Here is a 72,089-nt window from a genome sequence, read left to right on the forward strand (position 1 = left end):
AATATTTCCAAGTTAAAAACAAAAGAACAAACAAAAAAGGAGCAGCAGCTCCTTGGCAGGTGTTATACAAGAAAGAGAAATGGGCTAGAACTTGTACCTCCCAGGTTCTAGGCTTCCTGACCTAAGAAAGGGGCTGGCTGTCCTTCCAGTGGTATGGACTACATGATCTGTCCGTGTGACTCCAATGTTTACAGGATCTTTTCTTTAGATCATTTTCACATCGTATTCAATACCATTATTATTCATTCTAATATTATTAGAAACATATGTTTATTGTAGAAAATTCAGAAAAGGCATAAAAGAATCAACAAGAATATGAACATCACCTGTAAATCTCACCACCCAGAGATAACTAAAGTTAACATTTTGGTCAATGTCACTCTTATTAAGATAACATTTGAAAGACCAGGAAAGTTTGCCTCAGAAAAGCAGGCATTGCATCCTATTGAGGAATAATTGCCATATTCAGAATTTGGATATAGCAGTGGTGACTCCTTAAAAAAAAAAAAAAATCTTTACAGAAATGATCACTAACTTTGAGTAAGTCTTTCCCTTGTTGCTCTCTCTTCTTTCTATTTGTCTAGTTCATGATATCAGGATTGTGCTGTTTCATTATTGCATGTTCTTACTCATATGTGGGAGCCTAAAAAAAAAAACAATTGAACTCATGGAGAGAGTAGAATAGTGGTTACCAGAGGCTGGGAGGGATAGCCTGGAGGCAGGAATAAAGCGGAGATGGTTAGTGGGTACAAAAATTCAGGTAGAAAGAAGCAATAGGGCCAGGCATGGTGGCTTACACCTGTAATGTCAACACTTTGGGACCCTAAGGTGGGAGGATTGCTTGAGGCCAGAAGTTCAAGACCAGCATGGACAACATAGTGAAATTCCATCTCTACAAAAAACTTTAAAAATTAGGTGGGCGTGATGGGCACGTCTGTAGTCACAGCTACTTGGGAAGTTGAGGCGGGAGGATCACTTGAGTCGAGGAGTTTGAGGTTTGCGGATTGTAGTGAGCTATGATCATGCCACTGCACTCCAGCCTGGGGGAAAGATCAAGATCCTGTCTCTGGAAAAAAAAAAAAAAAAAAAGAAGAAGATACAAGGAATAAGACCTAGTATTCAGTAGCACAATAAGATGATTGTGGTTAACAATAATTTATTGTATATTCTAAGAAATTGATCATTTACTTTAAAACGAAGAAATGATCAATGTTAAAGGTTATGGATATCCTAATTACCCTGATTTGATCATTACAAATTGAATACTTGTATCAAAATATCACATGTACTCCATAAATATATGCAACTATTATGCATCCGTAATTAAATATAAACAATAAGAAAAAGACCAGGTGCAGTGGCTCACGCCTGTAATCCCAGCACTTTGAGAGGCCGAGGTGGGCGGATCACCTGAGGTTGGGAGTTTGAGACTAGCTGGACCAACATGGAGAAACCCTGTCTCTACTACAAAAAATACAAAATTAGCCGAGTTTTGTGGCACATGCCTGTAATCCCAGCTACTTGGGAGGCTGAGGCAGGAGAATCCTTTGAACCTGGGAGGTGGAGGTTGTAGTGAGCCGAGACGGTGCCATTGCACTCCAGCATAAACAAGAGCAAAACTCCATCTCAAAATAAATAAATAAATAAATAAATAATAAAAAAGAAGAAGAAAAGAAATAAAAGGTTATTTGTAGATGCAATGATATTATGATGCCTAGGATTTGCTTCAGAATAATCTAGCTGGAAGAGAATAAACAGTGGTAGAAGTGATACAAGATTTGACACATGTTGATAACTGTTAAAGCTGGGTAATGGGTACAAAAACAAAAACCAGGCCAGTCACAGTGTCTCACGCCTATAATCCCAGCACTTTGGGAGGCCGAGGCATGTGGATCACCTGAGGTCAGGAGTTCGAGACCAGCCTGGCCAACATGGTAAAATTCCGTCTCTACTAAAAACACAAAAATTAGCCGGGTGTGGTGGTGTGCACTTGCAGTCCCAGCTACTTCTGGAGGCTGAGGCAGGAGAATCACTTGAACCTGGGAGGCGGAAGTTGCAGTGAGCCGAGATCGCACCACTGTACTCCATCCTGGGTGGCAGAGTGAGACTCCATCTCAAAAACAGCAACAACAACAACAGCAAAAAGATCTGTGCTGTCTCAGGGGAAATAACATATGTATAAGAATCTGTTTGGATTCTGTGAATCAGGTGCCTGTGACCACCACCTTTTGATCAGCACCGAGTTTCAAATAACTTCCCAGGGAAGTTTTAATATTTATTGATGTGTGTTTATATGTGTAAATGTGTGTATGTGCTTTTTTTGTGGTATATGGATGAGGACTGGAAGAAAATAATAGAAACCTAAAAATAATTGATAAGTCAGGGTACTGGAATTATGAATGAAATTACTTCTAATTAAAAAATGTGTTGTTACAATATTTATGCAATGAATGAACATAATAAGGAAAAAATATGTCAGTGGAGAAAGGTAGATGAGGAAGAGGACGTTGGCATAAGCCAACTCTTTAGAAACAAGCAGACTTTCAACTTTATAGGTTCAAAATACTCACAACACAAATGCTTTTGCCTATAAGTTTATGAGCGTCCTGGGTTCCAATGCCATTGTTATCAGCTGCTTTGTTTCCCTGAACTTCAATCTCCTCATCCATAAATGGAATCATAACACTGCTTTTACTTGTTTTACAAAGATGTAAAAGGAAGGCTTAAATGAGGTAATTATGTGAAGACAAATGTTATTTTAGGATTCTAAAACTGAGTTTTACAATTGCATTTGATAATCAGAATTACCTTGACTTGCCACAGAATTTCCAAAGGTTCGTAAGGGATTTCCCTTATGATAATATTGGTTCTGTTATAGCTTGTAGTGTTTAATTTGCGTCTTTCAGGGAATCAGGGTAGAGCCATGGAAATTTAAGCATGGCCTTTGGAGTCAGGTATTACATGTGTTTGGGAGGCCTTGGACAAGTTACTTAGGCTCACTGAGCCTCAGTTTCCTGTTCTATAAAATGGGAATAAGAAAGATAAGTAAGATCTATTTTTCAGGGCTGCTAAAAAATTAGAAATAATGCATGTAAAGCACCAAGAACAGAGTTAGCCACACAATAAGCTTTCAATCTACGGTGGCTGTTATTGTTATAAAAGGATTCATTTTAAAAATCTACTTCCTCTTTTTTCTCAGCTCCCAGTTTGTGTTATGTAAACCCACAAGGACATATTGCTCAGCCACTCCTGCCACACTGTTCTTCCATTCCTTGGGAAAATTTTCTAACCCTGCTCTAGGATCAAGGACAATACCACAGTCTTCCAAGGGATTGTGTTTGCTGATGAGTCTTTTCTGAGAAGCCACTTAACTTAAGTCAAGACAAAGTTTAGTTTGTTTAGTTTAGTTTTACCAGCATCATGGAACATGGCTATAAACTATCGGCCTGGAGATGAGGTTACAGGAAATCAAGGCCATGTGCCAACTCATACCAGAACAACATATGCATAGTCAAAAGATTTTTGTCAGCATATTATTCTTCTGGTTGTTTATTCAGAAACATGTCTCAGGCACCAGTTATGCATTACCCAGAGTGGGGCCATCTCTGGGGACACAAAGCTGAGAGGTAGTATCTGCTGTGGTTACTTTCAGGGACTTGGGAGTTGGATGGACATAGGTTTGAATCCTAGCTCCGCTGCTAACTAGCTGAGTGACCTTGTGCCAGCTGATCAATCTTTCTGAAAATCAGTGTTCATGTGTGCACTTTGGATAAAAACAAAATGTGTCATGTAATTAACTGAGAAAATACGTTAATGGAGCTAGGTCTGGCACATAATAGTACTCAGAAAATTACAGTTGTGGTCATTACTAATAATAATGATAGAAAGTCTTCATCTTTGAGGAATGCTCAGTAGAGTGGCAGGAAAAAATGTACAGGAATAAAGTTTGTGCTCACATACTTTTGCTGTGTTTCAGTATTAAAAAGGCAAAATTGATGAAGCTTATATGAAGAGAATAAGATCAGGGAAGTCTTCAAAGGGAAATGGTTGAGTCTCATCTTGAAAGATGGGTAGAAATTCTCCAAGAGGGCAAGGGAGATGAATGGTTCAGGCAGAGGAGGAAGCACAAGGCAGGCACACAGGTATGGAACTGTGAGGCTTGGGCAGGGCCACTGCCTTATGTCTTGATCATAGCACTGTCACATGGTGAGAATGGTGGGAGATTGGGTGGAAAGGTAGTGCACTTCAGATTATAAATGGCCTTGTACACACAAACGCCACTGGTGGTGGTTTTTGAGCCAAAGACAGACAGTGCAGTTGTCCTGTACATCTTCCATTGTCCTCCCAGCATCACTGTTCATTCACCTCCACCTGCTTGTGACCTAGAGGGACAAACTGTTGTAGACAACATCAAGGAGCTTCTTTGGCCCTTGGCTTCCAGGAGGGTTTGGCCAATGAAGACAGAGGGAAGAAATCAAAAGGAGGGAGACTGAAATTAGGATATATATTCTCTTGAAAGCACCTGTCGGCCGGGCGCGGTGGCTCAAGCCTGTAATCCCAGCACTTTGGGAGGCCGAGACGGGCAGATCACGAGGTCAGAAGTTCGAGACCATCCTGGCTAACATGGTGAAACCCCGTCTCTACTAAAAAATACGAAAAACTAGCCGGGCGAGGTGGCGGGCGCCTGTAGTCCCGGCTACCCGGGAGGCTGAGGCAGGAGAATGGTGTAAAAACCCGGGAGGCGGAGCTTGCAGTGAGCTGAGATCCGGCCACTGCACTCCAGCCTGGGCGACACAGTGAAACTCCGTCTCAAAAAAAAAAAAAAAAAAAAAAAAGAAAGCACCTGTCAGGCAGCCCTTCCACGTAGCTGTGACTCCCTGGGATTGGGACTCACTCCCGCTCCTTGCAGCTTCTGACAGAGAGGTGGCAAATGTGCCTCACCAATACCAGCACCAAGAGATAGAACTGTCTTCTTGCTGTTTACAAATATTCCTTTTATGAACTTTCTCCAAACTACCCAATTTGAGGTGCTAAATGTTACATGCCAGCCCCCGATTGATGCATAACTTAAATAAATAATAAAATAAATGTGACTCTGGGGAAGGCTAGGGCAAAGAGACCTCAGCACAAGTGGCATAAGACATGAAGTTCCAGGGCATACGGTTTATATAAAAAACAATGGTCTGTTGATTCCTTTGTGGCTGCTAGTCTGAAACCAGCTGGAGACCTGGCATGGCTTTTTGGAGAGTGTCCTCAGTTTGGTCTCGGAATGAGTCACTCATGAGAGGACTGAAGGGCAACACTGTGAAACGCTGTTCCCCATCTTCATGGATAGATTGGCCTCAAGGAGAAGGCCTTGAAATCGTCTGTCTCATGTCAAGACAGTTATTCTTCTTAGGATGGCTGCCAGGGAATAGATGAAAGGCAGAAGTGGCGATGGGTGACTGATGTGGCACACTTATGAAGAAAAGCCTCTTTTTCCATGCTTGTTTTTCCTCCCCAAGGAGCCAACAGAGTTTCTGTTCTCCAACTCTGCTCTTCACCTTACCCGAGGTATGTGGGAACTGGTTACTGTCTCTTCCTTCACTCCTGTCCATCGTGGGTTCTAAAAGAATGGGATGCAACCATTTACTTTTTATGGCTCTCCTCAGGGGATTTGGATATTGAGCCTTAGCTTTAATTATATAATGAAAACACATGTTTCCTATTGCAGGAGTTTTGGACAGCAGTGTGGAGGAGGGAGAGATGGGGTGAGGATGTAAGGGGAGAGAGGACTAAGTGACTTCCACTGGGCAGTGATTACAGTGGAGAGTAGAAGACCATTCTCAGACCTCAGAGGCATAGCTGGAAGCATTTCATTCAATAATCATTTAGTATTGAGAGCTGTGTATGTAGGGCACTGCTGGGCTTTGGGGAAATAAAAAGTGAAATGGAGGGGGGATAGTGTGGGAAGAGGGGTGAGACCTGTAGACAAATATGTGAGTAGATGAAGGAAGTCGCATGGGAGTGTAGAAGACAGAGATGAGATCACGTTGTGGGAACTGACCCTTTGAGACAGAATTTGAATTAGGTCTTGAAAGATGTGTAGACATGGAAATGGTAGGGGATTTCTTGGTCCTATTCCCCATCTTTACTGCCTCTCTTGCCCTCCCTTTCCAAAACAATGAACCTGCTTCATTGTGTGTAGAGAACAATGTCAAATATTTGATAAATAAGTAGATACAATTTAACGAGGACATGCCTCAGAGTGTTTGTGAGATCTGAGACAAATCATAAATTTTGCAAAGGCTACCTTCATCACCTCAACCACACCAGCAGTACGTAAATATTTACTTTTAATTAAAGAATTAACACACGGCTACATTTTGGTTGTAAACAGAAAAGTAAAACTTTATTTTTATTTTTATTTTTTGAGATGGAGTCTCGCTCTGTCACCAGGCTGGAGTGTAGTGGCATGATCTCGGCTCACTGCAACCTCCACCTCTTGGGTTCAAGTGATTCTTGTGCCTCAGCCTCCCCAGTAGCTAGGATTACAGGTACGTGCCACCACACTCAGCTAATTTTTGTTGTTGGTTTTTTTTTGGGTAGAGACGGAGTTTCACCATGTTGGCCAGGATGGTCTCGGTCTCCTGGCCTCATGATCTGCCCGTCTAGGCCTCCCAAAGTGCTGGGATTACAAACGTGAGCCACTGTGCTCGGCTGAAAAATCAAACTTTATAGGCATAACAGAAGTTCCCTTTGAAATCACCACTCCCAAGCCCATATTCACCTCTCAAAATACATGGTTCTGTGTGTGAGCCTGTGGCTACATAGTGGTATCATACTGTGGGTTCATCTGTAGTCTCTGTTGATCAGTCAATATATTTTGGAGCTCATTTTGAGTTGCTTCACACAAACATACCTGCCTTCTCTTAAATTCTCATCTAGTATTTGTGGAGATAATTTTGGAAACACTTTCCTTAACTGTTTCTGAAAATTTCCTAATGATAAGCGTCACCTAGATATATTCAGCCCTTACCCCTAAGAGAGTCTTGGTTTCATGGGACTGGGAAGAGAGTTGGAGAAATTCTTTTCTTTTTCTTTTCTTTTCTTTTCTTTTTTTTTTTTTTTTTTGAGATGGTGTCTTACTCTGTTGCCCGGGCTGGAGTGCAGTGGCATGATCTCAGCTCACCGAAACCTCTGTCTCCCAGTTTCAAGCGATTCTCCTGTCTCAGCCCCCCAAGTACCTGGGATTACAGGCACCCGCCACTATGCTTGGCTGCTACTTTGTGTGTGTGTGTGTGTGTGTGTATTTTTAGAGGAGACGGGGTTTCACCATGTTGGCCAGGCTGGTCTCAAACTCCTGATCTCAGGTGATCCGCCCACCTCGGCCTCCCAAAGTGCTGGGATTACAGGCGTGAGCCACGGAGGCTGGCCAAGAAATTATTTTCTCTCAATATCCTAGGTGACTTTTATTATTTAGCAACTCTGGAAACATTATCATGGTTTATTGAATTATTTCCATATTAAAGATAATTTAAGTAGTTTAAATTTCTTATATTACAAACAATGCTACAATACAGATCCTTGTACATTCTTCCTAGTGCACATATATTTTTTTCTGAAGTCGATGCCAAGAAATAGACTTGATTGAATCAATTCAATTATGTGGTGTGTGCATTTAATATTATATTAATACTGAAAAATTGCCTCCTGGTGTGGATGTGCCAATGTGTGGGACCATCACTGTCTCATCAACATTTGTTCTTCTTATATTAAAAAGATAAATCATGTCCACTCTTTCATCACTTCCTAACATCAAGTTTTACCAGAACTCATAATTACAGCCTGCCTTTCCCAATCTAGTCTTTATTATTCTAGTTAAGGGAAATAAAACTCACCCAGAAATTCATAACAGAAATCTAAGAGGCTTCTAAGACTCTTCATACTTCTCACTCCCCAGCACTAATTGATGGCAAACTTGAGCAATTCTACTACTTAATGACTCCTGCATGTATCGTCACTACCTAATTCAATTCTGTCTTTTTTCTTTTTCTAATTTATTATTATTATTATTATTATTTTAGATGGAGTTTCACTCTGTCACTCAGGCTGGAGTGCAATAGCATGGTCTTGGCTCACTGCAACCTCTGCCTCCCGGGTTCAAGTGATTCTCCTGCCTCAGCCTCCCGAGCAGCTAGGACTACAGGCACACCACCACACCTGGCTAATTTTTGTATTTTTGGTAGAGACGGGGTTTCACTATGTTGGCCAGGCTGGTCTCGAACTCCTGACCTCGTGATTTGCCTGACTTGGCCTCCCAAAGTGTTGGGATTACAGGCGTGAGCCACTGCACCCGGCCTATTTTTTTTCATCTCAGACAATGTAATAAACCCCTGCATGGCTCTCCCTGCTCTTCCTCCCACTCCTTCCTAAAATTTGCACATATGAATCATGTACAATCATATCAGCTCATTGATTACAACTCTCCAAAGAATACCAACTGCCATTAGAATCAACTATAAAGTATTTGCAAAGACTATAAACTCAATTACCTATTGCCTAATTCTTATCAAACTATTGTTTGATAGAAATGTTATTTATGAAGAATTGTTTGAAGGACATGCAGGTTGTCCATTTGCCTAACTATTCTAGATTTTACTCATTGAAAAGTCATACCAAATACTTGGTCAATGTTATTGTGGTTCTCTGTAGACTTGCTTTCCATGAGTTATTATTTGCTTTATACGTCATGTCCAACTTTTCCTTCTGAGAAACACTGCAAAGAAGTATTTCTAGATTTGCAATATCTGGAACAGTGCTTTGTTTACATAAATATTGTCATATATTTGTATATATACCTACACATACATACATCAAATTGAAACTGTGGGGAAAAATTCAAACTTAAACATCTGTCCCATGTTTTTTCTGGTTTATTTTTATCTACTATACATTATGTAACGCCAGACCTACTTACTTTTCCTTGCATGAACTAAGTCTTTTTTTTTTTTTTTTTTTTCTGTGCTCTATCTCCTGCCTGGACTCCTTCTCCTATTCACCTTTTCTTTCTCTCTTTTCTTTTCTTTTTTTTTTTTTTTTTGAGATGGAGTCTCACTCTGTCGCCCAGACTGGAGTGCAGTGGTGTGATCTCCGCTCACTGCAAGCTCCACCTCCTGGGTTCACGAGGGCACCTGCCACCACGCCCGGCTAATTTTTTTGTATTTTTAGTAGAGATGAGGTTTCACCGTGTTAGCCAGGATGGTCTCGATCTCCTGACCTTGTGATCTGCCCGCCTAGGCCTCCCAAAGTGCTGGGATTACAGGCGTGAGCCCCTGCGCCCGGCTGCTTTTCACCTTTTCTTAAGCTGAGAAACTCTAACTCAGCCAGAAACCAACTCAGAGTCAGTTCAGGCAAGCTGGAGTTGCTCCTTCCTCTATGTTCCCATAGCATACTGCATATCAATCTTTGCAGTTATTTGTTTATATGTCCACCCCCTCCTCTAGATTGTGTACTTTTCTAAGTAGGACATACATGTTCTTCAACTTTATATCCCTTGTATCGCCTAATAGAAAACGTGGAACCTCACATAATAGTTGTTTAATAAATATTTGTTGAAAAAAATGTATATGTAGCTGGAGGTATTTTGGGTATGAGCAGAGGCAACTTCTTTTACTTTCCTTTTAGTCACTGCAGTCACCTGGAGTTGCTGAAATGACCATAATTGCCTGAACTTTCATAACTTCCATGGATAACTGTGGTTGCAGAAAAGAGAAATCCTGGACTGTGAGGGACATTTCACCCCCTGGCTTTTGGTACATGGCACATGTGTGGTTGGATGTGTGTTGCCAGAAAACAAGCCTGCCCTGTCTGAGGCTGTGCTCCTGGACTAGCAGCCTGGGTTACAGGGGAAGAGCTGAGGTTAGGTTGGGGAATTTTAATATACTATACTTTTTTTTTTTTTTTTTGGCTAATATTTATTTATTTTTATTTTTTGTAGAGACAGGGTTTTGCCATGTTGCCCGGGCTGGTCTCAAACTACTGAGCTTGAGAATCTGCTTGTCTTGGCCGCCCAAAGAGCTAGGATTACAGGCATGAGCCATTGAGGCTGGCTCCTTTTATTCTTTTCATGACACTACCTCTTCCTAGCAAAGGCTTAAAAAACCTTGAATAGTGCTCCCTTCGGCAGCACATACACTAAAAAACCTTGAATAACAAGTCATTTCACAAAAGAACATTTTTTCTCAGTTTGTTTTAAATATGCCAGAATATGTGCATATTAAATTCCATTTAAAAACACCGATTTTTTTTTGAGATGGAGTCTTGCTCCTGTTGCCCAGGCTGGAGTGCAATGGCAGGATCTCTCCTCACTGCAACCTCCGTCTCTCGGGTTCAAGTGTTTCTCCTGCCTCAGCCTCCCGAGCAGCTGGGATTACAGGTGCCCCCACCACACCCAGCTAAATTTTGTATTTTCAGTAGAGACAGGGTTTCACCATGTTGGTCAGGCTGGTCTCAAACTCCTGACCTTGTGATCCGCCTGCCTTGGCCTCCCAAAATGCTGGGATTACTGTGCCCAGACAAAATATCTTTTTTTTTTTTTTTTTTTTTTTTTGAGACAGAGTCTTGCTCTGTCGCCCAGGCTGGAGTGCAGTGGTGTGATCTCTGCTCACTGCAAGCTCTGCCTCCCGGGTTCACGCCATTCTCCTGCTCAGCCTCCCGAGTAGCTGGGACTACAGGCGCCCACCACCATGCCCAGCTAATTTTTTGTATTTTTTTTTTTTTAGTAGAGATGGGGTTTCACCATGTTGGCCAGGATGGTCTTGATCTCCTGGCCTCGTGATCCACCTGCCTTGGCCTCCCAAAGTGCTGGGATTACAGGAGTGAGCCACCATGCCTGGCCAAAATATCTTAATATATATTTTTAAAAAGAAGGCAAAATTTAAAAAAACAAGTAAAGCAAACAAAGGACCCATCACAACCAATACAATAAAACGAGGAATTATTGTGTGTAGAAAGAAGGAAATCATAATTAGATGTCCCATGGGTATGGTCAAAAGCAGAATGAAACTAGCAATTTTGACTGGACATGTGTCTCCACATTTGGAAGGGACGGGGAGAGAAAAGGAAAGCAAGAATGGCATCTGCTGACTGGAAAGTCCTCACTGTTTTTTTTTTGTTTTCTTTGTTTTTTTTTTTGAGATAGTGTCTTGCTCTGTCACCCAGGTTGGCGTGCAATGGTGTGATCTCGGCTCACTGCAACCTCTGCCTCGGAGTGCTGGGATTACAGGCGTGAGCCACCGTACCTGGCCCCAGGACTCACTCTTGCCTCTTGGTTATGGCTCCCCAGGAGGGCTTAGCTAATCTCCACAAAGTTTCATTAAGGGATTCTCTTGTTTTCTACGTAAAGATTTTTAATTTTTAATCTTCTCAATTTTTGAGCCTGAGTTTCTGTTTCTGATTGAGTTAGTGCCAAATTGTGTTATTTCATTTTATTGGACTAACAAGAAAAGATTACTGGTAGATCTGACATATAAGAGACATGCTAGAACCATGCAAAGGCCAAGGAGATATGCAACTATTTGTCAAAGAAGGCTTTACAGAAAATCAGTGAGAAATTGGGTCATCAACCAGCACCAAGTAACCTGGGCACAGAGACCCATGAGAATGTGCTATAGCATGCGCTCTTGAAGAACTGTAATTTGGTTTCAGCAAAATGTTACCACTGTCACATTAAATTAGTGATCATTTGAATTTTACTGGTCTTGTTATTTGTTTTGCATTTATATTTATTTTGACTGTATTTATTAATTTAGGCTTTTCCAAGTTCTGTGGATATAAGAAATTAATACACACTTAATTAAATAACACTATAATAAAAATTGTCTAAGTCAACATTAGACCCCTAAGAGTCTGGTGGGGATTTTTGTTTTTGTTTCTCCTTTAAAAGGAGTCTATAACTTGTTCAAGATTGAGAAGCATTGATCTAAAGCCTCCCTCCTCAAACAATTGGGCAACTGGTGTAATTAGAACTCTGCTGCAACAGCAGAAACACTTTGGCTTCTAGTCTCCCACAATGGCCAAGTGAGCCTTGGCCATTTGAAATGGAAACTGACATTAATTGTCCAATATTGGCAAAAGGCCTTACACATTAAACCTCATTTAATCCTCACAACTGCCATTGTCCCAATTTAACAGATGGAAACAAACAGGCTCAGAGAGGTTAAGGAAGTTATACAAGGTCAGACCTAGGTTACCGCTGCAGTGAGAGTCTAACCTAAATAAGTAGAGCTCCAAAAACCAGCCACTCACTCCTTTTTAAAATTTTTAGATTTTTTTTTTTTTTTTTTTTTTTTTTTTTTTTTTTTTGAGAAGGAGCCTCGCTCTATTGGCAGGCTGGAGTGTAGCGGCACGATCTCGGCTCACTGCAACCCCCGCCTCCCAGATTCTTCTGTCTCAGGCTCCCGAGTAGTTGGTACTACAGGTGCGCGCCACCATGCCGGGCTAATTTTTGTATTGTTAGTAGAATCGGGGTTTCACCATGTTGGCCAGGATGGCCTCGACCACTTGACCTCGTGATCCGCCCGCCTCGTCCTCCCAAAGTGCTAGGATTACAGGCGTGAGCCACTGTGCCTGGCCAAAATTTTTAATTTTTTTTTGTTTTATGCTTGCATCAAAGTAATATATGGCTGCAGTTTAAAGTACAAAAAGGGGTCGGGCGCGGTGGCTCATGCCTGTAATCCCAGCACTTTGGGAGGCTGAGGCGGGTGGATCACGAGGTCAGGAGTTGGAGACCAGCCTAGCCAAGATGGTGAAACCTCGTCATTACTAAAAATATAAAAATTAGCTGGGCATGGTGGCGGGCACCTGTAATCCCAGAGGCTGAAGCAGAGAATTGCTTGAATCCGGGAGACGGAGGTTGCAGTGAGCTGAGATGGCGCCACTGCACTCCAGCCTGGGCGACAGAGCGGCAGTCTCAAAAAATAAAAAATAAAACAAGGTTCCACAAGGTTGATGAGGAAAAGCAGTGGTTCTCTACCTCCCTGTCTCCCACATCCCTCTCTTCAGAGGCAATTGCTGTCATGTATCCGTGAGTGCTTTTCATATTTGCTTTTATGTTTCTTTTTCTTTTTCTTTTTTTTTGACACGGAGTCTGGCTCTGTCGCCCAGGCTGGAGTGCAGTGGCGCGATCTCTGCTCACAGCAAGCTCCGCCTCCCGGGTTCACGCCGTTCTCCTGCCTCAGCCGCCTAAGTAGCTGGAACTACAGGCACCCGCCACTACGCCCGGTTAATTTTTGTTGTTGTTGTTGTTGTTGTTACGTTTCTACATAGTATGTTTATATTGCTAACTTCTTGATTTTTCAGTTTTAGGTGCCAAAAAATAACTTCCCACTACAGAGCAGGAGGTTAATTCTCTTTTTCCCTGCCTCTACCGTACCACACTCCCTGTCCCCCTCTTCTTCCAACATACTTATCTCATAATTTTTGCCTGGTCAGCATTAGGGTTTACATCACAATGATTTTTCACAGCTGAGTCATACTGTAAACTATGACATTGCTTTTTCTTTCTTATACAACTTTTGTTTCCCTGATAATTATTTTATTTTTTCCTTTTCCTTTTCTTTTTTTTTTTTTTTTGGAGACAGAGTTTTGCCCCTTGTTTCCCAGGCTGGAGTGCAGTGGGCTATCTCAGCTCACCAAAACCTCTGCCTCCCAGGTTCAAGCAATTCTCCTGCCTCAGCCTCCCAAGTAGCCGGGATTACAGGCATGCACCACCATGCCTGGCTAATTTTGTGTGTGTGGTTTTGTTTTGTTTTTTTTTTTAGTAGAGATTGGGTTTCTCCATATTGGTCAGGCTGGTCTCGAACTCCCGACCTCAGGTGATCTACCCACCTCAGCCTCCCAAAGTGCTGGGATTATGGGCGTGAGCCACAGCATCCGGCCTTGCTTTATTTTTCTTTTCTGGGTTTAATCATTAGTTCAATGTGTGCTCTTTGGTATTTGTATTCTCTTAGGATGTTCAGACACATCACATAGTCTCCCAATTTTATCTCCCTGAAGATTTTCTCCTGGAGCTGTATGATTTGTCCCATCTTGGACTAGCTGCTCTCAGAGATTCCCTTCACTATCACTCTGGAATTTCCTGTTAACAGTCCCTGTGTGAATTCTGCTTCCTGTATCCATTGCTTCCTCTTTCTGGTTTACTGACCACATTCTAATAGCTTTCTGAAAAAGTGAAGAAGACAAGTAAATGTTTTGAAAACTTGTAATTCCCAAAATGTCTTTTTTTTTTCCCCTACCATCATACATGATAAAAGTTTAGTTAGGTATAAAGTTCCGTGTTAGTAATCATTTTCCTTTAGAATTTTGAGCACTTTATTCTTTTGCTTTCTAACTTCCAGTGTTATTAAAAAGTCTGGAAATCTTTTGTTGTAACTTTTTTTCTTTCTCTGGAAGCTTGTAAGACCTTTTCATCTCCATGATATATTTTTCTATGATATGCCTTAGTCTGGGTTTGTTTTCATACTTTTCATTGGATACCCAGTAAATCCTTTTGAATCTGAAAACTCATATCCTCTGGACTAGGTACAATTTTAAAATTATTTCATTGTAAGTTTCTATTTTATTTATATTTATTTAGTTTTTGGAACTCCTGTTCTTTGGCTGTCATATCTTCAAGGCTGTCTTTTAATTTTGTCTTTGCTTTTCTATTTTCTAACTGTCTTTTTGCTTAACTTTCGGAACTCGTTTTATTGTAAATCTTCTATTGCCTTTTTCATATTTTTTAATTTCCAATAATTCCTTTTTGTTTTCTAAATGTTCATTAAAAATAATATTTTGTCCTTGTTTCATAATTGCAATATTTTACCTCAGGGTATTCGAATCTTTGGGGGTTTTATTTTTATTGTATAATCTTTGTTTCACTCAAGTTGCTTTTTTCTATCCATTTGCTTCACTCACTGTTTTAATGTTCAAGGCCTTTTTTTTTTCCAGCCTTGGTTGTTTACTTGTATCTGAGACAGAGGTGTCCAATATTTTGGCTTCCCTGGGCCACAGTGGAAGAAGAATAGTCTTGGGCCACACATAAAATACACTAATGCTAACAATAGCTGATGAGCTAAAAAAGAAAAAGAAAAAGACAACACCATAAAAAAGTGGGCAAACGACATGAACAGATACTTTTCAAAAGAACACATACATGTGGTCAACAATCATGAAAAAAAAAAAGCTCAGCATCACTGATCACTAGAGAAATGTAAATTAAAACACAATGAGAGGCTGGGCGTGGTGGCTCATGCCTGTAATCTCAGCACTTAGGGAGGCCGAGGTGGGCGGATCACCAGGTCAGGAGATCAAGACCATCCTGGCTAACACGGTGAAACCCCGTCTGTACTAAAAATACAAAAAATTAGCTGGGCGTGGTGACAGGTGAGATCACGCCACTGCACTCCAGCCTGGGTGACAGAGCGAAACTCCATCTAAAAAAAAAAAAAAAAAAAATTAGCTGAGCATGAAGGCATATACCTGTAATTCCAACTACACAGGAGGTTGAGGCACGAGAATCTCTTGAACCCAAGAGGTGGAGGTTACAGTGAGCCAAGCTCGTGCCATTGCACTCCAGCCTGGGCAACTGAGACTATCTCAAATAATAATAACAATAATAAAAGAGAGAGAAATTGTAAAGTAGACCAAGGCAAAAATGAAGGAAATAAAAGAGCACCCCCATTCTCAATATCGAGAGAAACTACTGCTAACCTTTTAGTGTACTTCTTTTTCATCTTTTCACATGTGTGTGTATGTACATGTGTGTGTTTTATTTCTTCAAAATTGTGCTGATATAATCAATACTGTTTTTTAGTTGTTTTCTACTTACCAATATATCATAGGAGACTTTTCAGAAATGACTTTTAAGACTTTTAGCTGGTGTGGTGGTGGGCACCTGTAATTCCAGCTACTCGGGAGGCTGAGGCAGGAGAATGGCTTGAACCCAGGAGGCGGAGTTGCAGTGAGAAAAGACCGCTCCATTGCACTCCAGCCTGGGCAACAGAGCGAGACTCCATCTAAAAAAAAAAAAAAAACTTTTAGCTTTTGGAGGTCAACTCCTGCCCATGTCCCCACGTATACATTTTATTATTTTAGTTAGTAGGGAAAATAAAATGTTCAGTGAAAAGAAATAAAATACCCTTAAACCCACTAAAGAGTTTCAGGAAAAGTAGTTAGTTGAATTTTGAATCAATTTATTTTCACTAGCAACACGAATAGTTAAAAGTGTCAGGGACTCACTGTGAGAGAGAGAAAAAAAGAATTAATTTTTTATCGGAAGGTAATAGGATGAAACCTTGCTAACTCAATTCCATTGCTCTGTAGAATTAACTTCCGCAGGTCAGATGCTGCTTGCATTGACTACAAGCCATGTAGGGTCAACACAGATTGGGCATAAAATACATGAGCATTTCCTGATACAAGAAAATGCAGGTTTCGACTTCCTTTTTTAGCTTTTCTTTTTCTCTACATTTGTCCACTCCCCTCCAAAAAGACCCCCCAAACACTTGTCTTGCTAATGTGCTAGTAAAAAAACACAAAAACAGACACTCCAGGTTAAATATCCTTCTATGTATTAGTTGCAATGACTACCCATTTTGGAGATTTTGGCAAATTGTGTGTTCCAACCAGGGCTACCGGGACCTGTTCCTCCTCATGCTTTGCTTCTGCTCTTCACTAAAGAGTTATTTATTCTTTAAGCAATTGTGTACTGCCTTCTTTTTATAGATAATTAGATTTGTCAGGTATGTCCCCCATTGAGAATGAGGTTCATCATGAATAGGTTTATTAATCTCAAGGAATAAGGGAATGGTTGAATTTACTAAGAGTCTCAAAAGCACACTGTTCAAAATGCAAACTGTTTAAAACTGCTGTGATGGTGGTTAGCACAGTGTCATGTATGGTGTGAATACCACAGCGTGTTATGTTCTGGAGACAATTGGTGAGGGAATTTGTCAGTCTCCTCATCTTAGAAAATCATTTGGGCCTCCAACTTTCTTCCTTTCCACATTTTTCTTTCTCTTGCCTTTTCCTTCTTGATTACCAATGCTCTTGATCAGGCAAAATGAGAAGTCATCAGGGATAAAACAATTGCTGATACTAAGTCTAGCATTGTTTCGAAGTGTGGCCTGACTCAGCTGTGGGAATTAAAGTTTGTATCAAGGAAACAGAGTGATAAAAAGTCAAAGGCCCTGGGTTCTAATTCTGGCCTTAACATTTCTTATCCTTGTCACTTTGGGCATGTCTTTTGTGGCATGGGGAAACATGCCCAGACTTTGCAATCAGATAGACTGAATTTGGATCCTAGGTCATATTTTCTACCTGAGTGGTACCTGTGGAGAGTTGTCAGTACAATGAAAACATCCTTTGCTTTGTCAACATGCCTTCTTCTTGCCATCGGCCTACTTCTTCTCTCTGAGTGTTAAGAAGGTAGAGTTAGAGAAGCACTTTGTCCTTTTGCCTGTCCTTTTTCATCCTTCTTTTTCCTAAACTCTGCATCACATACCACAGTGCTCCATGGCATCTCCTTTTTTTTTTTTTTTTTTTTTTTTTAATGGAGTCTCGCTCTTGTTGCCCAGGCTGGAGTGCAATGGTGCGATCTCAGCTCATTGCAACCTCCATCTCCTGGGTTCAAGCAATTCTCCCGCCTCAGCCTCCCAAGTAGCTATAGCTGGGATTACAGGCATCTACCACTATGCCCAGCTGATTTTTATATTTTTAGTAGAGACAAGGTTTCACCATGTTGGCCAGGCTGGTTTCGAACTCCTGACCTCAGGTGATCTGCCTGCTTCGGCCTCCCAAAGTGCTGGGATTACAGGCATGAGCCACTGCGCCCGGCTGGCACCTCCCTTTCTGACTGTGCACGCAGCATGGACAGCCACCCCTGTCCTTGGCTTCCGAGCCTTTTCCCCATTGCTTAAGTTGGACCACCCCCGCCCCCTTTCTCCCAGGGCTTTCTTCTCCCAGGCCAAATGATTCCAGTGCTAATTGTGGGACAATTATCCCAGTTCAAAATGGAAGAATAAATAGAAAGAACGTTAAGGAGAAGAAATGGTGGAGTGGTGGCCCTGGCAGTGACTAAGTAGGAAAGGACAAGAAAAAGACGGTAGCAGAGAGGCAGTGGTGAAGACAAAGCTTCCACCAGTACATATGGAAAAGGTAAAGAGTCCGAAACTTTTCCTAAAATGTATTTAATTATTTTACTCTGAGATTAAGGCCTCTCAATAGTTTCTGTGTTAGCGTGTTCTTTCTTTTATGAGTTGATGGTAATACAATAAAGAGTTAGTAAGTTGGTTTGTAATGTTATTATCATTAGTTTTAATGACATTGTAGTGGTCTGGGAAATCTCAATGGCTGCCAGAGAGGTTAAGAACCCTTATTGGCTTTGGAGTCAGAGTCTAGGCTTAAACACTACTTTGTGTCTTTGGGCAAGTTACTTAAACTTCTGGGGCCTCAATTTCCTCATCTGAAAATAATAACGCATGCCTCATAGAGGTTAAATAAGATAATGCACGGCACATGCTTAGTACAAGGTTGAGAACATAGAACTCAATAACGTTAGCTTTTATTTTTATTAATATAAAGATAAAAGGAATTTACTTGTATTTGGGTAGCGGTTAAGGTGAGTAGTAAAAGCCTAATGTGTGAGAGTGGGTATTAAGCATTGGCAGTTTGGCTAACACTTAGAGGGACTGGGTTGATTTTTCTCTAGTGTAACTGGCAAAGTGACGGACTTGGTGGCAAATTCATGTTTAAATCTCAGCTCTGCAACCGCCTAGCAGAATGACCTTGACAGTTGACCTTGGGCCTTCATTTGAAAGATGGTAATACACAGGGTTCTTTAGAGGTGCTATGTTACGTCATGAGTAATAGTAATGACCCAGCACAGTATAGAATTGTTGGCATAATTAATCCTTACAACCCTTTAAGGCGGGTTCTATTAATATTATTATTCCCAGTTAAATATAAAATGACCAAAGGAAAGCTTAGTTGAGAGAGTGTTCTTTGAAGCCAACCTGGGTTCAAGGTGCCGCCTGTGTGACCTTCTGCAAGTTACTTGACCCTCTTCAAGTTACTTGATCCTCTTACGGAGACATTCTGATGATGCTCATAAATGAATTAGATCTGGGAGGAGATACAATGTACAAAGATAATGGCATCTATTTGGAGGTGGAAAACATTTTCCTAGTGTTTACGTTCTTAATTTGTGTTTCTAATAGGCCACGATTTGAATTTGTTGAATTTTTTTTTCTTTTTTCTGAGACAGAGTTTTGCTCTTGTTGCCCAGGCTGGAGTGCAATGGTGCAGTCTTGGCTCACTGCAACCTCTGCCTCCCGGGTTCAAGCAATTCTCCTGCCTCAGCCTCCCAAGTATCTGGGATTACAGATGCGGACCACCACACCCAGCTAATTTTTTTTTTTTTTTTTTTTTTTTTTTTTGAGACGGAGTCTTACTCTTATCGCCCAGGCTGGAGTGCAATGGCGTGATCCTGGCTCATTGCAACCTCTGCCACCCAGGTTCAAGCGATTCTCCTGCCTCAGCTTCCCAATTAGCTGGATTACAAGCACCCGCCACGATGCCTGGCTGATTTTTTATATTTTTAGTAAAGATGGGGTTTCACCATGTTGGCCAGGCTAGTCTCAAACTCCTGACCTCAGATGATCTACCCACCTCAGCCTCCCAAAGTGCTGTTGAATTTTTATATATATACATAGTATTTATTTATTTATTTATTTATTTATTTATTGAGACAGAGTCTCACTCTTGTTGCCCAGGCTGGAGTGCAATGCTATGATCTTGGCTCACCACAACCTCCGCCTCCCGAGTAGCTGGGATCACAAGTGTGTGCCACCACGCTTGGCTAATTTTGTATTTTTAGTAGAGACGGGATTTCTCCATGTTGGTCAGGCTGGACTCGAACTCTTGACCTCAGGTGATCCGCCCACCTCGGCCTCCCAAAGTGCTAGGATTACAGGTGTGAGCCACCGTGCCCAGCCCATAGTAAGTATTTAATGAACATTTGTTTGCTGAGTTAGTATCCGGTTTGGAACTGACATACATTCCAAAACTAAATGTGCTAAGACACCATCTCAGTCCTCCAGTATCAGGCAGTCTGTTAGGGGAGACAGACACGCATCACATTGGAGGGAGGTAAGTTAGGAGATACACTTGGGTGCTCAGAGTTGGAGTAGCAGGCTAGGGGCAAAGGGGTAGGGTGGAGCAGAGGTGGCCAGGGAAGTTTTTTCAAAGGAACTGTCTCCAGAACTGAGTGTTGAAAGCTGAGCAGTCACTGGCTGAATGAAGAGGAGATGAATTGCCTTCCAGGCCAGAAGTTGCAGAGTGGCAGCTTCCATTTGGTTGGCAGACGTGTTTTGATTACCCACAATTTAATTACTTGCCAACATTAAGAAACTGGGAAATTTCGCATAAAGATGATGATTTCTGGCTTCTCTTGAAAAAAATTGGAAGATCTGAAGACTCTGGGCCCACATTCCTGTTGGCCACAATCGCTGGTCCTGTGTATGGGCTATTCTCTTTGAATGGGCCAGCTACTAGAGTTAAACCGGAAAACTGAGTTTTCCACTCCTCTTCGGTAGCAGGCTTAGGAGGTAAAGAAACAGCATGACATTTATTCCCACACCTGTTTGGTGTTGGTCGGATGTAAAGTTTCTGATGTCTACCGTCTGAAAGGCAGAAAAAAAGTGATTAAAAATCATCATGAAATTGACAGGACGCAGTGGCTCACACCTGTAATCCCAGCACTTTGGGAGGCCAAGGCAGGTGGATCACCTGAGGTCAAGCATTAGAGACCAGCCTGACTAACATGGAGAAACCCGTCTCTACTAAAAATACAAAATTAGCCGGGCGTGGTGGCGCACACCTGTGATCCCAGCTATTTGTGACACTGAGGCTGGAGAATCACTTGAACCCAGGAGGCAGAGGTTGCAGTAAGCCGAGATTGCGCCATTGCACTCCAGCCTGGGCAACAAGAGTGAAACTCCATCACACACACACACAAAATCATGAAATAAATAAATGGCTAGTTAATTGTTTTAAATGGCAACAGAATAATTAGGAACATCAAGAAGAACTCTTCCCTTTTTTCAATTAATTTTTCAGCTCAGATGAGGTGGTGGTGGTGTTGTTTTTTTCTAGATAGGACCTTACACTGTCAACCAGGCTGGAGTGTCCTGGCACAATCATAGCTCATTACAGCTTAAATTACTGGGCTTAGGCAATTCTCCAGCCTAAGCCTTCTGAAGAGCTAAGACTACAGTTGAACAACTACCACGACTAGCAATTAAAAAAAATTTTTTTTTGTAGAGACGGCGGGGGGGTCTCACTATGTCGGCCAGGCTGGTCTCGAACTCCTGACCTCAAGGGATCCTCCTGCCTCAGTCTCTCAAAGTGTTGGGATTACAGGTGTGAGCCACCGTGCCAGGCCAAAGGGCAGTTTTTTTTTTTTTAAATCAAAATCTGTCTAAGGCCTAAATTTGAAATTTGCATGCTTTAAAACAATGATCCTCAAGCTTTGCTGATTTTTAAAAATACTGAGACCCAAGCCATATCCCAGGCTAACGATAGAACCTCTGCAGGTGAGACCCAGCCATCAGAATTGTTTTTCAAAAGTCCCCAGGTGACTCTAATGAGCAGCTAATTTCTGAGAACCAGAGGTCTAATACGTTTGCCTTTTCCTCTAGGCCTCCCTGCAGCATTGGCTCAGCTCTAGCTACTCGGAAGGTCGTGGCAATGCTGTCTCAGAATGTCCATTTCTAGAGTACAGAGAAGAAATTCTAGCTTGACGTCCACGTACATTTGTCTCTGTTTCAGAGGAAATTCCAGTTCTAAACTCTCGGGAGAAACAATTTCTCGGCATGCTGACGAGACTTGCTGTTTTTTGGCACCTGAAACATTTTTACCCGAGGGTTCTGATTATTTAAATAATTGGTATGCTATAACTATTCTGGCTGACAGAAATGTGGTTTAATGTAGACGAGTTGTAAAAACATGTGACAAATATGCTCCAGGCTAAAAATATCTGGATTAAAAAAGAAAAAGAAAAAAGAAGAGGTGGGAGAAGAAAAAGAAAGAGAGAGGGAGGGAGGAAGGAAGTTGGGGGAAGAGAAGGAAGGGGAAAAGAGGGGAAAGCAGGCAGGCAAGCAACTAGCTCCCTGATTTTATTCCACTGACTTATTTAACATTTTAATCAAATTTCTTCCTTTGGAATAGCAATTTAGTGAATATGGCACGTTTTCAGATGTCTGGGTTCTTTTGGCTGACTGACTTATATAAAACTTTCAGTTACTGTACACAATAACGTGTTGTTTCAGCATAGACCAAAACAATTTTTTATACAAGTATTTCTTTGAAAAAGAATTGCTGAAAAATACCCAGACTACCTAAACTCAATCTATACTTTTAACCAGGGACGCTGAATTCTCTAGTCCCTAAGAGGAAATATCAGTGAAAATTGTAGCCTCTGTCTGCTTATAGTAATTCATTGTAACAATAATTTTGGCCATCACACAAATGGATCATTGACTAAAAATAAGGAACAGTGAAGACTTCCTGAACTTTGTTTTCCTCTCTTAGTCATTTCATGTCTTAGAGCTAAAGTTTCTTTCTGTGAGATTTAAAACTAAAAATATATGAGTTACAAATTTAGCAACTGTAACTTTTTTGCTAAGACATAATATTTGGATGCAGCTCTTATTCTGGGGCAGATCACATACTTTGATACTTGAAGAAAATGAGTCAAGAACATGTTTTACATTGGGGAAACTTGGCAGTCGCTGGTTAACTAAACTTTTGAAGCTAATCAGAATGTTGGCTTGCCTTTAGCTTTAAAAATGATTTTGTTTTAACATATGTTAGCTGAAGCAAAAAATAATACAGTAGGAGCTGTATGTCTATCAGAGTGACTGACAGATTGAAATTCTCTAGAAAAATAGATTATTTTCCCTCAAAGAGAGTAAAGTTTTGGTTTTCAAAGTCAATCAGAAAACTAACAATTTGGGCAGAAGAGGAATCAGCTTCTCTTTTTGAGACAGTATATTTCTAATGATTTCTATGGAGACTATAATAAAGACCAGGAAACAAAGCTTGATATGGACATGTTTTTAGCTAGCAGATTGAAAGGAAATAATGGCATGAAATAAAGTTTTTTTTTTGTTTTTTTTTTTAAATACTGACAGAGTTCTTATTTCTTTTATATTGTCTGGAATAAAATTGATAAATGAAAAAATTCTGTAACGGTTTGGTTCTCCAATACCAGCCACTTTTTTTTCTTTTTTTTTTTCGGTTAAACTTTGTCATAAGGCCAGGCACAGTGGCTCATGCTTGTAATCCCAGCACTTTGGGAGGTCGAGGCGGGCAGATAACAAGGTTGGGAGTTCGAGACCAGCCTGACCAACATGGTGAAAGCCTGTCTCTACTAAAAATACAAAAATTAGCCAGGTGTGGTGGCATGCACCTGTAATCCCAGCTACTCAGGAGGCTGAGGCAGGAAAATTGCTTGAATCCAGGAGGTGGAGATTGTAGTAAGCCAAGATCGCGCCACTGCACTCCAGCCTGGGTGACAGAGCAAGACTCTGTCTCAAAAAACAAAAAACAAAAAAAACAAAAAATCTTTGTCATAAACATGTTTATGTGTATTTTTTATATATACAGGAAGATGCAAGGTTTTATAGTAATCTTCTAAATACTCACTGATGTATGCATATATGGTATTAAAATTAAATTTCAATGATAAAATTTTCTGATATTCAGGTGTCAATACAAAATTTAAAACGTGATAAGCACCATAGCTTATTTTAGCAATGCTGCTTCTAGGACTAGAGAGGCAAATTACTTAAGAAGTCACTTAAGACATTGACATATGTAAACATGTTAGCATTTTTGATAAGGTAAGGGAAAACTCCTTTGCAAATCTGCCTGCCTCATAGTCTTAAATTGCTCTTTTTAAAAAAAGGTATTCATGGGCTCAAGGCAAAAATGATTTCATACGTGGAAGAAAGTTTCAAATGCAAACAGCACTTTTTTATTCCTACTCTAGGTGTGGAATCTCATCTGGATGTTCTCTGAAACACCGGGATAATTTTTGTGTCATTTCTATGACAGCCTTCCTTAAATGTCCTTGGGGATACCTTTGTGTTCTCTCTTCTCCCTGAAAGGAGTGTGCACTTTTTAAGTAATGATACTGTTGCCCCTTTTACGCAATGTTCTTGTCATGTCAAGACTCTAAGCTTTTTTTTTGTCTACACAGAATCACCTGGCTAGAAAACCCTCTTCCTCTTTTCTCCATCTGGCTAACTCCAGGCTCAATTTAGGTGTCATGAACTGCTTTTCAGGAGAGCCTTCCCTGACCACCCCTCCCTGAGAGATGCCTGGATGAGTACTCCCTCTCCGGTATCTTCATAGCACCTGGGTCTACTTTGTGCATGTTCTGCGCTTGCCTATCGTAATTCCCTTTATTTTGATAAACGTTGTATTGTTCACGGTCACATTCACAGTGCCCCAAAAAGTGCCTGGCATTAGTAACACTCAATTAATATTAGTAAAATGAATACATAAATGAAGGATCTAAAAAACAAATTCTCAGATGATAGAGGTATACCAGAGCCATCGATTTAAAAACATGAGTGAGGCCAGACGCAGTGGCTCACGCCTGTAATCCCAACACTTTGGGAGGCCGAGGCAGGTGGATCACCTGAGGTCAGCATTTCAAGACCAGCCTGGCCAATACAGTGAAACCCCGTCTCAACTAAAAATACAAAAAAAACTTGCTGGGCATGGTGTCAGTTGCCTATGATCTCGGCTACTTCAGGAGGCTGAGGCAGGAGAATTGCTTGAACCCAGGAGGCAGAGGTTGCAGTGAACTGAGATCGCGCCATTGCACTCCAGCGTGGGCGACAAGAGTGAAACTCTGTCTCAAAACAAACAAACAAACAAAAAAACCCATGTGTGAAATCTGGCCAGCGATGCCAATTGACGATCTAGCCCCCATCCATGGGAAAGGGAACGAAGACACATCAGTGGCCTGCACATTTAGCTTTGGAAACGATTTCCTTTAAATCTATCTCTCCCTTTCATCTCCATTAAAGAGACTCCCTGGATCCATAATAGACAAGAATATAAAAGCATCATTCTCTTTCTCATCCCATCCTGTTTACTCAGCAAGCCCAGCCCCTGCTTTTGCCTCAGCCCACATGTTCTCTATTAATAAGAGTTAGGAGAGGCCAACCTCACCCAGCACAGTTTCCCCCTTTCTTTTCTCCTCAGGGAGGCCTCAGCCAACTGCCACAACTCCTGAGTGAAACGCATTGCCTGCTCTTCGGACATTCTGGGGGAGGTGAAGACAAAGGTGAAGTCTCAGCCTTCAGTGTCTCTGAGACTCAAATTGCCTCAAGTGCTTTCAAACCAGCAAGCAGCTCATTTAGAATTTGGTGATAAGCCATGGCCCTCATTTGGGGAAATTTAGAGGCACATTTGAAGGAGTAAGCTCATGTACTATAACTGGACATAGGGCCAAATTCTGTCTTTGGAAAAGTCAGTGAAGCAGACACACCCTGTGCCCTCTAAGTGAATTAATGTACTGTGTTCCATTTGAGAATCATTTCTCTCTTCATCTTTAATTCCTGCCCCGAGGAGCCATCTGTACTTTGAGGGTATGTGCACAGGATCACTCACTGAGGACTGAGGACCTTCATGCTCAGCCCTCGAGATGAATAACCCTTTCATACACTGTGGGCTTCCTCTGATTTTCTGACTAAACCAGACCTTAGTGGGGCGTAGAAATCTGTAACAGCAAAAAGGTTCATACAAACGTAAAAACAAAAGGCAATGGGTGATTTTCTTGTTGTCGTGGTAGTGGGGGTTGTTTTTAACCCTAAAATGGCATATATTAATCCAAAACACAATATTATTGTCCTCAGGATCTCATGATTATCTTTGACAAAGGAAGATTAAACATTCAAACTGTTTTAGGATTTTTGGGGTTGAGGAGAAGGGATTGGATTAATTCTTTCAGTGGACGTGAAGTCCTAGAGTCTAGGAAGAATTAGTAAGGTAGATGATATATCTCCTTCTTTTCAAAGGCTAAGGCCAAATGTTTGATTTGGAAAAACAAAAAACAAAAACAAAACCTAGACTGGGCATGGTGGCTCATGCCTGAAATCCCAACACCTTGGGAGGCAGAGGCTGGACGATCACTTGAGGCCCTGAGTTCAAGAACATCCTGGGCAACATTGTGAAATCACATCTCTACAAAAGAATTACAAAATTAGCCTGGTGTAGTGGCATGCACCCATAGTCCTAGCTACTTGGGAGGCTGAGGCAAAAGGGTCATCAGCCCAGGAGTTTGAGGCTGCAGTGAGACGTACTTGGGCCCCTGCACTCCAGCCTGGGTGACAGAGAGAGAGACCCTGTATCAAAAACAAAAACAGAAACAAAAAAAAAATAAAAACAATTAAATAGGTGGTTCTGGGAAGAGGCTTCTTACAAAAAGAAGAAAAAAAATAGTTAGAACCATGCCGTCCATCAATATGATTGGCAGTCAACTATACTAATCAATGGACTTATTTACATTTAATCTCTCTTTTTTTTTTTTTTAGACGAAGTCTCACTCTAGTCCCCCAGGACCAGATCACGCAATGGCGTGATCTCGGCTCACTGCAACCTCCACCTCCCAGGTTCAAGCGATTCTCCTGCCTCAGCCTCCCGAGTAGCTGGGATTACAGGCGCCTGCCACCACGCCTGGCTAATTTTTGTATTTTTAGTAGAGACAGGGTTTCACCATATTGGTCAGGCTGGTCTCGAACTCCTGACCTCAGATGATCTGCCCGCCTCCACCTCCAGAAGTGCTGGGATTACAGATGTGAGCCACTGTGCCTGGCCTCTCTTCCTTATTTTGTATAGCCTTTTGGAGACTTTTTCCTTTAAGATTTTTCTCCGCTCGACACAGTGGCTCATGCCTGTAATCCCAGCACTTTGGGAGGCTGAGGCAGGAGCACTGCTTGAGCCCAGGAGTTTGAGACCAGTCTGGGAACAAAGTAAGATGCTGTCTCTATACAGAAAGTACAAAAATTAGCCAGGTGGCTAATTTTATTGGTTTGCACCTGTAGTTCCAGCTACTCAGAAGGCCGAGGTAGGACGATCATTTGAGTTGAGGAAGTTGAGGCTGCAGTGAGCCAAGGTCATGCCACTGCACTCCAGCCTGGGTGACAGAGTGAGACTTCATCTCTTGAAAATTTGCTTATTTATTATTTTCTTTATACAAGTTATATATACCTATTGTAAAAATAAATAAATAAATAAGAAGTATGAAGAAACATAACAAAGAGAAAAACTCCACAATGTTACTACCCAGAGACATACAGAGACCATTAACACAATGGCCTGTTTCCTCGGAGAATTTTTTTTTTTTTTTTTTTTTTAGACGGAGTCTCGCTCTGTCGCCCAGGCTGGAGCGCAGTGGCCGGATCTCAGCTCACTGCAAGCTCCGCCTCCCGGGTTCACGCCATTCTCCTGCCTCAGCCTCCCGAGTAGCTGGGACTACAGGCGCCCGCCACCTCGCCCGGCTAGTTTTTTTGTATTTTTTAGTAGAGATGGGGTTTCACCGTGTTAGCCAGGATGGTCTCCATCTCCTGACCTCGTGATCCGCCCGTCTCGGCCTCCCAAAGTGCTGGGATTACAGGCTTGAGCCACCGCGCCCGGCCCCTCGGAGAATTTTTATATTTTTTATTTTTTTTAAGACAGAATTTCACTCTGTCGCCCAGGTTGGAGTGCAGTGGCATGATTTTGGCTCACTACAACCTCTGCTTCCCAGATTCAAGCGGTTCTCCAGCCTCACCCTCTCGACTGGCTGGGACTGCAGGTGGGAGCCACCAACACCCACCTAATTTTTGTATTTCTGGAGAGACAAGACTTTGCCACGTGGGCCAGACTGGTCTCAAGCTCCTCAGTTCAAAGCAATCCACCTGCCTTGGCTTCCCAAAATGCTAGGATTACAGGCATGAGCCACTGTGCCCGGCCTAGAGAAATTTTTCAAGCCTACTTTTTTGTTTCTGCCTGCCCTGCTTAGATGCTTTTTGTTTTTCCCTTCAGTATTTTTGCTAACAAAAGAGAATCCTTGTTGTGACCCTTCTGAATGTGAATAAAACTTCCCAGCTGCTGACTGTCACGTGGCACCTCTATAGTAGGTGCATAGGAAAAGTTTGCTTATTAAATATGACTGATTATTTCCAGGGACCTAGTGAATTAATTCTTGCCTAACTGGCCCTATTCATAAGCTAAATCACATGAGATATGAAATTAAGTGCACTTTAGAAAGTCCACCACACTATGAAAATTAGTAAGTATGGCTTTAGCAGTTACTTAGCACTAAGGATGAAGAAGCTAATGTAAAGGAGGTGAAAGTTACTGAACTCACCTCTCCTTCTTGCCAGTATAGTTGTAAAGGATAAGCTCTGGAAAGCCATGGGACCCCAAACTATTCTGAAAACCAAGCTTATGCATTTGGTTTCCACATTACATGTCACCTAAACCTACTCAAAATCTTTAGTAAGGACTGAGAAAATAGCCCTTATTTTGTGTACAATAAAATTTGGGGTTCTAAATTTCTAATTCATGTCTTTTATTTAAGTTCCCACACAAAACCTCGCATCCAGTTTTTGCAGCACCTCCACTGTTTCAGCATATCCTTTTCAGATCATTCACCAGACAGCATCCTACAGCTCTCATTCATAAAGTCCAATTATAAGACAAGAAATGTCAGGAATATACACTTTGAGAGTGGGAGGCAAATAGAACAGTACATTGTGACTTTGTAAGAACAGCCATGCATTTCCTCTGGGCTTGTTTTCAGTTCCTTTGTCAGCTGATTACATGGTCTTTTATAATTTCTCATCTACAGAATGAAGCTATTTGCTTGTGGATTATTTGAAAGACACAGGCTTATGCAAAAGAAAAACGAAATCATCATGAGGTAGAATGGTATTTCTGACTAGCTTTTTTTTCTTTTCTTTTTTTCTTTTAACACAATGTGAGAACACAATTTAAAATTGTGGTTCTTTAGAGATATGAAACAAGTAAATACTCTGTTAATTCAATCTTAATGTATATGTAATGCTATATATGTATTTGTTTTTCATATAATTGCCTTATCAATAATATTATTTATTTTTACATAAAGAAGAATGCTGTCTTACATACATTTTGTTTTCAAAGCACAAAAATTTTCTAGGCACACACATTGTACTGCCTGATTCCTACTTTTCCTTTAGTTGTTCAACAGTACTTCACAGTTTAGAAAGTGGTTTCATATCCATTATGCTATTAATTCTCATAATATTCTCCCAGTGTAAAACTAGTCAAAGTACTTTGGGCGGCTGGGCGCGGTGGCTCAAGCCTGTAATCCTAGCACTTTGGGAGGCCGAGACGGGCGGATCACGAGATCAGGAGATCGAGACCATCCTGGCTAACACGGTGAAACCCCGTCTCTACTAAAAATACAAAAAATTAGCCGGGCGAGGTGGCGGGCGCCTGTAGTCCCAGCTACACGGGAGGCTGAGGCAGGAGAATGGCGTAAACCCGGGAGGCGGAGCTTGCAGTGAGCTGAGATCCGGCCACTGCACTCCAGCCCGGGCGACAGAGCCAGACTCCGTCTCAACAAAAAAAAAAAAAAAAGTACTTTGGGCTTTAAATCCTTGTCTGTGGCATTATGCTTCTATCCAGCCCCATAAGTTTCCTCTTCCCTCTGGTGTATAACCTTTACTTGCTTATCTTTAGAAACTTAGCTCCTGGTCACCTCCTCTGTGAAGCCTTTCCCCAATAAAATAAGTGACTTCCTCTCTCACTGTATCCCTTCACTGCTCTATAGATACGTTTTTAAGGAAAGGCTTTCAAAAGTCTAGTTATTTTTAAAATTCACATAGTATATTCTTTTTATTTATTTATTTTTGGGGCTGAGTCTTGCTGTGTGGCCCAGGCTAGAGGGCAGTGGTGTGATCTCGGTTGACTGCAACCTCCGCCTCCCGGGTTCAAGCGATTCTCCTGCCTCAGCCTCCCGAGCAGCTGGGACTACAGATGCGTGCCACCACACCCAGCTGATTTTTGTATTATTTGTAGAGATGATGTTTCACCATATTGGCCAGGCTGGTCTCGAACTCCTGACCTCGTGATCCACCTGCCTCCACCTCCCAAAGTGCTGGGATTACAGGTGTGAGCCACCGCACCCAGCCCAACATAGCATGTTCTTATAAAATTACTATAATAATCTCTTAGACTTGTGAGTCAATAATCACTCGAAAATAAAAAGTTAAAAACAAACACGTATGTCAAACAAATATGTCAGCATATACAGATCTTCCAGATCACTTTAAAATACCATATATAAATAGTATTTCACACTATGAGTGTTGTATACCCACATTGTTCAGTAGAAGTTTGTGTGATAATGGAAATGTTCCATATCTGTTCTTTCCACTGTGGTCATCACCAGCCTCAGGTGGCACTTGAAATGTGGATAGTACAAATGAAGAACTAAATTTTTAATTTTATTTAATTTAAATTTAAATAGTCAAATGTGGCGTGGCTTGTGGTTACCATGTTGTACAGCAGATTTATACTTTAATCTATTGACAGTAATTTAGATTGTTTCCAATCCCCTCCCGGCTCCACACAGTACAAGCAAACTAAGTGTTATCTAGTAAAGTAAACCATGAGAACAAAAATGAATTGTTTATCCCTTCTTATACATATTAACTCTCTAGAAGCCTGTGTTCATTCTAATGCTGCCCCCTTTGAAGTTCTACATGAACTTACTGAATCAAGTAGGTAAAAGGACACTTATAGTAAAGGTATTTCCTATATGAAAGAATGATTTTAAATGTGCAGCAAATAAAAATATTTTTCAAAAAAAGAAAAGATGCAAAAAAAGATTTTTTTTGAGACAGAGTCTCACTCTATCACCAAGGCTGAAGTACAGTGGCACGATCTCAGCTCACTGCAACCTCCACCTCAAGCGGTTCAAGTGATTCTTCTGCCTCGCCTCCTGAGTAGCTGGGATTACAGACGCGCACAATCACACCTGGCTAATTTTTGTATTTTTAGTAGAGATGAAGTTTTGCCATGTTGACCAGGCTGGTCTCTAACTCCTGACCTCAAGTGATCTGCTCGCCTCGGCCTCCCAAAGTGTTGGGATTATAGGAAAAAATATTTAATGCCAGCATTGATTATAGCAGTAAAACATTGGAATCAATTGAATATCTAACCATGGGGAGTTGGTTCTAGTATTATATTTTATTATTTTTTTTGAGATAAGGTCTCACTCTGTTCCCCAGGCTGCAGTGCAATGGCGCAATGACAGCATACTGCAGCCTCGACCTCCCCAGGTTCAGGTGATCCTCCCACCTCAGTCTCCCAAGTATCTGGGATCACAGGCACACACCACCATACTTGGCTATTTTTTTTTTTTTTTTTTTTTTGTCTATTTTGTAAAGACAAGGTGTTTTCATATTGCACAGGCTGGTCCAATATTTCATGAGCCTCCATATAATGGAGAGCAATACTGTCATTGGAAATGACAATGATTGTAGTTTATTAACATGAAAACAAGTCTATCATATATTTTCAAGTGAAAAAAACACAGAACAGTCTGGGTGCAGTGGCTCATGCCTGTAATCCCAGCACTTTGGGAGGCTGAGGCAGGAGAATCACTTGAGGTCAGGAGTTTGGGACCAGCCTGGCCAACATGGTGAAACCCCATGTCCACTAAAAATATAAAAATCAGTCAGGCACGGTGGCGTGCCTGTAGTCCCAGCAGCTAGGTGGGAGGCTGAGGCAGGAGAATGACTTGAACCTGGGAGGCGGAGGTTGCAGTGAGCCGAGATTGCGCCACTGCACTCCAGCCTGGGTGACAGAGCAAGCCTCTGTTTAAAAAAATAATAATAATAATAATAATTCTATCACGAAGACAGATGCACACAAATGTTCATTACAGCCCTATTCACAATAACAAATACATGGAATCTACCTAAATGCCTATCAGTGGCAAATTGGAGAAAGAAAATGTGGTATATATACACCATGGAAAACTATGCAGCCTTAAAAAACAAGATTATATCTTTTGAGGGAATGTGGATGGAGCTGGAGGCTATTAGCCTCAGGAAACTAACACAGGAACCGAAAACCAAACACCTCATGTTCTCACTTTAAGTGGGAGCTAAATGAAAGAACTTATGAACACAGGCGGATGGATCACTTGAGGTCAGGAGTTCGAGACCCTCCTGGACAACATGGTGAAACCCATCTCTATTAAAAATCCAAAAACTAGCTGAGTGAGGTGGTGGGTGCCTGTAATCCCAGGAGGCTGAGGGAGGAGAACCATTTGAACCCGGGAGTTAGAGATTGCAGTGAGCTGAGATTGTGCCATTGCACGCCGGCCTGGGCAACAGAACAAGACTTGGTCTCAAAAAAAGAGAACTTAAGACACTGGGGTCTACCTGAGTAGGGAGGGAGGGAGGGAGGGAGGGAGGAGAGGAGCAGAAAGGATAACTATTGAGTACTGGATTTTTTTTTTTTTTTTTTTTTTTTTGAGACGGAGTCTCGCTCTGTCGCCTGGGCTGGAGTGCAGTGGCCGGATCTCAGCTCACTGCAAGCTCCGCCTCCCGGGTTTACGCCATTCTCCTGCCTCAGCCTCCCAAGTAACTGGGACTACAGGCACCCGCCATCTTGCCCGGCTAGTTTTTGTATTTTTTAGTAGAGACGGGGTTTCACCGTGTTCGCCAGGATGGTCTCGATCTTCTGACCTCGTGATCCACCCGTCTCGGCCTCCCAAAGTGCTGGGATTACAGGCTTGAGCCACCGCGCCCGGCCTGAGTACTGGATTTAATACCTGGGCGATGAAATAATATGTACAACAAACCCTGAGACATGTGTTTACCAGTATAACAAACCTTCATATGTACCCCCAAACTAAAAACAGAAGTTAAAAAAATGAAAAGAGGCCGGGCGCGGTGGCTCAAGCCTGTAATCCCAGGACTTTGGGAGGCCGAGACGGGCGGATCACGAGGTCAGGAGATCGAGACCATCCTGGCTAACATGGTGAAACCCTGTCTCTACTGAAAAATAAAAAAATAAAAAAAACTAGCCGGGCGAGGTGGCGGGCGCCTGTAGTCCCAGCTACACGGGAGGCTGAGGCAGGAGAATGGTGTAAACCTGGAAGGCGGAGCTTGCAGTGAGCTGAGATCCGGCCACTGCACTCCAGCCCAGGCGACAGAGCAAGACTCCGTCTCAAAAAAAAAGAAAGAAAAGAAAGTTACTTAATAATATGCATAATATGGACCTTTTTTCATAAACACATATGTGCATATATAAATTTTTGTTTAGTGGTGAGTCAGTATACCTGGTTGAGAGCATAAACCTTTGAGTCAGACCAATCTGGGTTCGAATCTAGGTCCTGCCACATATCATCTATGTGATTTTGGATATATCTCTAACCTTTCTGAATTTTGGTTTCCTCATTGCTAAAACTGGATGATAAATTTTCATCTGGGGATTGATGTTTAAGTAATGTATGTAAAACAATTGGTGCATATGTAGTGTTTAATTATTGGTAGTTGTTTTTCTAAGACTAGTATGAATGGGCATGGAAAGAAGTATGATATTTACCAGTCTGTTGAAAGTGATTGTCTCTGGGTTGTAAAGTCATGGTTGAATTTGTGTTATTGTTTAATTAAATGGATCAATGACTTCTTAAATATGAAAAAAATCCATAAAAATTATGTGAATATAAAACGAAAAAAGTGAGCAAACTCTGTATGTACTAATGTAGAAATATGCCAAGATACTACATTGCAGAGCAGTATAGTTAATGTGATCCTATTTGTGTTCAACAATCTTTTTTTGGTAAAGAAATATAAGGTTACCTTTGAGAAGTAACTCTGGATGATCTAACAAAGGGCACAAAAAAAAATCTTTTTTCATTCATGCTTTTTGATACTAAGTTTTTACTGTGATTTTCTTGTATTTAATTTTTTTTTAAATTATTATTAAGTAAGTCCTGTAAGACTTGGAAAGAGAAAGAAAAACAAATTGCCTTTCATTTACTTCTACCTTTGCCCAATATGAAGAAATATTGTTTTCAAAGGCATAAGGAGGATTCTGAAATTTCTTCAATATCGGCAACTTTCTAATTCAATTGAAGACTGTGACAATTCTGTCACTATACCATAGTGTTTCTGTAATTTCTTATTTTCTCTACTAAAATACTATCAATATTTATTGAACATTTATTAAGATAAAAGCAAGCAAGATGAGTAAGAATAATTTTATTAGAAAAGAGAGTTAATCTTTCACCATTTTCTTATATTGAACAGCACTACAGAAAAATAAATATGGCACTCCACTCATGACTCTTTGGCCTCGTGTCATAATTGTCTACTTTTTTTTCTCAATGTAACATTTTATACAAGCTCAAAGAACTTTAAAACACCATTTTTACTTAATACAGGAATAATAGTTGCTCATTATAAAAAAGAAAAGAAAAAAAGAAAAAAGAGGCTGGGCACAGTGGCTCAGGCCTGTAATCCCAGAACTTTGGGAGGCCGAGGCAGGAGGATCACCTGAGGTCGGGAGTTCGAGACCAGCTTGACCAACATGGAGAAATGCCGTCTCCACCAAAAATACAAAATTAGCCTGGCATAGTGGCACATGCCTGTAATCCCAGCTACTCAGGAGGCTGAGGCAGGATAATTGCTTGAACCCGGGAGGCAGAGGTTGTGGTGAGCCGAGATCGCACCATTGCACTCTAGCCTGGGCAACAAGAGCGAAATTCTGTCTAAAAAAAAAAAAAAAAAAGAAAGAAAAAAGAAAACGTCTATAAGACCACCCCAGTGAAAATCACTGTTAAGGTATTGGTGTGAAATCACATCAGTATTTTTATGTGTATACTATATTCTTTTTTTTTTGAGATGGAGTTTTGCTCTCGTTGCCCAGGCTAGATTGCAGTGGCACAATTTCGGCTCACTGCAACCTCTGCCTTCCAGTTTCAAGAGATTCTCCTGCCTCAGCCTCCCAAGTAGCTGGGATTACAGGCACCCGCCCCCACGCCCAGCTAATTTTTTTGTATTTTTAGTAGAGACGGGGTTTCACCATGTTGGTCAGGCTGGTCTCGAACTGCTGACCTTGTGATCTGCCCGCCTCAGCCTCCTAAAGTACTGGGATTACAGGCATGAGCCACCATGCCCGACTACTATATTCTTTTATGCATCATCTTTTTGTATAGTTTTACATTTTATGAACTGACTAGGAGTTACATAACAAATCAATTACTGTTAAACATATAGATTGTTTCCAACTTTTTGTTATTATAAACACATTGGGGGCCAGGTGTGGTGGCTCGTGTCTGTAATTCCAGCACTTTGGAAGGCCGAAGCGGGTGGATCACCTGAGGTCTGGAGTTCGAGACCAGCTGACCAACATGGTGAAACCTCATCTCTACTAAAAATACAAAAAATTAAGGCCGGGCGCGGTGGCTCAAGCCTGTAATCCCAGCACTTTGGGAGGCCGAGGCGGGTGGATCACAAGGTCAGGAGATTGAGACCACAGTGAAACCCCGTCTCTACTAAAAATACAAAAAATTAGCCGGGCGCGGTGGCGGGCGCCTGTAGTCCCAGCTACTCAGGAGGCTGAGGCAGGAGAATGGCGTGAACCCAGGAGGCGGAGCTTGCAGTGAGCCGAGATCGCGCCACTGCACTCCAGCCTGGGCAACAGCGTGAGACTCCGTCTCAAAAAAAAAAAAAAAAAAAAAAAAAAAAAAAAAAAATACAAAAAATTAGCCGAGTGTCGTGGTGCATTCCTGTAATCCCAGCCACTCGGGAGGCTGAGGTAGGAGAATCACTTGAACCCAGGAGGTGGAGGTTGCAATGAACCTAGATCGCGCCATTGCACTCCAGCCTGGACAAAAAGAGTAAAAATCTGTCTCCAAACAAACAAACAAACAAATACATTGTGGTAAAGATCCTTACAGCTGGATATTTGCTCATCACTATGACTATATCCTTGACATAAATTCCTAGAAGTGCAAATGCTGAGTCAAAGTACAAACAAGAATTTAGGATTTTGATGTATTTCAATAATTGTTGAAAAGAATCAGTAAATGATCACAAGCTTATAGTAAAGAGGAAGCCTCTGGGGAGGAAGTATCTGCAGTTCAGGCTCAGTAGTTGAGTTGGTGGATGGGATAACTAGGGAAGTTCTTAAGACATTTTTGCGTCAGGAGAGTAAAGAGGGTGGAAGAATCTTCACACTCTTATGAATACAGTGCCCTGACTTGCAAAGAAAGGAGAGCTAACCGTCTTATTACAACCAGTTCCTGGTTCTGCTCTACAGGGTATCATATAAAATATTTAAAACCGCCGGGCGCGGTGGCTCAAGCCTGTAATCCCAGCACTTTGGGAGGCCGAGACGGGTGGATCACAACGTCAGGAGATCGAGACCATCCTGCCTCACACGGTGAAACCCCGTCTCTACTAAAAAATACAAAAAACTAGCCGGGCGAGGTGGCGGGCGCCTGTAGTCCCAGCTACTCGGCAAGCTGAGGCAGGAGAATGGCTTGAACCCGGGAGGCAGAGCTTGCAGTGAGCTGAGATCCGGCCACTGCACTCCAGCCTGGGCGACAGAGCAAGACTCCGTCTCAAAAAAAAAAAAAAAAAAAAAAAAATTTAAAACCAGAAAAAGAGCAAGCCTTCTTTCAGTCTTTCTCCTACAGTTGTGACTATTTGGAATCTACTCATCTTCCAAGCAGTAATATAAATCTTAGCTTCTTCATAAAATATTTTTTGACCCTCAAGGATTTGGGGGGGTCCTCTTTCTCTTTATGCATAGCAGTTCTTGCCTTCATTTTCACATTCAGACATTCAATAATCCCTTTTGATTGGTCTATTTCTTCTTGCTATTACACACACACAAAAATCATTTTTGAAACTACTATGTGCCAGGCACTATGCATTTTTATTGCATGAATCTTCACAAATGTCATGTGAGGTTGTTATTATGATTCTCATTTTGCAGATGGGGTACCAGAGTTGGAGTAGATTAAATAACTTGCCACTGTGGTACAAGGAAGAGGCTAACCTAGATGAAAAATGAGGTCTTTTGACCGCGCACGGTGGCTCATGCCTATAATCCCAGCACTTTGGGAAGCCAAGACAGGCAGATCATTTGAGGTCAGGAGTTCAAGACTAGCCTGGCCAGCATGGTGAAACCCTGTCTCTACTAAAAATACAAAAATTAACCGAGCGTGATGGTAGGTGCCTATAAGCCCAGCTACTTGGGAGGCTGGGGCATGAGAATCCCTTGAACCCAGGAGGCGGAGGTTGCAGTGAGCTGAGATCACGTCACTGCACTCCAGCCTGGGTGATATAGCAAAACTCAGTCTCAAAAACAAACAAAACAACAACAATAAGAAAATCCAAAAATGAGGACTTTCTTATTAGAAATCACTCACCCCCACTTCGTTTTAAATCTATTTTTCCTAAAAGAGAGGGAAGGGCAAAATGGGAAGAATGTACAAAGGTGGAGGGAAAATGGAAAAGTGAGAAAGATGAAATAATATAATTTAGGGGATTGCTGGGAAGGGTTCAGTGTTTTTGGCAGAGAGGGTCCCAGATAAAGTGGTAGGAGATGCAGTCGGGAAGGAAGGTGGGGACTGGAGTCTTAATGAATGCAGGAGTACATAGAAGAGCACTTGAAATACAGTGAAATTCAATAAAGGGAGTTAATCTTATAACATGTTGAAGGTTTATTTATTTATTTAAGACAAGGGGTCTTGCTGTGTTGCCCAGGTTGTTCTTTAACTCCTGGCTTCAAGTGATCCTCCTGCCTCAGCCTCCCAAAGTACTGGGATTACAGGTGTGAGTCACTGACTGGCCATGTTGAAGATTTAAAGTACCTCTGTTTATTGCCTTCCTAGCTATACTGTGAGCCTTGTGAGGTCAGGGGTTGTTCTCCATCAGGTTCATCTTTATATCCCTAGGGGCCAGCAAAATGCCCGGCATATGATAATGCTAAATACATCTCTGCTGAATAAATGAATTAATTCATAAGCATTCTCTCAGGAGGTAGCATCTACAAAAAACAAAACAAAACAAAAAACAAACAAGCAAACAAACAAAAAACCCAAGAATCCGATTTTAGAATCAGAGGACCTTGTTTCAAAACTTTTCCCTCCAGCTTACAGATGCGTGACTAAGTTACATAACCTCTTTGAATAGTTTACTCATATGATGCTAATACTCACCTTCATGTATTATTTTGAGAACTAAATGAGATCATACTTTTGAATTGCTTAGCACATTACCTGACAAATTATAGACATTCAACAAATGTGAGTTTCTTATTGCCTCCTTCCCACTATCTAGTATTAAAATATGCATTAGGAGAGTTTATGTCCAGATTGTAAGGGATAGCCTTCATTTCTAATATTCAGTCCTACTGTCAGACCATGGTTTTAAATGTAATATTTTTAAAAGATGACTACTAAGGCCAGGCATGGTGACTTACGCCTGTAATCCTAGCACTTTGGGAGGCAGGAGCATCGCTTGAGCTCAGGAGTTTGAGACCAGACATGGTTTTTTAAACCATGTCTCAAACTCAGGAGTCTCAGACAACATGGCAAAATCCCATCTCTGTGAAAAACTAAAAAAAAGAAAAATTAGCTGGGTGTGGTGGCTCATGCTGGTAGTCCCAGCTACTTGTGGGGCTGGGGTGGGAGGATCGCCTGAGTCTGTGAGATCAAGGCTGCGGTGAGCTGAGATCACACCACTGCACTTCACCCTGGGTGACAAAGTGATACCCTGCCCCAAAATAAATAAATAAATAAATAAATAAACAAACAATTAAAATTATAAGGATGACCACTGTTTAAAGCATCTATTATAAAGTGCCACATATTGGTACTCAATAAAAAGATGCTGAATAAGTGAATGAATTGAATCAGGTTGAATACTCAGAATTTTATCAGATTATCTATAGTTTTCTACGGATCCAAGATATGTAAACACTTCATTATTAGTTGATTGGGTTATTATTTAGTTGGTCTGAGATATCCATCAACATTTCTAAATTCCTTTTGTTTGGTTCTGTCAGCACTAAACAAGCTTGTAATGACAAATTCAATTTCTTCGTTTTCTTGCTTTTAGAATAAGAGGGTGCTGGAATCAGGGAAAATGAATAATGTCCATTTTAAAATAGTTTGCTGTCATCTGGCTTAAATATTAGATTTTTTTTTTTTTTTTTTTTTTTTTTGAGATGGAGTCTTGCCCTATTACCTAGTGGCACAATCTTGGCTCACTGCAACCTCCGCCTCCTGGGTTCAAGTGATTCCTCTGCCTCAGCCTCTCGAATAGCTGGGATTAGAGGCACCTGCCACTATGCCTGGCTAATTTTTGTATTTTTAGTAGAGATGGGGTTTTGCCATGTTGGCCAGGCTGGTCTTGAACCCCTGACCTCAGGTGATCCACCTGCCTTGGCCTCCCAAAGTGCTGTGATTATAGATGTGAGCCATTGTACCCGGCCTAGATTTTTTTTTAAAAAAAAACAATTTCATTGAAATAAAATTTACATACCATGCAATTCACCCATTTTAATTATACATTTCAATGGTCTTCATTATAATGACAGAGTTGGACAATTATCACCACAGTCTAATTTTAGAACTTTTCCTCATCTCCAAAAGAAACTCCGTGCCCATTAGTTGTCACTCTATCCCCCTCTAGCCTCCCCAGGCCCAGGGAAACACCAATCTACTCTCTGTCTGTATAGATTTGCCTATTCTGGATATCTCATGTAATTGAAAATTTACAGTATATTGTTTTTTGTGACTGATTTCTTTCACTGAGCATAATGTTTTCAAAGTTCATTCATGCAGTAGTATTTTTGGCTCTTAGAAATAATACTACAATGAATAATACTGCCATGAACATTCATTTGCATGTTTTTAATGGATGTATGTTTTGTTTTTTCTTTTTTTCTTTTTTGTTTTTTTGAGTGCAGTGATGCAATCTTGGCTCACTGCAACCTCCACCTCCTGGGCTCAGGTAATTCTCCTACCTCAGCCTCCTGAGTAGCTGGGACTACAGGCATGTGCCACCATGCCCAGCTAATTTTTGTAGAGACAGGGTCTCACCATGTTGCCCAGGCTTGTCTCGAACTCCTGGACTCAAGTGATCCACCCGCCTTGGCCTCCCAAAGTGCTGGATTACACGCAGGAACTACCATGCCTGACCCAGATGTATGTTTTCATTTATCTTGGGTATGTATCTAGTCCCCTTCTAAGCTGATCTTACAGCAACATTTGAGTTTACTAGTCATTCCTTCACACTTGAAATATGCTCTTACCTTGATTTTTATGATGCTACATCTAGTATTCTTCCTTCTTACTTAAGAGTTCCTTTTCAATGTCCTTCGTGAGTCCCTTCTCCTGTACCTGGCCATTAAATGTTGGCATTCTTCAAATCTTTGTGATAGACTCTTTTCTCTTCTCTCTCTCTTCTGAAGAGGCAGAGTATCACTCTATAGTGGCCATTCACAAGTGTGATCATTGCATACTGCAACCTTAAACTCCTGGGCTCAAGTGGTCCCGCTGGGACTACAGGTGTGTGCCACCATGCCTGGTTCTCTTTTCTCATTCAGTAATCTCTCTTTTCTCTTCTCATTCTGAAAGCTTACCTAGGTGACCATATCCCTTCCATGGCCACGGTTACCATGTCTGTGTCAACGGCTGCCAAATCTCCAGTTTAGATCTCTCTTCTGAATTCAGACCTACATATCTAAATGTCTACTTGATATCTTTACTTGCATATCTTAGTCTTTTATGTCCAACCTAAACTCAATCTTCCCCCTTCAATCTGATCCTCTTTCCATGTTTTTTTTCTTTTCTTTTCTTTTCCTTTTTTTCTTTTTTTGAGACAGATTCTCCCTCTGTCACCCAGGCTGGAATGCAGTGGTGCAATCTCGGCTCACTGCAACCTCTGCCTCCCAGGTTCAAGCGATTCTCCTGCCTCAGTCTCCTGAGGAGCCGGGATTACAGGTACACACCACCATGCCTGGCTAATTTTTGTATTTTTTGTACAGATGGGATTTCACCATGTTGGCTAGGCTGATCTTGAACTCCTGACCTCTTGATCCACCCACCTTAGCCTTCCATGTTTTTTTCCTTAGGAAACACAGATTGCTGAATCCCAAGTGCAGAATTATGGAATTCTAGGAGGCATTCCAACCCCCTTTCTTTACTGACCTATAGTATATACTATCTATTTCATGTACTTGAATCTATCCACTTTTCTCCATCTCCATTGCCTTTGCCTTAGGATGAGCTACTGTCATCTTTATCTCAATATCTGCAACAGCCTCCTGACTGGCATCCCCATATCCCCACTCACTCCTTTCAATAAACTTCCATATATCAGCCTGAGTGATATTTTTATAAGATATAATATGTCAGCCCCTTCCCCACATTTCCAATCTGCCAATGGCTTCTCATTGTTTTTTTTTTTTTTTTTGAGACGGAGTCTCCTCTGTCGCCCAGGCTGGAGTGCAGTGGCCGGATCTCAGCTCACTGCAAGCTCCGCCTCCCGGGTTCCGGCCATTCTCCTGCCTCAGCCTCCCGAGTAGCTGGGACTACAGGCGCCCGCCACCTCGCCCGGCTAGTTTTTTGTATTTTTTTGGTAGAGACGGGGTTTCACCGTATTAGCCAGGATGGTCTTGATCTCCTGATCTCGTGATCCGCCCGTCTCGGCCTCCCAAAGTGCTGGGATTACAGGCTTGAGCCACCGCGCCCGGCCTTCTCATTGTTTTTAAACTAACGTTCCAGGCTGGGTGCGGTGGCTCACGCTTGTAATCCCAGCACTTTGAGAGGCCGAGGCAGGTGGATCACTTGAGCTAAAGAGTTCAAGACCAGCCTGACCAATATGGTGAAACCCCGTCTCTACTAAAAATACAAAGATTAGCTGGGTGTGGTGGCAGGTGACTATAATCCCAGCTACTTGGGTGGCTGAGGTAGGATAATCACTTGAACCCGGGAGACGGAGGTTGCAGTGAACTGAGATGGTGCCACTGCACTCCAGCTTGGGCAACAGAGCAAGACTCCATCTCAAATAAATAAATAAATAAATAAACAAGCTAATGCTCCAAACTCTATAGTCCTCAGCAAGTTTTAGCTCCAATGACTGCCCCAGTCTAGTCTTATATTATTTTACCCCCGTTCTCTGTTCCATTCATACCATCATTCTCTCATTTCTTCAAAAAAGCTACTTCAAGGTCTTTGCATGTGTTCTTCCCTTTTCCTAGACACCATCACTCCCCTACCAAACTTGGTTAATTCTCCCATCCAAGTACTAACCAGGCCCGACCCTGCTTAGCTTCCGAGATCAGACGAGATCGGGCGCGTTCAGGGTGGTATGGCCGTAGACAAACTTGGTTAATTCTAATGTACCCTTCCTATTTGAATTCAAACACTTTCTTAGAGAAGTCTTTTCTGAACATCATCTCCTGCTTCCTTCTCAACCCCCTAGGTTAGGTTCCTCTCTTTCATTCTTTCTTTTTTCTTTTCTTTCTTTCTTTTTTTTTTTTAAACAGAGTTTCACTCTTGTTGCCCAGACTGGAGTGCAGTGGTATGATCCCAGCTCACTGCAACCCCCGCCTCCAGTGTTCTATCAATTCTCTTGCCTCAGCCTCCTGAGTAGCTGAGATTACAGGCACGCACCATGACACCGGGCTGATTTTTGTATTTTTAGCAAAGACGGGGTTTCGCCAAGTTGATCAGGCTGGTCTTGAACTTCTGACCTTGTGATACGCCTGCCTTGGCCTCCCAAAGGGCTGGGATTACAGGCGTGAGCCATCACGCCCAGCCAGACTGCTGGTTTTTAAATTCCACCCTTTCTTCAGGAAGAATTTCTCCATTATTTATTTATTTATTTATTTTATTCATTTCTTTAGTGACGGCGTCTCACTCTGTCATCCAGGCTGCAGTGCAGTGGTGTGATCTTGGCTCACGTAACCCTTGCCTCCCAGGTTCAAGCGATTCTCCTGCCTCAGCCTCCCAAGTAGCTGGGATTATAGGCACCTGCCACCAAGTCCAGCTCCGTTTTTTATATTTTTAGTAGAGATGGGGTTTCACCATATTGGCCAGGCTGATCTTGAACTCCTGGCCTCAGGTGATCCACCCTCCTCAGCCTCCCAAAGAGCTGGGATTATAGGCGTGAGCCACCTCTCCTGGCCTATTTATTTATTTATTTATTGGAGATGGATTATTGCTCTGTTGCCTAGGCTGGAGTGCAGTGGCATGATCTCGGCTCACTGTAACCTCCACCTCCTGGGTTCAAGTGATTCTCGTGCCTTAGCCTCCTGAGTAGCTAGGATTATAGGTGTGTGCCACCACACCGGCTAATTTTTGTATTTTTCAGTAGAAATAGGGTTTCACCATGTTGGCCAGGCTGGTCTTGAGCTTCTGGCCCCAAGTGACCAGCCCGCCTTGGCTTTCCAAAGTGCTGAGATTACAGGCATGAGCCACCGTGCCCAGCCTCTTTACCATTTCTTTAAATTTCCATATTACTCTCGGGGAATGGTTTCATGGGCACCTCCCTGTTCTACAAACTCATTGCTGGGATATTTCACTCCTTGGGCCCTGGGAAACAAAAAGGCTCTTTCTTCAGAAGGTTGTAGGGAAAAGAGAATCTGCTGGAGTGAGTTTTGCTAAATCCTTTGAGAGTATCTCCAATGGGATAGAGACTATTTTTTGGTGGCAAATAATATGAACTTTATAGCCTTCTGACACATCTATTTTTTTTTCTAAAAAAAAAAAAAGGAGAGATAGAGAGATGTCATTTGCACAGGTTACATACCACATCCCTTTAGAGCTACTCTCTAAATACAATTTAATTTCTTCAAACAGGTTTCTGTGACCATCCAAGTCTAAGTAAAGTGCCCATTATATGCATTTCTACAACACCTTGCCCTTCCCTCTCGCATGGACACCAAGAATTATCATGTCCTTTCCCTCACTAGACCTCTGAGTCTTTGGCAGTAAGGACCGTGTGTGTCTAGTTCTATAATTGTATTCCCAGCATTCATTCCAGGTCCCCACTCATAACAAGGGCTCATAAAATGTTTGCTGGGTCATGTAGTGGTGGATATTTGTAATCCAAGCTAATTGGGAGGCTGAGGTAGGAGGATCACTTGAGCCTACAAGTTCTGGGCTGTAGTGCATTATACCTGTGGGATGTCTGCACTAAGTTTGACATCAATATGGTGACCTTCTGAGAATAAACGACCACTAGGTTGCCTAAGGAGGGGTGAACCAGCCCAGTTTGGAAATGAAGTAGGTCAAAACTTCTGTGCTGATCAGTAGTGTGATTGTGCCTGTGAATAGCCACTGCTTTCCAGCCTGGGCAACATAATGAGACCCCATTCCTGAAAAAAAAAAAAAAAAAGTTGCTGGATGAACGAATGATTGATGATACACAAGAAAGGACAACTGTATTCTGGGAAGTATTGGAGCCTAGACAGTGAGGGGGCATTTGAGAGGTGTGCATGCATAGACTTTCCAGGGGCATGAGATTTTATGGTGAAAGCACAGAATGGTCTTTGGAAACTTTAGACTGTAGAAAAAGTCAGCTTTCAGCTGAGTGTGGTGGCTCATGCCTGTAATCCCAGCACTTTGGGAGGCCGAGGCCGCAGGATCACTTGACTCCAGGAGTTCGAGGCCAGCCTGGACAACATAGTGAGACCTCATTTCTACAAAAAAAGTATCAAAAAATGTGACTGGAGGATTATCTAAGCCCAGGAGGTTGAGGCTGCAATGAGCTGTGATTGGGGTACTGCACCTGTGTGACAGAGTAAATCCCTGCCTAAAAAAAGAAAAAGTCAGCTTTCTATCAGATTCAACATTCAGAAAGATCTCACTTACTCTTTTTTGTTGTTGTTGGAGTCTTGCTGTGATGCCCAGGCTGTTGGAGTGCAAGGGTGTGATCTCTGCTCACTGCAACCTTTGATTCCAGGTTTCAAGAGATTCTCCTGCCTCAGCCTCCGAGTAGCTGGGACTACTGGTGTGCGCCACCACACCTGGCTAGTTTTGTATTTTTAGCAGAAACAGGGTTTCACCATATTGGCCAGGCTGGTCTTGAACTCCTGACCTCAAGTGATCTGCCCATCTCGGACTCCCAAAGTGCTGGGATCACAGGCGTGAGCCACCGCACCTGGCTTCTTACTCCTTTTAACAACTTGATGAGGTAGGTAGCTTTTCCTATCTTTATTTTACTGATAAGAAAATGGACCTCAGAGAAATTAAGCAACTGGTTCAAAGACATCCAGCTAGGAAGTAACTGGAGTCAGGAATCCTCAAGTCCATCATCCTACCTCACCAGCCTGCCTCTCACCTTTTGTGGAAATGAGAATAGGTTCAGTGGCAGACTAGGGACATAAATTAAATTGATCGGGACTTTGCCAGGCTAGTCACAGCCTGGCTTCTAACACTAAATTTCTTCAGTGATTCAGAGATGAAAACAGATATGGACGTTTTACTTCACTTGATGAACATGCTTGGAAGATTGCTATTTTAAAGTTTTTCAATATTCGCATCTTGCTGCACTTTTTCTGTCTGAAATCTCAAGGTATAAATAGGTTTACCCTGGCAATAAGTCAGAGGCAGAAAGATCTTTGTGGAGCCATTGCAGGTTCTCAAAGGAGGTTGGACCCCTGAGTTCTGTGCCAAAGAAAGAGTAAAGACTGTCTCCTCGAATGGCGTAAACCCGGGAGGCGGAGCTTGCAGTGAGCTGAGATCCAGCCACTGCACTCCAGCCTGGGCCCCAGAGCGAGACTCTGTCTCAAAAAAAAAAAAAAAAAAAAAAAGACTGTCTCCTCTTCCTGAAATCCTCCTTGAAGGCTACTAAGGAAAAGGAGCTAAATTTAAAAAGTAGCTATTATGTGTCATTGTGGTTGTTTCATTGATCTTGGATCCACTACTTGTTAGCTGCTTATCATCATGAAGCATCTGTGTATTCACCTACAAAATAGAGTCAATGCCACCTTTCTCATAGGGTAGTGTGAAGATTAACTAGGAGAAGCATATGTAAAGAACTTTGTGGCCCGGCGCGGTGGCTCACGCCTGTAATCCCAGCACTTTGGGAGGCCGAGGCAGGCGGATCACCTGAAGTCAGGAGTTTGAGACCAGCCTGACCCCCTCTCTACTAAAAATACAAAATTAGCCGGGCGTGGTGCGCATGCCTGTAATCCCAGCTATTCGGGAGGCTGAGGCAGGAGAATTGCTTAAACCCAGGAGACGGAGGTTGCAGTGAGCCGAGATCGCGCCATTGCCCTCCAGCCTGGGCAACAAGAGCGAAATTCCATCTCAAAATAAAAACAAAAACAACAACAACAACAAAAACTTTGCATAGCGCTCAGCTCGTTAGAAGTATTCAATACTTGTTAGCTATTACTATTATTATTATTGCTACTTAATCCATATACTAACCACCTCTTGAGGTAAATGGTATATAATTTCCTTTTAAGTAGGAAGAAATAGAGACTCTGGAAAGGAGATAATGACCCAGATCTACCAGCTAATAAAGCCAAGCTGCTAGAATTTAAATTAGTATCTGATTTCAAAGCTGTTATTTTTTTGAAAACAACAATATATTGGCCGGGCGCTGTGGCTCACGCTTGTAATCCCAGCAATTTGGGAGACCAAGGTAGGCAGATCACCTGATGTCAGGAGTTCGGGACCAGCCTGGCCAACATGGTGAAACTCTATCTCTACTAAAAATTAAAAAATTACCCGGGCATGGTGGCGAGCGCCTGTAATCCCAGCTACTTGGGAAGCTGAGACAGGAGAATTGCTTGAACCCGGGAGGTAGAGGTTGCAGTGAGCCGAGATCACGCCACTGCACTCCAGCCTGGGAGACAAGGCTGAGACTTCATCTAAAAAAAAAAAAGGAAAACAAAAAACAACAATAACAATATATTGTCTCCCTTAAGACGAATGACAATAATAGAAAGTGCTCAAGAATTCTTGATTTGGAAAGATGTAACAAAACAACTGTAATTTCCATCTCAGAGTCTCTTGCTTAACTTTCTAGGAGACTTTTCTGGGGGACTTGCTTGGCCTGAGTCTCCAGCTGCGTTCTCCCATGGGGAACTCTATCAACTGCAGTTGACAAGTGGCGTGTTCCAAACCCTCCTTGACTTGGCCAGAGCCTTTTCTTCCAGACTTTAAAATAAATTATTGTTTCAGCTAAAATAGGTTTCTGAAAGTGTTTTAAGTTTTCTCCTTTTGTAATACAGGAATGAAGAGTGAAAATATGATCTAATTACTTGTTTAATGTCTGATGCAGCCAAAGTATCTAACAAAGAATATGTATGTTTTAATCAAATAGAGAGTCTAGATATTATCAGGGTTGCCTTTGTTCTTTATTTTCAATTTTTCCCTCTTGTAAACAGCTCATCCAGTTTTTAGCTTTACGTGTTAACAAAACAATAGATGCCATAATTGGGTATCCCATTACTGTTTGTAAAAGTGCTCTCACACACATGATTTAATTTTACTCTTACAAAAAAGTTGTGAGCTGTTTATTACAATTACCTTTTCACAAATGGAGAAACAATGCTCCGGGAAGTTAAGGGACTTCTTCAAGCCATTCAGCTGTAAATTCAGAGCCAGAATCTAAATCAGGTCTTTCTAGACCTTGGGTATGAGCATGGTCGTCAGAGACACCCGCCTTCATTCCAACCCCAGTTTCATCCTTTACTTGAGCTAGGTGACCTTGTCTGCCTCAGTTTCCTCATCTATGAAATAGAGATGACACTAGTAGGCCGGGCACAGTGGCTCACGCCTGTAATCCCAGCTCTCAGGGAGGCAGAGGCGGGAGGATAGCTTGAGCCCAGGAGTTCAAGACCTGCCTGGGTAATATAGCGAGACCCCGTTCTCCACAAAAAGGAAAAAAAAAAAAAAAAGACAATAGTATCTACCTTAATAGATTGTCTCAACAATTAAATGAGTTAATATGCTTAAAGTAATGGAAATATCTCCTGGTTACGACCTATATCATGTCCTAGTCATGATATAAGAAAAACTATTACTATTGTGATTGCAAACCCTGATTTATTCCATTACATTGTGTTATATGTATAGTATGTAGGCATGGAAACAGTACTTCACACAGAGTAAGGGCTCTATGGATTAACGGAAATATTGAAGTATAGAAAAATGTTGACTCGGAATCTTAAGAAGAATAAAATTATTTTAAGAATACTTTTTGAATTAAAATTAAATACATCTAACACCTATAAGTTGACAAAATAGTAAACAAAGAAACAAATTAATAAAACAATACTTTCACTTATTTAATGCAGCAGTGAGGTTGTTTTATTATTTTGCTTCTGAAATCATACATTTCCAAGTAAAAATGAATGTTAGAAATCAACTTTGCCATTTTGTAGTTCTGATTTTTTCTCCATGGTCCCCAACCACATCCCACAGATTTACAAAATTCTTCCAGTCTTTCCTTACAGATAGACTGGCTCCTTTGCAAGTGGATCAATTTTTACATGTTGAGCCCACATTTACAAATATCTCTGAAATTTAGTTACATTAAATTCCAGTGAATACATGTCTTGCCTTGTGAGTGTTATGTGTGATCTCACAAGAAATATTATCTCCTTATGAATTCAATTTGTGAGGTAAAGTAAGGAGCAAAATATTATTTTATTAGTCTTAGGGAAACTAAGTTGCCTGCTGGATTCCAAGTTGTATTCCTAGGAAAAGATTCAAAATATGGTCACTCTAATTTTTGTATGGCTCATTTCCCAAAGTCCTATATTTTTCTCTTTCCTCCCCTCCCTTCCCCTTCCTTTGTTTCTTTCATAGGGTCTTGCCCTGTTACCCAGGCTGGAGTGTAGTGGCACAATCTCGGCTCACTGCAGTTTCAGGCTGGGCGCTGTGGCTCATGCCTGTAATTCCAGCACTTTGGGAGGCCGAGGTGGGTAGATCATTTGAGGCCAGGAGTTTGAGACCAGCCTGGCCAACATGGTAAAACCCTGTCTACACTAAAAATACAAAAATTAGCCAGCGTGGTGGCACACACTTGTAGTCCCAGCTACTTGGGAGACTGAGGCAGGAGAATCGCTTGAATCCTGGAGGCGGAGGTTGCGGTGAGTTGAGATCATGCCACTGCACTCCAGCCTGGGCAACACAGTGAGACCATGTATCAAAAAAAAAAAAAAAAAGAAGAAGATGAAGAAGTTCAAATCTGAATGTCTTTACTCAGGGTTATATAGTCATTATAAACACATTTAAATTTAAATTTAAATTCCCAGACTATTTAAATTCCCAGGTTTGTATTTCAATTTTGAAATCTGTGAAATGGGAGTAATAATACCTTTTACAAAGGTTAAGTGAGTTTATATATCTAAAAAATTTCAGACAGTACCCGGAATGTGGCAAGAGCTCAATATTTAGCTTTTCTTCATCTATTGATTATTCTGGAACTTGGTATAAATGGAATTATACAATACATGGCCTTTTGTATCTGACTTGTTTCCCCTAGCATAATGTTTTCAAGGTTCATCCATGTTGTAGCATGTATCAGTACTTCATTCCTTTTTATGGTTGAATAATATTCTACAATATGGATATATCACATTTTGTTTACCTATTCATCAACTGATGGACATTTGGGTTGTTTCCTCCGTGTCGCTATTTTCAAAATAGAGTTGCTATGAACATTGGTATACAAGTTTTTGTTTTCAATTATTTTGGATATATACTTAGGAGTAGAATTTCTGGATCATATAGTAAATCTATATTTAACTTATTGAGGAACCATCAAATTATTTTTCACATTGGTTGCATCATTTTATATATATATTTTTGGGACAGAGTCTCGCTCTGTCACCCAGGCTGGAGTGCCGTGGGGCGATCTTGGCTCACTCCAACCTCTGCCTCATGGGTTCAAGCGATTCTCCTGCCTCAACCTCCCGAGTAGCTGGGATTACAGGCATGCACCACCACACCTGTCTAATTTATTTTGTATTTTTAGTAGAGATGGGGTTTCTCCATGTTAGTCACATGATCTCCTGACCTCGATCCCTAACCTTGTGATCCACTCGCCTCGGCCTCCCGAAGTGCTGGGATTATAGGCATGAGCCTCTGCGCCCGGCTGGTATTTTAAAATATTTTATAGATTAGAATCTGAGGTACAAAGCTTTGAGAGAACCTATTCAAGGTCACCCAAGGGTAAGTGGTAGAGACATCAACTGAACCCAACTTACTCCGGAGTTGCGTATTCTTAACTCCATCCCAGGACAAAGGTTGTTTTGTTTTATTTTCATTTCTTTTGTTTAAGATTGTGCTGGGGGGAAAAAACTCAAAACAGTAAAAAAAAAAAAAAAAATTTTAACCATGTATTTTACCTTTCTATTCCCAAATGTTTTGTGCTTATTTTCTAATTATACCTGAAAGAAAAAATTGTCAATTTGCATATACTTAGCTTAGTGGTTTTTGTTTGTTTGTTTGTTTGTTTTTTGAGATGGAGTCTCACTCTGTCGCCCAGGTTGGAGCACAGTGGCACGATCTTGGCTCACTGCAATCTCCTCCTCCTGGGTTCAAGCGATTCTCCTGCCTCAGCCTCCCAAGTAGCTGGGACTACAAGCATGCACCACCACACCTGGCTAATTTTTGTATTTTTAGCAGAGTTGGGGATTTCACTGTGTTGGCCAGACTGGTCTTGAACTCCTGACCTCAGGTGATCTGCCTGCCTCAGCCTCCCAAAGTGCTGGGATTATAGGCGTGAGCCAGCTTAGTGTTTATGAGTCGGGCAGACTTGGGTGATCCTAACACTTGGTACCTGTATAACTCTTTTCAGCCTCAGTTTCTTTTTCTACCATTTAGTTATTTATTAATTCCTGACAGCTTCTCTTGGATGTCCAATATACATCTCCAATCAAAACAGAGCTTTTTTTTTTTTTTTTGAGATGGAGTGTTGCTCTGTCACCTAGGCTGGAGTGCAGTGGAGCCATCTCGGCTCATTGCAACCTCTGCCTCCCGGGTTCAAGCGATTCTTCTGCCTCAGCCTCCCCAGTAGCTGGGATTATAGGCGCCCGCCACCACACCCAGCTAATTTTTGTATTTTTAGTAGAGACGGAGTTTCACCATGTTGACCAGGCTGGCCTCGAACTCCTGACCTCAGGTGATCCACCCTCCTCAATCTCCCAAAGTGCTGGGATTACAGGCTTCAGCCACCACACCCGGCCCAGGGCTCTTAATTCTAGTCACTACCTCTCCTCCAGCCCAGTATGCAAAACCTGGTCCCAAAGACTCCCTCACCAATTTAATTAATACCACCAATGTCCACCCTCAACCCAAAACATCAGGGGTCATTCTTTCTTTTTTTTTGAGATGGGGTCCTGCTCTGTCACCCAGGTTGGAGTACAGTTGCACAATCATAGCTCACTGCCGTCTCAAACTCCTGGGCTCAAGCGAACCTCCCACCTCAGCCTCCTAAGTAGCTGGGACTGCGGGTGCATGGGTTTTTATTTTTGTAGAGACGAGGTCTTGCCTTGTTGCTCAGTCTTTTCTCAAACTCCTGGGCTCAAGTGATCCTCCTGCCTTGGCCTCCCAAAATGCTGGAATTACAGGAGTGAGCCACCACGCCCAGCTCAGGGTAGTTCTTCCTACTTCATTTCCCTTATCTCCCCGTAGCTCCACACACATTTAATCCATCACCCAGGACTTTTAATTTGACCTTCAGATGATATCTCTGATCTATCCACTTCTCTCTATCCTCACCTTTGCCCTCCTACCTGCAAGCAATCTTCACCTCTGGCTTACAATTCTAGAATAATCCCTTCATCTGTTCCCTGATCTTCTCTCTTGCTCTTCTTTAATCCACTCTCTACAAGGACAAATGTACATTTCTTAACATTGTAATTGGATCCAGTCCACTCCCTTATTTGAAACCCTTGAAGGGCTTCTACTGCTCAAAGGAAAAGCTAAACTCCTTACTGTATATTAGTGAGGTCCTATATGCTGGGTCCCATTTTCCCAACTTGATTTATACTGCTCAGCCCTGCTCACTCTGCTCCAGCCATATTGGTCTTTTTTTCTTTTCCTTGAACAAGTCAGTCCCGTTCTGCACTTCTCATCTTTCAAATCTCAGCTCAAGTGTCATCTTCTCAGGGTATCTTCCTGACCTCCCTGTCTAGGCTGGTCTCTGCAGACAGACTCTTCCTCATCAATCTGTTTAGATTTTTTTCCTAGCAATAATCTACACATGTAATTATCTTGTTTGTTTATTTGCTTGTTTTGGTTTATTACTCTGTTTTCTGTCTCCTACATTGTAATGTAAGTTCTATAATGGTTGTGACCTTCTTTATCTTAGTCACCACTAACTAGATCCTGAGAGCTTGGATCATGTGGTCCCCAAGAAATGAATGAATAAATAAATGAATAAATGAAAGACTGTCTTAACTCATAACACTGACATAGCCGGGCGCGGTGGCTCACGCCTATAATCCCAGAACTTTGGGAGGCCGAGGCGGGTGGATCACGAGATCAGGAATTCGAGACCAGCCTGGCCAAGATGGGGAAACCCCGTCTCTACTAAAAATACAAAAATTAGCCAAGTTTGGTGTTGCACGCCTGTAGTCCCAGCTACTTGGGAGGCTGAGGCAGGAGAATTGCTTGAACCTGGGAGGCGGAGGTTGCAGTGAGCCAAGATCATGCCATTGCACTCCAGCCTGGGTGAAATTCCGTCTTTAAAAAAAAATAATAATTACTGACATAAGCAAGTGAGTGTCTCCTATATGTGTGGCACTATACTGGTTGCTGGGATAATTAACAAAGCATCTTGATTTTGAAAGGAAAAGCTGAGACAAAACAGGCAAACTAATAACTATATGAAATATGTATATAAGTATAGATATAAAGTAAGAGGGAGATATAGATAAGAGAGTAATTATATTTGGTAAAAAAAAAAAAAAAAAAAAAAAAAAAAAGGAGGAATGTCAGAGAAAATACAAAAAGGAAATGACCTGAGCTGAGCTTTGAAGGATGAAAGTGCCAGTTACACATGGAGGAAGAGGCATTCCAGGGCAGAGGTGGCAGAGTGACCCAGGGCATGGAGTATTCATGGAGTAACAAGTTTCATAATGTGTCTGAAGAGTAGCAAGCAGTCGAGTGTGGCTGGGGCTTAGGGTGATTTGGAGAGGGGCTAAAGACGAGGCCAAGAGTGTAGGCCAGACTCAGTTGCAAAGGGCTTTAAAAGTTCAGCAAAGAGTTTGGAATTTGTTGTATAAGGTGAGAGTTTTTAGGCAGAAGAGGGACAGCTTCACCTCTAACCGCACAGTGATGGCCTAACAGCAGAGTTACGGATAGGGATGGGATTAGATTAGGGTGATGGCCATGCTTGGAGGCAGGAATTTCAGTTAGGAGAAGTTCAGTTAGGAAATATGACAAAAGGCAGGGTGAGGAAGTATGAGGTAAATTTCAGGGATAGAATCCATAAGACTTTGTCTTATTGGATATATTTAATGAGGGAAAAAGAAAAATTAAAGAAGGGTATGTCTGTAGAGTTTTAAGTTTTTTTTGTGTTTTTTAATTGATATATCATAGTTGTACGTATCTTGGGGGTACCTATGATACTTTGATACCTGTATACAAATCAGGGCACTTGGGATATCCACCAACTCAAACTTATCTTTTCTATGTGTTGGGAACATTGCAAATTTTCTCTTGTAGCTATTTTGAAATATACAATAAGTGATGATGATGTTGATGATGATGATTTTGAAACAAGTTCTCACTCTGTTGCCCAGACTGGAGTGCAGTGGTACAATCATGGCTCACTGTAACCTCCAGTTCCCAGGCTCAAGCAATCCTCCAGCCTCAGCCTTTAGAGTAGCTGGGACTGTAGGTGTGTACCACCACACCCTGCCAATTTAAAAATTTTTCTGTACAGGTTGGGGAAGGGGGTCTTACTATGTTGCCCAAATGGTCTAAATCTAGGCTAAAGTGACCCTCCTGCCGAGGCCTCCAAAAGTGCTGGGATTATAGGTGTGAGCCACCATCCCCAGCCATCCAGATCTTTAAAAAAAAAACTTTCTAGCCAGGTGTGGTAGCATGTGCCTGTATTGCCAGCTACCCAGAGGCTGAGGCAGGAGGACTGCTTGAGCCCCAAAGCTGGGGAAGTTATGGTGAGCTATGATCACATCACTGCACTCTAGCCTGGGCAACAGAGTGAGAACCCTGTCTCTTAAAAAATAATTAAATAAATAAGAATAAAAGTAAAAAAATTCCTAATCCTCAGCTGATTTATACTTTTGTAAAAACAAAGAAAAAAGTACATTATTAGAAATGTGATATTTTGAAAAGACGTCTAACTTTTAAATTATGATATACAAAAACATTCTGTTGTGTTGCTATAAATGTCTCTAAAGACTTATTCGCAATTTCTACACCTATGGCTAACCAGTAACAACCAGTTCACAAAGCAACACTGCTCCCAGATCTCACTTTGAGGTACTCTGGTACACACAACTGTGAAAGACAAGTGGGATCTGAGTTTACAGGAGTGCTGAGAGTAAACAATGCTGAGATTAGCTTTGTTGGACTATCACAGAGAACGGTGCAGCCTGTGCAGTTTACCTGTTACTATTTTAATCTCTCATAAAGGTGTTATTTGCACTGCTCTCTATGTTGCATGGGAGGCCTTTCTGTTGTGACTGCACTGGAAGGGGCTCCTTAGAAATCTTCATAAAGAAATCATTTCCAATAAGCTCCACGAGAACAGTCAGTGGCCATCCTGAATTGTAATCCCTAGGTTATTGGATACATTTCGTACAGAGACTGGCAGTTTGGCAGCCTTCTCAGTTCACTATTTCTGCTTGCCAAGAGAAAGAAAGTTGTGACCCCTTGCTTTCTCATTCTATCCTTCTGCAAGGAAATAAAAAAGATCTCAAATACAGCGTGCTGTATTAGCATTGAAGGGAAAGAGTTAATATGCACTTACACAATCCAATTTATACTCACATAATCTACTGAAGGAAACAGCAGAGTGACATTTGTGCCTAATCCTTCCATGGGGTTGTGATTAAGACTGCAAACAGCAGAAGGAAAGCACACAGTTGCCTGGTACATGGAGGCAAATGAAAGTTTCTTGATCAGAAAAGGAGTACCTGTAACAGGAGAAATATGTTTTAGTTATAGTTTTGTTTGTTTGTTTGTTTATTTGTTTAGTCTTGCTCTGTTGACCAGGCTGGAGTGCAGTGGTGCCATCTCGGCTCACTGCAACCTCCGCCTCCCAGGTTCAAGTGGTTCTCCTGCCTCAGCTTCCCAAGTAGCTGGGATTACAGGTGCCTGCCACCACGCCCAGCTACTTTTTGTATTTTTAATAGAGATGGGGTTTCACCAGATTGGCCAGGCTGGTCTGGAACTCCTGACCTCAGGTGATCCACCCGCCTTGGCCTCCCAAAGTGCTGGGATTACAGGCATGAGCCACCGCACCCGGCCTGTTTTTTGTTTTTTTAAAGGACCTTTGAGCAACGTAATCCTCAAATGGAAATGCAGTGAACAACCTAATTAATGACAGAGCTGGGATGTGAGGAATAGAGCCACATGCTCTAGGGGAGATGTAGGATAATGAGAGGTAAAAGAGAAGAGAGTTGGGGGGCAGAAAGTCACACGGGCTAAGACCAAGTGGACATGGCAGAATAGGGTTGTGCTTATTTTACACAAGTGACCGAGGCTTCTCTGCTGGCATCCTGTCACATCACATACATGGTATTTCCTTGTTCCTTATTCAGATGCAAAAGGGGGAGGACGGTGGCTTTTTGAAAAGCAGACGTAAGCGCAGCAACTCACCAGAGTGGTGTCCTTACTCTGCCTTTGGCCGCTTTAAGTCTGAACTGCCACTGTCTTCTCTTTGCTGATCTCTTGAAAACCTAGGTTTTTTGTTGTTGTTGTTGTTTGTTTGTTTCTTTGTTTCAGACAGAGTCTTGCTCTGTCGCCCAGGTTGGACTGCAGTGGTGCAATCTTGGCTCAATGCAACCTCCATCTCCCAGGTTCAAGTGATTCTCCTGCCTCAGCCTCCTGAGTAGCTGGGATTACAGGCGCCCACAACCACACCTGGTTAATTTTTGTGTCTTTAGCGGAGACTGGGTTTCACCATGTTGGCCAGGCTGGTCTTGATCTCCTGACCTCGTGATCTGCCCTCCTCGGCCTCCCAAAGTTCTGGGATTACAGGCATGAGCCACCGTGCCCGGCCATGCCCAGATAATTTTGAAAATTTTTTTGTAAGGCTGGGCATGTTGGCTCATGCCTATAATCCTGACACTTTGGGAGACGGAGGCAGGTGGATCGCTTGGGTTCAGGAGTTTGAGACCAGCCTGGCAAACATGGTGAAACTCCGTTTCTACTAAAAAGACATAAAAATTAGCTGGACATGGTGGCAGATGCCTGTAATGCCAGCTCCTTGGGAGGCTGAGGCAGGAGGATCACTTGAACCCAGGAGATGGAGGTTGCAGTGAGCCAAGATCACACCACTGTACTCCAGCCTGGGTGACAGAGTGAGTCTCTGTCTCAAAAAAAAAAAAAAAAAAAAAATATATATATATATATATATATATGTATATGTGTGTGTGTCTATTTATTTATTTATTTATTTATTTATTGTAGAGATGGAGTCTCGCTATGTCACCCAGGCTGGTCTTGAACTCCGGGGCTCAAGTGATCCTCCCACCTCAGCCTCTCAAAGTGTTGGGATTACAGGCAGGAGCCACCAAAACTGGCCAGATCTTCTTTAAAGTAGATCTGCTAGCAACAAATTCTCTTAGTTTACCTTCTTCTGATAATATTTTGATTTCTCCTTTTCTGAAGAATGTTTTTCACCAGGTACGAGTTCTATATTGACAATTATTTTCTCTTGGTACCTAAAAAATATTGAGTCACTTTTTTCTGGTCTGCATGGTTTCTAATGAGAAATTTGCTGTCATTCTGATGCTTTTTATTTATAAGTAAGGTATTGTTTTTTCCCTAGATGCTATAAAGGTGTTTTTCAGCTGGGCATGGTGGCTTGCACCTGTAACCCAGTATTTTGGGAGGTTGAGGCAAAAGGGTCACTTGAGTTCAGTAGTTTGACACTAGGCTGGGCAACATAGTGAGGCGCTGTCTCTACCAAAAAAAATTTAAAAATTAGCTGGACATGGTGGTGCATGCCTGTAATTCCAGCTACTCAAGAGGCTGAGGTGGGAGGATCACTTGAGCCCAGGAGATTGAGTCTTAGGATTTGCTCAGTTTGTTGAACCCTTATGTTTATGTCTGCTTTCAAATTTGGGACTTTTTAGCCCTGCCCTCTTTCTCTCTGCCTTCTGAGATTTCAGTGACACAAATAGTAGACATTTTGGTGTAGTACCAAAGATCCCTGAGGGTCTGTCTCTTTTTTTGGTCTGTTCAGATTGGGTAATTCCTGTTGATCTGTCAGCTTAGTGATTATTTCATCTGTCCCTCTCATTCTGCTGTTATGTCCATTCTCTAAGTTTCTTACCTTGGTTTTTGTATTTTAAAGTACTAAAATGTTCCTTTCATTCTTTTTTATGTCTTCTGTTTTTTTTGAGACGGAGTCTTGCTCTGTCGCCCAGGCTGGAGTGCAGTGGTGCGATCTTGGCTCACTGAAAGCTCTGCCTCCCGGGTTCATGCCATTCTCCTGCTTCAGCCTCCTGAGTAGCTGGGACTATAGGCACCTGCCACCACGCTAGGCTAATTTTTTGTATTTTTAGTAGAGATGGGGTTTCACCATGTTAACCAGGATGGTCTCGATCTCCTGACCTCGTGATCCGCCTGCCTTGGCCTCGCAAAGTGCTCGATTACAGGCATGAGCCACTGAGCCCGGCGGGCCCCAAGTTTTCTAGCCAGCATGGCTTTTCTCTTCATCTTTCCGAGCTGAGCCTTGATATGGGTGTATGTGTGTGTGTGTGTGTGTGTGTATCTTATCAATATATTTTATATATAATATCAATGTAAATATATAATAGTTACATATATCTATACATTAGATATATGTATATATTATATATAGATATATTTATAAATAAAATGTCCAAAGTTTTTTCATTGTACTTAGCAGGAGTAATAAGAAAAAGTAAGTCTATTTAATTTCCTGGAAGTGGGAAGTATTATTTTTTAAAAGATTTGACATTTTGTTAATAAAAATAATTCAGTATAAAGGGGAATCATTACAATACAGAATGGTGAGACAGAAAGCAAGGTCCTTGAGTTGGTGAGATGACACATGGAGGGGCTGGTTCTCTGATAGAATATGGACACCTCTTCCATTGGCACAAAAGGGAAGGTAGATGGACATACATTGCAGACAGGTCTAGAGAGTCAGGGTTGAGTAGATGAAGGGATTCCTCTACATTTGACCAGTGCCGTTCAACAGAAATTTCTGAGATGGTGAAAATGTTCTATATCTACACTGTCCAGTATGATAGTAAGGGGAGACGTGGCTGTTTAACATTCGCAATGTGGTTAGTGCAACTCAGGCACTGAATTTTTAATTTAAATTAATTTAAATTTAAATAGCTACATGTGGCTAGTAGCTACCATTGGACAGAATAGCTCTAGATGAAAGATGAGGTAGATTCATTGGTTGAAAGTGAAGCTGAGAGGTGAGGATGTAGGAATAAGTTGGAAGTTACAGAAGAGATAAAAAGATGTAACACAGTCCTCTTGATTTGTGATCATGGCTGGTCAACACAGTTGTGTGATTTTCTCCAGCAAATACAGTTGTAGAAAAATCGTATTATAAAAACATTGGCTGGGTGTGGTAACTCATGCCTGTAATCCCAGCACTTTGGGAGGCTAAGGCAGGTAGACTGCTTGAGCCCAGGAGTTCAAGACCCTGTCTCTACGAAAAATACAAAAATTAGCTGCAAGCGCACTTGTAGTCCCAGCTTCTTAGGAAGCGAGGTGGGAGGATCACTTGAGCCTCAGAGTCAGAGGTTGCAGTGAGTTGAGATCAGCCACTGCACTGCAGCCTGGGTGACAAAGTGAGACTCTGTCTCAAAAAACAAAACAAAACAAAACCCTCCCCCACACCGCCACACACACATTTTGACACCAGAGTTGAACTAACCCCCATTCTTCTCTAGTTTTCCAGGGAGGAAACAGATGGTCATGAAAATAAATAACTGAAGATACTGGCCCAAGGTGACTACTATCTGGCATAACCAGGTCCTTCAGTGTTTCGTTCCCTCAAATTAGTACCCTTTCCTTCATTTGTCTGCCTCCTCTTGCACCCTATATTTGAATGATTTAAGACCTATAGTCAAATGTTTCAGTACTCTCTAAAATCAGACCTGGAATCCAGACTGATCTCAGGAAAGGTGTGACCCCCAATATTACTTATGTATAAAATATGAGCCAATATTTTGCCTTCTTTTGTTGTTAATCATTTTTCTTTGGTTTCTTTTGTCCCTATGCAGAGTCTCAATACCTTCACAGAAGTGAAGCAGCAGCAACCAAATGAATTAGGAACGTGATTCCTAGAGAATGGCAAGACCAATCCTTCAACGACTTCTTCAGCATTTCTGAAACATATGGAAGATGGCCCATTGTGTTCTCTTAATTCTTTGATAATCTGGACATTGACTTTTCCATTATATGACCTGGACTTGTGGGCATCATGTTGTAATGCACCTGTTCAGAAACCTCCCTGTACCAATATGTATCATTTCAAGAGACTCCTTTGCCTCCACAAAAAAGGACACAGTTGTGTACCTCTTCCCATTTACAGTGCCTAAAATTATTTGAGCAGTTTTTCACCTCTTCTCTGATAAACACTTTATTCGTCTTTAAAAAGAAAAGAAAAAAGGAAAATAAAACTTTTATTGAGATCCTAATGTGGCAAATGCAATCATATAAATAACTTATTTATTCAACAAATAGTATATGCACAACCCAACGAAGTAAATGAAGGATACATAGATGATGAGGACAAAGTTCATGCTTAAAAGAAGCTCATCGGCCGGGCACGGTGGCTCAAGCCTGTAATCCCAGCACTTTGGGAGGCCGAGACGGGCGGATCACGAGGTCAGGAGATCGAGACCATCCTGGCTAACACGGTGAAACCCCGTCTCTACTAAAAAGTACAAAAAACTAGCTGGGCGAGGTGGCGGGCGCCTGTAGTCCCAGCTACTCGGGAGGCTGAGCCACGAGAATGGCGTAAACCCGGGAGGCGGAGCTTGCAGTGAGCAGAGATCCGGCCACCGCACTCCAGCCTGGGTGACAGAGCGAGACTCCGTCTCAAAAAAAAATAAAAATAAAAAAAAAATAAAAGAAGCTCATCGTCTACTGAGAGAGACAGATAATGTCTAAGGATAAATAGCAGCATAAATAAATTCAACCCTGGGAGGTAACCATTTTTATTCTTATTTTACAGATTCAGAAACAGGCCACAAAAGGTTAAGTGATGAATTCATGATCACACAGCCAGACACAGGATTTCAACTCAGATTCAAATAATGCCAAAATACTTCCCATTGGGGAAAAAAACTTGCCTGTAAACTACATTTAAATTTTTATTTTGGGCCGGGCGCGGTGGCTCACGCCTGTAATCCCAGCACTTTGGGAGGCCGAGGCGGGCGGATCACAAGGTCAGGAGATCGAGACCACGGTGAAACCTCGTCTCTACTAAAAATATAAAAAATTAGCCGGGCGCGGTGGCGGGCGCCTGTAGTCCCAGCTACTCGGGAGGCTGAGGCAGGAGAATGGCGTGAACCCGGGAGGCGGAGCTTGCAGTGAGCCGAGATCGCGCCACTGCACTCCAGCCTGGGCGACAGAGCGAGACTCCGTCTCAAAAAAAAAAACAAAAAAAAAAACAAACAAAAAAACAAAATTTTATTTTGAATGTCAAGCTTAAAAAATAAGATATTATTAACATGTATCACTAAAACATTTTTTTAATGCTCTGAAATATTATGAGGAAAAGTCATCATCAACTTTGATTCTATCTTTTTTTTTTTTTGAGATGGAGTCTCACTCTGTTGCCCAGGCTGGCATGCAATGGCACAATCTTGGCTCGCTGCAACCTCCACTTCCTGGGTTCAAGCGATTCTCCTGCCTCAGCCTCCCGAGTAGCTGGGATTACAGGCATGCACCACCGCGCCTGGCTAACCTTTTTTTTTTTTGAGACAGAGTCTCGCTCTGTTGCCCAGGCTGGAGTGCAATTGTGTGATCTTGGCTCACTACAACCTCCACTTCCTGGGTTCAAGCAATTCTTCTGCCTCAGCCTCCCAAGTAGCTGGGACTACAGGCGTATGCCACCATGCCCAGATAATTTATTTGTATTTTAGTAGAGATGGAGTTTCACCATATTGGCCAGGCTGGTCTTGAACTCCTGACCTCAAATGATCTGCTCGCCTTGGCCTCCCAAAGCACTGGGATTACAGGCATGAGCCACCGCGCCTTGCTGACTCTATCACTCTTTAAAAGACATAGAAGCGTAGTCTTGGAAAATGAGCCCTGAGACTGAATCAAGGACAAAGTCACTGAAAATAACTCCTGGCTTCCCGACATTCTAGCTGTGTGAACATGGACTTGTAACTTAATGTCCTCTAAACTTCAGATTTCACACACTTAAGGTGAAGATAAATAATACTCATTTCCCTGGATGAAGATTATATGAGGTATGTCTAGGGATGCAGTAGACATACATTAAATGTCAGCCGACTTTGAATCAAGCAGTGTCATTGTTCTGGTTTTTCCTAGGATTTGACTTTTACAATATTCAGTTTGTTTACTTGTTGAGAAAAATTAAGGGGAGGGGCAGAGAAATGAAGTAGTGGATGGAGAGAGAAAGGAGGTGTGTTCACATTGAAGATGAGAGTGTGGATTTATAATCTATAAAACTGAAGTTTTCCTTTGAGAATTGCAAAGTGGACTTTGTAGAGGGTGGAGCTCCATGGTGCTTCACATCCTGGCACCTAGGAATAACTTCCCAAGGACTTAAAAAATTAACAAATTAAAACCACTGTTATTCCTAACTCCATTTCTAACCTGTGTATCCAACACAGTAATGTGAGGTGTTTATGTTTGGAACCACTGGATAGGCTGCTAGTTGACTTCAGGCTTAAAACTAGCTGACACAAAGCAATTTCTGGTTGAACCAAATTGACCTAACAAAATGCAAAATTGTTCTAACAGGGGGGTTGTGCATTTCACTCTATGGGGCCTGAATGCAGTGGAAATCCCCACACTGTCTAATGACATTTCTAGGTATACTGCTCCCCAAATTACTGCTTTCCTGAATGAGAAGGCAGCACTAAAAAACATCAAATGGCCAACACTAAGCAGCCATTCTCATATTACTGCCTCTAGGGTGACTGCATTTCAAGGATGCCAAGATATAGCAAATACACACTTTTAGGATGCCCAAGACTTTTAGACAATTTGAGAACACCAGAGTTGCTACAAAAACTTTACAGGAGGCCACTGATTCTCCATATCTGTAGTCATTTGGGCCCAGGTAAGCATGGCCTTGAGCAGAAATGCACCAAATTTGTACTTTCTCTATCCTGGCACTAGGACGCTTTGTGTGCTGGAAAGTTTGCATCCATAGTAATTCCCTGTGTTGGACCTGACCTCTCCATCCCAGTTGACTATGGAAGGAAGCCAAAAAAGAGGGGGGTGTTGATGCATTTATTTGCATTTGCCATTTTTATTTGCCTTAGGAACATTAGACTGCAGGCCTCCTTAAGCATGAACTGTTTGTCAAAGTCTGGTGTTGCCTTTTGTGAACTGGTCTAGCCAAGAGTTGTTTTAACCCAAATGGGGAGATGGGGGTGGGGCTGGGGTGGGGTAAGACATCTGCAGAGCCCAACAACCGTTACCAAGGCCTACCCTGGCTCTGCCTCTACCTGCCAAACGTTAAACAAAGCCCCTGGGAGAACTCAGGCAAGCTGAACACCTTGGTCAAACACTAAGCAAACCACCACCAGGTGTGCTTGCAGAACAGACTCTCCATCAGCGTCCTGTCATGCAGAAAATGTTTATCCAATTTGTCAAGATAATCTTTCCTCAAATAAGCTTTGGGCCTATTCCTTGGAACAGCCTGAATTTAGTCGGTATAATGTAACTCTATTTTTTTTCACCCATTTTCCTTTAATCGCTGTGTCAACTTTTCCCTGGCTTTAAGCAAACTGAAAGTAATTATATCATTCTTAAGTGAGTAATCTTCTGACTGGGTTAGCTGATTCGTGAGTTACTCTAAAGTTCTAAACTGTGCAGTTCTTTTTCAAACACATTTTCTTAGATGTTTCACAAAGTTTGGCTCATCGATGACCCACGGATGTGTTTATTCTGTCACGTTTTGTGGCTACGCCGTGACTACATTAGGGCATTTGAAAAGAAGTTAAGTGTAGAAATATGAGAAGGGGGAAAAAGGAAACTTCACCTACTAATTTCGGTATTTCTTGGAAATATGACAGTCATTGTAAATAACTTGCAGCTTCAAGCATGAAGAATGTTTGATTCGTGCTTTGAATCATGGTGTAATATTAGAGGCTGGGCTTGATGGACTTAAAAAGCACTCACTTCTTTCATTTCATTATATAGTTTCCTTGCTATTTGACACCTTATGTGATATTGTTTTGTTTAAAAAACAGCAACACTAAAGGTTACCACATTTTTCTTCGTTCTACTCATTGACATACTCCCACAGAACTCATGATATATTTAAAAATAGAAGGCTCAGCCATCTGGCTATTCGATGGTTTCTATTTTTGTTTCTCTTTGCATTCACAAAGTCTGTTGCGTCTGAAATTCTCTATGTTCTGCCCTATATGTAATTGTGTATACACACACACACTTTCTCATTTAAATTTAGCCATTATCAATCTGGGTTTGTTTTACCGACCACAGTGGCACTTTGGTGGGGACGCTAACCTTGCTTAATTTATGCATTAGTCAAGTCTGCATTAAAGCCTAACTCTGAGGATTGTTACCTAAAGCCTAAAAGATGCCAAATTAAAGGCATTTCTTATTAATACGTACCACCCATGTTTACTCAGGATTTTCATTGATAGAAATAGGCTCCTTGCCTTGGCTTTGATGAAGCCACAGGACCACAGGGAGCTTTAAATCTCATCTCATGAATCCCCATCATTTTACACTCCCGGAAACTAGGGTCTAGAGATGTAGAGAAAGATCAGTTTAAGGTCACATGGCTAATTAGCAGTAAAATTCCCTTTAGAATACAGCTCTCCTGACTTTTACTAATGCTCTATCCGTTTTCATAAAACTAGATAAGAGCTAATAAGGATATGTTTTGTGAAGTTCACCAATGTATACTTTAATTACCTTAATTACATGTTTATAACCTGTGTTATTTATTTATTTTTAACCTGTGTTATTTATAGGATTATGTTTACCAGCAAAATTGAAGTGCATTGTTGTGTTTTGATGGTTGAAAATAATATTTCCTCACCTCTCAGGTGTCAGTGACCCTCAAACTTTATTGCATGCGTGAATGAGCTGGTTAAAAAGGCAGATTCCTCAAGAGAATGGAAAGACAAGCCACAGACTGAGAGAAAATAATTGCAAAAGACACATTTGATAAAGTATTGTTATCTAAAATATACAAACAACTCCCAGTCGGGTGCAGAGGCTCATGCCTGTAATTCCAGCACTTTGAGAGGCTGAGGCAGGTGGATCACCTGAGGTCAGGAGTTCGAGACCAGCCTGACCAACATGATGAAACCCCGTCTCTACTAAATACAAGAAATTAGCTGGGCATGGTGGCGCATGACTGTAATCCAAGCTACTTGGGAGGCTGAGGCAGGAGAATCACTTGAACCCGGAGGCAGAGGTGGCAGTGAGCCAAGATTGCACCATTGCACTCTAGCCTGGGCAACAAGAGCAAAATTCCATCTCAAAAAAATAATAATAAATAAAATAAAAATAATAAAATATACAAACAACTCTTAAAACTTGACAATAAGAAAACTGAACAACCTGATTTTTAAAATAGGCAAAAGACCTAAATAGACATTTCACCAAAGAAAATAAACAGATTCCAAGTAAGCATATGAAAAGACGTTCATCATCACGTGTCCTCCTCGGGGAATTGCAAATTAAAACAACAATATGATTATGATACCACTACACATGTATTAGAAAAACCAAAATCTAGAACACTGGTGACACCAATGCTGGCAAGGATGTGGAGCAACAGGAACTCTCACTCACTGCTGGTAGGAACACAAAATGGTACAGCCACTTTGGAAGAAGGTTTAAACTAAACATACTCTTACCATATGACCCAGCAATCTTGCTCCTTGGTATTTATCCAAATGAATTAAAATTTTATTAAGATTTTAATAAGAGCTGGGTGTGGTGGCTCATGCCTCTAACCCCAGCTGAGGCTGAGGTGGGATTTTGAACCTACGAGTTTGAGACCAGCCCCGGCAACATAGCATGACTCTGTCTCTACGAAGAAGTATTTAAAAAATGTCCTGGGCATGAAAGTGCATGCCTGTAGTCCCAGCCACTCAGGCTGAGGTGGGAGGACTGCTTGAGTCTGGGAGGATGAGGCTGCAGTGGGCCATGGTAGTGCCACTGCACTCCAGCGTAGGCAACAGAGCAAGACCCTGTCTCAAAATACAAAACAAAACAAACTCCACAAAAATGGATGTCCATGCAAAAAGTTGCCCATGGATGTTTATGCCATCTTTTTTTTTTTTTTTTTTTTGAGATGGAGTCTCGCTCTGTCACCCAGGCTGGAGTGCAATGGCACGATCTTGGCTCACTGCAACCTCCATCTCCCAGGTTCAAGCCATTCTCCTGCCTCAGCCTCCTAAGTAGCTAGGATTAAAGGCGTGTGCTACCACACCCAGCTAATTTTTGTATTTTTAGTAGAGACGGGGTTTCACCAAGTTGGTCAGGCTGGTCTCGAACTCCTGACTTCGTGATCCACCTACCTCTGCCTCCCAAAGGGCTAGGATTGCAGGCATGAGCCACTGTGCCTGTGTTTATGCCATCTTTATTTATACTTGCCAAAACTTGGAAGCAACTAAGATGTTCTTCAGTAGGTGAATGGATAAACAATGGTACAGGCAGACAATGGAATATTATTCCATTCTAAAAAGAAATGAGCTATCAAGCCATGAAAAGACATGGAGAGACCTCAAACACATATTATGAAATGAAATAAGCCAGTCCGAAAAGGTTATATACTGTATGTTCTGGAAAAGGCAAAACTATGGAGACAGTAAAAAGATCAGTGGTTGCCAGGGTTTAAAGGGGAAGGGAGGGATAAATAGGCCAAAGGATTTTCAGAACAGTAAAAGTATTCTGTATGGCACTATAATTATGAATCAGGTCATTATACATCTGTTAAAGCCCATGGAATGTGCAACACCAAGAGTGAACCCTAATATAAGCTATGGTCTTTGGATGATAATGATGTGTCAATATAGGTTTGTCAATTATAACAGGTGTAGGCCGGGTGCGGTGGCTCAGGCCTGTAATCCCAGCACTTTGGGAGTCCGAGGTGGGCAGACCACCTAAGGTCAGGAGTTTGAGACCAGGCTGGCCAACATAGTGAAACCCTGTCCCTACTAAAAATACAAAAATTAGCAGAACCTGGTGAGACGTGCCTGTAGCCCCAGTTACTCGGGAGGCTGACGCAGGAGACTGACTTGAACCCAGGAGGCAGAGTGAGTTGAGATCGTGCTAATTTACTCCAGCCTGGGCGATAGAGTGAGACTCCATCTCAAAAAATAAATAGGCCGGGCGCGGTGGCTCACACTTGTAATCCCAGCACTTTGGGAGGCTGAGGCAGGCAGATCACGAGTTCAGGAGATCGAGACCACGGTGAAACCTCGTCTCTACTAAAAATACAAAAAATTAGCCGGGCGTGGTGGTGGGCGCCTGTAGTCCCAGCTACTCGGAGGGGCTGAGGCAGGAGAATGGTGTGAACCTGGGAAGCAGAGCTTGCAGTGAGCCAAAATCGAGCCACCACACTCCAGCCTGGGCGACAGAGTAAGACTTCGTCTCAAAAAATAATAATAATAAAATAAAAATGAATAAATAAATAAGTCAAACAAACAAACATAGTGGCGCAGATATTGATACCGGGGGAGGTTGTGTGTTGTGGCAACAAGGGGTATATGGTGACAAGGGGTATATGGTGACAAGGGGTATATAGTGAAAACAAGGGGTATATGGGAAGTCTCTACACTTTCTGCTCAATTTTGCTATGAATGTAGAACAGCCCTAAAAAATAAATTTTATGAATGAAAAAAAAAAGATTCCTGCTCTACTCCACCTCACAAGTCAACCTCATTCCACCTCCACTCCCTACCAATGCCAATGCTGATTTAGCTGTACTGAAGTGAGGCCTTGAAATCTGCATTTTCAGCAAAGATGCTAACAATTCTGATGAGGGGTAGAAAACAGCGTTTTCAGAACGCTGGTCTCTACCCTCCAGCCTGCTGAGAACATAGCTCATATATGAAGGAGACACACTGTTTATTCAGTCTACAGACAGCTTGCTTTAAATATCCATTTGCTAACCCACAACCTCCTGAAGCAACCTACTGCTCAGGAACCCCTACTTTGCAATTAAAGTCATTAAACACAGAGGTCAAACTGTTTTGAAAAAAGGCAGCAGGCTAGGCAGGGCCACAGTATGGTTATTTCCCTCTATCTGCTGGAGGTGAGGACTGGGAAAGCTTTCCCATCAACCAGACTGTTCAGCGTGTCTTGGTTAGCTGCACCTGCCTTCTCGTCTTTGCTTTTCTGTCCTGTGATTAGAGAACAAAGCAACCAGCTGAGGAATTGGTTGCCTGAGCCAGTAGGAGCAAAGTATTCCTCGAAGAGTTCAGCCCTAATCAGGGGCTGAGGCGTTCTCAGCCAGCTGCGGTCAATGTCAAGCCAAGTAGGAAAGTGTACATCAGCTGGAGAATTCCAGGGCCTTTCTCGAATTTTTTTCATTTTCTTTTCTTTCTTTTTTTTCTTTTTGTCCTGAGGCATGGTCTCACTCTGTCATCCCGGCTAGAATGCAGTGATGCAATCATGACTCACTGCAGTCTTGACTTCCTGGGCTCAGGCAATCCTCACATCTCAGACTCCCAATTAGTTGGGACTGCAAGTATGTGGCACCATGCCCTGCTAATTTTTTAATTTTTTGTATTCTTTGTAGGGACAGGGCTTCACCAGGTTTCCCAAGCTGATATTTTTTTCTTTTAAAATTTTATTTTACTTTGTTTTAGAGATGGGGGTCTCTCCATGTTGCCCAGACTGGAACGCAGTGGCTATTTCCCGGTGCAATGGTAGCCCACTGCAGCCTCAAACTCCTGCCCTTAAGCCATCTTCCTGTCTCAGTCTCCTGAGGAGCTGGGACTACAGGCATGAGAGGTCTTTGCATTTTTCAGTCATTTCGTGGGATATTGTGCTTACTCTGTGCAGGATGCTCTTCCAGGAAGTGGGAATATATCAAGAAGTAAAATCCTTGACCTCATGGAGCTTATATTCTATCTATATATAGTGCTTACCTATGTGCTGGCACTTTTCTTTTTTTCTTTTTCTTTTTTCTTGAGATGGAGTCTCACTCTATGGCCCAGGCTGGAGTGCAGTGGCATGATCTCAGCTCACTGCAAGATCCGCCTCCCAGGTTCACGCCATTCTCCTGCTTCAGCCTCCTGAGTAACTGGGACTACAGGCACCTGCCACCACGCCAGGCTAATTTTTTGTATTTTTACAAAATACAAAGAGACGGAGTTTCACCATGTTAGCCAGGATGGTCTCGATCTCCTGACTTAGTGATCCGCCCACCTCAGCCTCCCAATGTGCTGGGATTACAGGCATGAGCCACCACGCCCGGCCGTGCTGGCACTTTTCTAAGCACTTTACTTGTATTGATTCTTTAACCTTCACAACGTTGTAAGTTAGGTGGCATTATTATCCCTGGTTAAAGATGCTGATACTGATGTACAGAGAGATTAAGATGTTTGCCTAAGGTCACATGCAACCCAATCTAAACCAAAAACTATGGTTGAGTGCTCCCATAGGGCATTACTTCCTTTTAGATCCTGGGGCAAAAATTGCCCTACCTCATCAGTATTACATTATTATTAGTATTAGTATTAGTATTAGTATTGAGACAGGGTGCCACTCTGTCACCCAGGCTAGAATGCAGTGGCATAATCATGGCTCAGTGCAGCCTTGATCTCCAGGGCTCAAGCAATCCTCCCACCTCAACCTCCTGAGTACCTTGGACTATGGGTGCCCACCACCATGTCAGGCTTTTTTTTTTTTTTGTAAAGATGAAGGTCTCACTTTGTTGCTCAGGCTGGTCACGAACTCCTGGGCTCAAGTGATCCTCCTGCCTTGGCCCCTGAGTGCTGTGATTTATAAGTAGAGAGAGCCACTGTGCCTGGTTTTATTACACTATTCACAAGGGGGGAAAAGGACTGTCTTAGTCACTTGGGCTGCTATAATGAAATACCAGACTGGGGTGGCTTAAACAATAAACATTGATTTCTCACAATCTGGGGGATAGAAGACCAAGATCGGGGTGCAATAGAACCAGGTTCTGGTGAAAGCCCTCCCCCTGGGTTACAGGTAGCCATCTTCTCATTGTGTTCTGACTTGGTGGAAGGAAAGAAGGCTGGCTGTCTTCCTCTTCTTATAAAGACACTAATCCCATCACGGGGACTCCGTCCTTATGACTGGATCCTGTATGGGAGGAAAAAAATCAATGCTATAGAAGATATCATTAGAAAGCCGGGCGCGGTGGCTCAAGCCTGTAATCCCAGCACTTTGGGAGGCCGAGACGGGCGGATCACGAGGTCAGGAGATCGAGACCATCCTGGCTAGCATGGTGAAACCCCATCTCTACTAAAAAATACAAAAAACTAGCCGGGCGAGGTGGCGGGTGCCTATAGTCCCAGCTACTCGGGAGGCTGAGGCAGGAGAATGGCATAAACCTGGGAGGCGGAGCTTGCAGTGAGCTGAGATCCGGCCACTGCACTCCAGCCTGGGCGACAGAGCGAGACTCCGTCTCAAAAAAAAAAAAAAAGAAGATATCATTAGATCAACTGACAAAATTGGAATAGAGATGGCGAATTAGATAAAAGCATATAAGCCAGGTGTGTTGGCTCACACCTGTAATCCCAGAACTTTGGGAGGCCGAGGTGGGCAGATCACCTGAGGTCAGGGAGTTCAAGACCAGCCTGGCTAAAATGGTGAAACCCTGTTTCTACTAAAAATACAAAAAAATTAACTGGGCATAGTGGTGCACAACTGTAATCCCAGCTACTTGGGAAGCTAAAGCAGGAGAATAGCTTGAACCTGGGAGGTGGAGGTTGCAGTGAGCCAAGATCGCACCATTGCACTCCAGCTTGAGCAACAAGAGTGAAACTCCATCTCAAAAAAAAAAAAAAAAAGGCATATAAATTTATGAAGTGATAACTGTACCATGATGACATAAGAGAATGTCCTATTCTTGGGAAATAGTCATCAAAATATTTAGGGGTAAATAGCTAATATATGAAACTACCTTCAAATACTTCGGGAAAACACAGATACACACTCATATACACATGCATGCACACACACACAGAGTGAGAATGGGCAAGCCAGAGGAATAAAATCATAACACAAATGATGTTAATTAGGTGAATCCGGTAAAGGATACATGAAAGTTTCTTTCTTTGTTTCTTTTTTTTTTAAGAGACAGGGTCTGGCTTTGTAGTAATCCAGCCTCAGACTCCTGGGCTCAAGAGATACTCCTGCCTCAGCCTCTTGAGTAGCTAGAACTACAGCACAAGCTACCATGCCCAGCAGATGTTTCTTTACTTTTTGGGGACGGGAAACAGATATTTATGTTTAATAAAAAAAGAAATTTCCTCCTACAATTGAGATTGAGGGCCATGGGTCATGCTTGCTGGCTCATTGTTTCAATCCTTTTTTTTGGAGATGGAGTTTCACTCTTGTTGCCTAGGCTGAAGTGCAATAGCGCAATCTTGGCTCACCACAAACTTTGCCTCACGGGTTCAAGTGATTCTCCTGCCTCAGCCTCTGGAGTAACTGGGATTACAGGCTCCCGCCACCACGCCCAGCTAATCGTTGTATTTTTAGTAGAGACGGGGTTTCATCATGTTAGCCAGGCTGGTCTCGAACTCCTGACCTCAGGTGATCCGCCTACCTTGGCCTCCCAAAGTGCAGTGATTACATGTGCGAGCCACTGCGCCTGGCCCAATTCTTAAATATAAGCAACTATTTGAATCCCAGTGAGAACCAGTTACTATTCATTCCCCTGAGACATGTTCCACTTCTTCTTCTATTCGTAGATTATGTTAGTAACTAAAGAGAGTAAGAGTCTGCCTGAGACATGAATATATTTTCTGCCTTCAAAGGCTAGAGCCAGAGAAAGTGCCTCCCTCTGACTGTGAGGGAAGGAGGGTCTTTGAGTCACTGAGTGGATGTCTGAGTCTCCACGCATCCTGCTGACAGTGCGTGACTATTGCCTCCAGGTCACCACACCTGGCACACCCGGATCACCTCCTTCAAGACCTTCACCCACTCCATGTTTTTGTTATTCATGGCCATAGCTGGGAGGACCACTTTGTTTCTGCCTTCTTGAGATACAAATGCTACCAGTTTCTTTGCAGAGACATGGATGAGAGGCTCATCCTGGCTGAGAAGGAGACGTTTGTGGTGAGTACTAGTTTGCTGATGTCACTGAGGCCACATTTCTGGGCTCCAGGGAGATCAGGGTACCCACCTTCCTGAACTGGGTCACTATCTCCAGGATGTGACTGCTGAAGCCTGTGCACACCACTTTGGTGGGACCCCACCCACTGCTTCACCTGTTTCGATATCACCAATGTTTTGCCTCCCATGGTTGAGTGTCTTTAATGGCAACTGTACCCACACCACGCCAGTCTGTGGATGTTTCTTTTTTTTTTTTTTTTTTTTTTTTTTTTTGAGACGGAGTCTCGCTGTGTCTCCCAGGCTGGAGTGC

General features: G+C 42.1%; 1 long non-coding RNA gene across 3 annotated transcripts; it reads left to right on the plus strand.

Moving 5' to 3' along the window:
• The first annotated feature begins 5,271 nt into the window (after positions 1-5,271).
• On the plus strand, positions 5,272-59,968 carry LOC123571664 (uncharacterized). Of its 3 annotated transcripts, none has more exons than XR_012430888.1 (3): positions 5,272-5,553; positions 6,416-6,536; positions 59,548-59,968. It is a non-coding gene; the product is annotated as an uncharacterized lncRNA (long non-coding RNA). The 3 variants fall into 3 exon arrangements; XR_012430887.1 differs by lacking the exon at positions 6,416-6,536 and adding an exon at positions 28,931-29,002; XR_012430886.1 differs by lacking the exon at positions 6,416-6,536.
• The last annotated feature ends 12,121 nt before the right edge of the window (positions 59,969-72,089 follow it).

Source organism: Macaca fascicularis, chromosome 2 (genome assembly GCF_037993035.2).
Source record: "Macaca fascicularis isolate 582-1 chromosome 2, T2T-MFA8v1.1".
Classification (NCBI taxonomy): domain Eukaryota; kingdom Metazoa; phylum Chordata; class Mammalia; order Primates; family Cercopithecidae; genus Macaca; species Macaca fascicularis.